The 72089-nt window shown below is 39.4% G+C and overlaps 2 protein-coding genes across 10 annotated transcripts in view; one reads left to right on the forward strand and one right to left on the reverse strand.

Annotated features, from left to right (window-relative positions):
• Window positions 1-1604: 1604 nt before the first annotated feature.
• Window positions 1605-51807, reverse strand: PDE7A (phosphodiesterase 7A). 3 transcript variants are annotated; one of them, XM_081205920.1, is made up of 13 exons: window positions 51542-51807; window positions 39095-39155; window positions 26989-27072; window positions 15999-16150; window positions 13993-14056; window positions 12471-12566; window positions 11298-11398; window positions 10834-10965; window positions 9644-9739; window positions 9092-9232; window positions 7086-7182; window positions 4870-4950; window positions 1605-3485 (listed from the first exon to the last, which is right to left on the reverse strand). In XM_081205920.1, the coding sequence occupies exons 1-13, from the start codon at window positions 51677-51679 to the stop codon at window positions 3274-3276; spliced, it is 1455 nt and encodes a 484-aa protein (XP_081062046.1). In that variant the 5' UTR covers window positions 51680-51807; the 3' UTR covers window positions 1605-3273. The 3 variants fall into 3 exon arrangements, with proteins under 3 accessions (XP_081062046.1, XP_081062047.1, XP_081062048.1); XM_081205921.1 differs by lacking the exon at window positions 26989-27072; XM_081205922.1 differs by lacking the exons at window positions 26989-27072; window positions 39095-39155; window positions 51542-51807 and adding an exon at window positions 18798-18942.
• Window positions 51808-70181: 18374 nt separating this feature from the next.
• DNAJC5B (DnaJ heat shock protein family (Hsp40) member C5 beta) overlaps window positions 70182-72089 on the forward strand; it is a 15819-nt gene continuing 13911 nt past the window's right edge. Inside the window, exon 1 of one of the 7 annotated variants that reach the window (XM_081205904.1) lies at window positions 70182-70342. Coding sequence is in view for 2 of the 7 variants with exons in the window: in XM_081205900.1 (XP_081062026.1) it covers window positions 70569-70742 (174 nt within the window). In the remaining 5 variants the exon portion in view is untranslated. The other 6 variants (XM_081205900.1, XM_081205905.1, XM_081205903.1 and 3 more) reach the window with 6 other exon arrangements.

Below are 72089 nucleotides of genomic sequence, written 5' to 3' on the forward strand. Positions count from 1 at the left end.
TTTCCTTGCAAGGACAGCTTTGCATGTCTCTCTCACATTACCACAGGTAAGTAGCCCTACATTGATTTAAAGGGACAGCAGGCCACAAAGGCATGTTGCCTCCAGTACATAACAGTTACAGAAATCCACACACATCAGGAAAAAAACAATTACTGGAAATTTAAATCCATATTTAAATCCATATTTGTCTCAGAACTCTACTCTTGCATTATTGCAAATTGCAATAAGCTTTCCGCACTGTTGAAGATTTCTGCAGAATTGCCTGAAACATTAAAATGATTATACAGATGGATCTTAAGAACATTTAGAGAGGTAGAAACTACTTCTCAATGGTTAATTCAAAATAAATGTGGACTTGAATTGTGGCTCATTCAGAGATGATATGCAACAGTTCAGCAACTGGAAGATTCAGCCAAATGCCACTTTTCATTTACTGCAGTTCAGACCATAAGGATTTGGGTCAGTTCTTCTGCAGGGATATGTAATATAGTCAGGTTCAAAACCCAGAACAAGAGCATTTTTTAAAGTTCTACCTCCTAATCCCAAGACAATCTCTCCATTGAAATGCAGTTTCTCTCAGGAGTCACTGGCCCAATGCCACAAAGACTAGCAGAGGCTGAAGACAGCTTTTAATTTTTTAAAAAAGCATCTAGTCCTCTTAGAAAGTTATGGAGCAAAATTTGCTGTGCAGGAGCTAAAGATCAGGCCGTTATTAAGAATTTACCACATAGTTAACCCGTATAAGGCCTATTCTGATAGTTAGTCTCTGCGTTTAATGGGGCTTACTCTCAGGTAAGCTGGCACAGGATGGCAGCCTTGGCATTGGGGAAAACCAGGGTTCTTGTGCCTTTAACATCTGCATGGCAGGCAGAAATTAAACGTATGGAAATAGCATGGAGAAAGCTTCACAATGACAGTAAGGTAAAGGTAAATGACTCCTGGATGGTTAAGTCCAGTCAAAGGCAACTGGGGTCATCTTGCTTCAGGCCAAGGGAGCTGGCATTTGTCCACAGACAACTTTCTAAGTCATGTGGTCAGCATGACTAAACCACTTCTGGCACAACAGAACACCACGATGGAAGCCAGAGCATATGGAAACGCTGTTTACCTTTCTGCCACAGCAGTACCTATTTATCTACTTGCACTGATATGCTTTTGAACTGCTAGGTTCAAAACTGCTAGGCACTCTAATTTTGTGGTATGCCCCACACCCAGCAGCCATTTTGTGATTGGTGCTGTCAGCACTCAAAATTCGAAATGTTTGCACTTGTCTGAAAAGATTGGTGGCCCCTGGTCTATCTGAATCCAAGAAATTGGATTGTAACTAAACTGAAGAAAAATAGGAAGTGCAATTGACAGTGCAATCCTATATATTTTTACTCAAAAGCCAGCCCCTTTGGGTTCAATGTGGCTTACTTTCAGGTAAGCAGGTATAGGATTACAACCTAAAAGACTTGTTTTCTTCCTATGCCTTCTCAATTTTATGATCAAAGTAAGTTTGAAACACTGTAATGACCTGTTTAAACAAGTCTCAAAGGAGCTACAAAGGGAGAATATGTGGTTAAGGTGGTTTCAGCTACTTTTCTAAGGCTGGACTCAGGAGATAATGTGAAAAGTTTTTTATTATTAATCAAAAGTTAACAGCAACAGGCACATTAAAATGAGTATGGCAAAGCCTTTTACAAATGGCTTTACACTGAAGCTCTCTCCCAAAAATGGCTGTTGCAAACTGTAAACAGAATGGAATAAACAGTCTTTACAGTAACAAGGGAAATACAAATGAACAAAAAGAAAGCACCAATTCCTCAAAATAGATTACAGTTGTGCTTACAGTACTTAAAACAATGTAAAAAACAAATTACAAAAAAGGAATGCTTGAAGATTAAAAATTAGTCCTTAAAATTTGTCCTTAAAAACATTTTCTCCTTTTCACATCAAAAAACCCCATAATGGGGAGCATTTCAGTAGAGGGAGGAATAAGTAAACAATGCACTTTTTCAATCAACAACAAAATTTGGTCACTTAGCTTTGTGCATAGTTTAAGGCAGCTGTAGCAACCTGTTCCTTTCCCCCCTGTGGCTGCTCATGAAAATGTCACATTCTAAAAAGAATAAATAAAAAAACATTACCTTTCAAATCCTTCCTATTGTTCCCTTCCTCCCCAACCCACCCCCATCCCCAAGTATTCACACACACAAACTTTTTTTTCTCTCTCTCTCTCTTACTCTCTCTCTCTCTCTCTCTCTCTCTCTCTCTCTCTCACACACACACACACACACACACACATACATACACACACACTGCAGCGAAAGGGGCATTTGTACCCTTGTTCTGAAGGACACACTTCCCATCCCACTTTATTTCAGATTGGCAAATACCCTGAGCTGTTTCTGGTGTTCATAATCATTCCACCTGTTTTCCCTTGCATGTGCAGTTCAAGTGTACAATAGTGAAAACAACATGCAAATGTTTCCACGGCAGAATCTTAGCACAATGAAGACTCTTCTTCTCCTCCTCTATACCATCCCACATCCCCTCCCAAAATCCAGAAGTATTTCTGCCCGCTGTAATTGCATTCCCATTCTGCACTGGAGTAAAAGCTTGGCTGTGCTTTATGTAAAAAAATGCTCTTTCCAATGCACAGCCAAAATTATGTCACATGGGATACTTTCTTTTTTACTAGCAGGAAAATGAGCTGCAGTTTCAGATTTGATCTCTTTGTCTTCCTTTTTTAAAAAATTAGTGGTTCCTTCACAGCCATGCAGAAAGATTAATTTAGAACCTATAGTTTCCAAGTACATTTGTAAACATCAGTTCTTGCCAGAGGCATCCAAGTAGGGGCACTTCACTCTTCCACATTTTGGACAAGGACTGAATGAGTCTTGTTAAATTCCAAGAGAAGGAATCATCCACCATGTCATGTGGCAACTTTGAAGGCCTATTTCAAATTTTCTCTAAAAACAAATAAAAACAAAGCGATGTGGCACGTAACAATATTTTCTCGTACTTTCCCCTCGGTCAAGCTTCAACCACTCCTCTGGTTTGCATATTCAAGGATCCATGCAGAAGCCAAACAAGGCATATGCATATTGCTCTATGTTCAGGTCTTGTAACTGAAAACTGGGTTCAAATGATTTATCAAAGGAAAAACTTGGAAATAAATAATGCTGGCATTGTTTACACTGAAACCTTGGCAGTCAGACAAAATTTATCCTCAAACCCTGTTCCACAGATACCAGGCAAGAGGCAGTTTTTGTTAAGCAGATCCTGGGGTCAGGATAGTCGGTGTTCCTGAGGTATAACATCAGAGTCCATTTCCTCAAATGCAGGATCAGTATCATCGCCGCTGCTGGATTGTTCTCTCTGCACACCCTTCCAGCTAGCTTTATTCAATCCCAAATGACCAAGCATCGTTTGAGATAGTCTGGTGTTTGAGAAACGAGCCCACTCTGTGAATAATGGTTCCACCAAATAGGTCATAAAACCTAATGAGAAAAAACACCCTGGAATTAGAACCCCAGAAACAAGAGACTGTGTTTTCCATGTAACATTTCAATATTAAGAGTTATTTGAATGAGTTTACTGTGTTTTATCTTCCTGTACTTATTACATTTGCTCAGAGTGCTTTTTGAAAGGCAATTTATAAACTAAATAAAATAATATATACATTTTAGTACACACAAGCTCTCTCTCTCAAGCCCTAAGGAATACAACATATTTTTTTGTGTAGAGTTGAGGCTGCTACTGAGTCACACAAAAACTGCTGGGTTCAAAAGATCTCATATGGGTCAGATCAGTAACCATAAACATTTGCTGCTTCAAACTGATCAGGTAAAGGAAAGCCCTCTGATTTCACCATGCTGCTATGACAGGAAACATGTGGTAGTGCAGTCATGAATCAAGTAAGGGACTTTATGGGTAAATACTGGTCAAGAAATTTAAATGCTGCTTCTTTTTGTTACTAGCTTTCAATTGCTTGAGACCAAACATGCTGGAGACTTGTGTGCATAGCAACTCCTTCCTCCACATCAAACCAGGATGTGCGGAAAGGAGTTGTGCATGCAAGTCTCCATGGTTTGCTGTAATGTCCAAATAACACATGCTGACCATAGTTTGCCTACAACTCAGAATTAAAAAGCACACTTCAAACCAAATTTCCAACTCTGGAAACACAGCATTAAGCAAATGGAATATTTCCTCCCACCGCTCCACCCCCGCCACTGTGCAGTTCCTGAATCTGTTCTGTGGATTCCCCCAAACCCTCCTGAGCAGATCTGGGAGGGCAGAGGGGGCACCACTTGCAGTAGCACAACTCTTTCATTGAATACTGCCAGTGTTGTTTAAATTTCCATCATTTAAAAATAGTAAAAATAATAAATTTGTATACCGTCCTTCATCCATGAATCTCAGGGTGATTCATAAGTAGCCCAGTAGAAAACAAGCACCCTCTTTAAAATAAATAATTTGCCACAAAATTGAATCTGACCTAAAGTCACAATTAAAGCCTCTTCACAAGCAGCTGTCAGAATTTATCCAGGCAAAGAAATATAAATGCCAGATGAGAAAACAGAAAACTCTCTCTATACACTTCCTGTTTCATGAAAATGAAAATTTCAACAACAACAACTAAACATAGGGTAGCGTTCACTAAACTTAACTCAACAGTAGTTAACTGAAATTAATAGACCTAACTTGGACATGTTCATCATTTCAGTGGGTCTACACAGAGTAAAACTAAGCTGAATACCACCCAAAATGTTCTCTTAAAAACTGTCAAAGACTTTTAAAACTAAACATCACACAGTTTATCTTCCCTATATTATATATTAATGGAAACTATAGTAACTTATCACATAGATCTGTAGTTACCAATCTGGATGTTGGCAATGGTTTCTGTCTGTCGATCACACAGCGGACTCACGCCCAAGCAGTATTTTTTCTCAACATCTCCTACAAACAGAATACTGATTTAAAAAGCCATTTTCTACAATTCAACAAAACTGAAAGTGTTAAGGTTTTTCATTTAACTATTATTAATGTTAACAGATACCAGACAGATCTAAGAAATGTAACTTCAGTTGTTTAATAAAGCTGCTGTATTTAAAACCACAGCTTTATCATTTGAACACTAGCTTCATAACTGTTTAGAAATATAAATGATCTAGCATATATGATCTAGCATTTTGTTGCAATGCTCATGAAATGAAGTACTAACAATAATTCTTTCTAAACGTTAATTCTATAATGCAACAAGCTGTCACTCTGCTTTGGAACACGTTTTTAAAAGAAAACCCTGACTAGCTTTTCAGATATCTTTTAATTGCGTAACTTTCTAAAGAACTGCCTGAAGTAACTGATATTATAGTTTGAAGTCTTGTTTCTTCTCTTATGTTTTACTCCAAGAAGACCCATTTATCCTAAACAGAACCCAATAAGGCAGACATGTATATACAAAAGATTTTTTTCAATGTGATCTCATTGAGATCCCAAAATGAAATTTTGCAAGTCTTAGAAATATTAAATAATACATTTTCCCCCCAAATTTTTTAATCGTATCTATTCTTTTAAAAATTTTAAGTTTTGTAACTTCAATTTAAAGTAAGTCCATCTTGTGACATATATTAAAGCCCATGAGGTTCTGAAGAGATTGGTGTTTTTAGTTTTGACTTATCTCAATGCTGGGCTGAGCAACAAGATGAGATAAAATGCTAAAATTTAGATTTAAACTTAGTTTTTATCATTCAACAAGTGTACAAAATATTGAGAAAATTGGATAACATGAGGTAAAAAAGTTGGATCACTTGATATGGAATTACCCAGCAAGAAAGTTACCCATTTATCTCTCAATGAGCAAATGCAACTTGAAACATCAGTAGCATGTTTTCCATTATGAATTTTTCCATTAAAAATACATCATGAGTTGAACTACTTCACAAGACCTGTAGAATGCCATAATTATCACTATTGTAATAATCTCTCATACAAGAATGGTTTGCGGAAAGTTTGTAGGTGAACTTTCAGGCTGTAGATGCAAACCATAGGGCCAAGTTAGCTGCTTCAGGTTCAAAATCTTCCACTCCCTGCCTTAAAAACCATATTGTTGAAATACATAAATGCATTTCAAAAACAAAAAATCCTAAGTGAGAAAAGTGACAAGACTTAACCAACCTTTGATTGCTATTTGAAGGGAAATCGCTGCTTGTGAGAAGTGATAATGATCCAGTAACAGTATATTGTACTCAAAAGCTGAGCTAATGAGTAGGCACCCCTGACAATTAAGTCCAGTCACAAACGACTCTGGGGTTGCGGCGCTCATCTCGCTTTACAGGCTGAGGGAGCTGGCGTTTGTCCGCTTCTGCAGTTTTTCTGGGTCATGTGGCCAGCATGACTAAGCCACTTCCGGTGAAACCAGAGCAGCGCACAGAAACACTGTTTACCTTCCTGCTGGAGAGGTACCTATTTATCTACTTGCACTATATGCTTTCAAACTGCTAGGTTGGCAAGAGCTGGGACCGAAAAACGGGAGCTCATCTCACCCCGTTACAGGGATTCAAACCGCCGACCTTTCGATCGGCAAGCCCAAGTTAGTTAATGCAATACCAGCAAAGATCTGCACAGTTAAAAGATTTTATATACAATTTCAAAAAGTGAAAGATTCCAGAAACTTAACCGCAATTCCATCTCAATTGCACTGACAACTTAAATCCATGTACAAGAAAACGGTGTGTCCAACCTTTTAACTTGCATAGCACAGTCCTAAATAATTTTTAATCATCAAGCAATTCTACGGAGATAAATTCAGCTTTTTTTCTCAATACATGTGGCTTTGGACTGAAGCAGCAGGTGAAAATAAAAACTTTATTACTGTGAAATAGCTTCTCATCCAGTTAAAGTTAAGGTAAGCAGAAATGTCAAGTGTTCTGCAAATCTGCAATCTATACAGTAAAAATGGTCTGAGGAAACCATTCAAGGTGCATTCATTGCAAATAATAAAATTTTCTATTTTCTGTAGGAGCCATGCTTCACTACAATTCTTTTATCATTTTGTTTCACATTCCATAGTGAAATCACTTTTCGCTACTTGCCTTGATGAAAGAATTCTTCTGTTACTTTTTCACTCCACTGCTTGCTTAATTCCCAAGTCCGGCAGGGGTTGCAAATATCAGCACATTTCAAAGCCATCTAGTAAATAAGACAAACCATCAACATATTATGCAAGATATTGTGGCCTGCTAACAACTACACACTTAAGTTTTGCAACTTCAGATGATGCAAAGTGTCACATGGCACAATGGGTCAGTACATCTGGCTGTTAAAAAGAAGGTTGGAGGTTTAGGCCACCCAGAGATGGCTGTGAGCAGGATTCCTGCATTGCGGGAGGCTGACTAGATGGCCCTGTCAGTCCCTTCCAACTCCTTGATTCTGTGACTTCTAAGTCAGCTTCTTTTAAAATCCTTAACAATATGTAATGGACCGAGCAAAGGGGGCTACAATGCAGCACACATGTGGATCACTATCACTAAATCCAATGTAACTTAGCTGAACAAGCGGTGTGTTTTGGGAAGGAAATATGTTTAAACATATATGAGTTAACTTCTCCCAGAAACATCAATGCAATCTTGGATAATTATGAAGACATTCATCTTCCATAGCACCAATAAAGAAGTCTGATAGCAAGCAATATCAATTTAATATGGCTATGTCTGGTTATCATGAAAGATCATTCATCAATACACTGCACTTCCTCCTTCACCATTTACGAATGCCTGCCTGTAAATTAATGCAACGTTGCTTTTATTTCTTTTTAAAATTTGCATCCCACCCTTCCTCCAAAAGGAGCCCAGGGCAACAGAGCACACTGTTTTGGCTACGGAATGTTAAACTACAGAACTCGCTCCCACAAGAAGCAGTGATGGCCATTTACATGGATGGCTTTAAAAACGGATTAGACAAATTTATGGAGGATAAGCCTATCAGTGACTACCAACCATGATGACTCCACTATTGGAGACAGTATGCCTCTAAATACCAGTGCTGGGAATCACAAAGGGGGAAACACTGTTGCACTCAGGTCCAGCATGTGGTTTCCCATAGGCATCAGGTTGGTCATGGTGAGAGCAGAATAGATTAGATGGGACTGTGGCCTGATCCAGCAGGGCTCTTCTTACATTCTTATGCTACTGCTTTCTTGTTTGGAAAAGTTTCAGAAGCAAGACTGGATTGAGGTGGTTGGGGGTCTGTTGAAACGCCCAGAATAGGGCCCCCTTCTCATCCTTGTTTTTGACCACTTCTTGGTTTGGGCCACTTACCAACTCCCAGCCTAGCCTAACTACAAGGCTGCTATGAATACATACAAGGAAGTATAAAATGGCTGCAAATGGAGATTTAATGTTTGGAGGCAACAAAATTGTGGTTCCTTTAATCAGAACAATGCATTTCTGTACTATAAATGGCAATGTTTTTCAGCTTTCTCTCACTCAAATTAGCATACCTCCAAAGCTTCAATGCATCTTAATCCGGCCTGATTATGGCATGCTTTAGACGCACAAGTCCCACTTGTGTTCAATGGTGCTTACTTCCATGTTAATGAGCACAGGGGACTGATTCCTAAGGAGTTATTTTAGGCCTGTAGCCACTGGGGCTGGAGGCTGTGGAAAGCAATTTGATTGTTTTACTTGTACAGGTAAAATAGTAAGAAAAGCAGGTAGCTAGCATTTTTCGTAAGTGCTCAGTTAAAAAATGCTACTTTCACTTCCCAACATTCTGCAACAACAGCAAGATCACTTAGATAATTAACAGGATTTTAAAGTGTTAAAGAATATCTTTTAAAAAATAATTTCAATTGTTTTGAGATTGTGGTGAACAGAGTAAGATAAACATTTGCTACTGAGTTGCAACCATTTTACTGGCAAATGGAATATCTAAGTTTTCTGTACTAGAAAACTATTTTTGTTAGAACTATGCCATCAGATAACACATAAGGCCATATTCAAACCTATGTGCATCAATCAAAAATTATTGTACAGTAGATGGCAAAGCAGTTGTTACTGAACAGTTGTACTACTTTTCTATTTAGGGACCAAACAATTACCTGAAGAATGAGATGACGATGATTTTCCTCTGTTAAGCATAAATCTTCCTTGTCCAAATGACTGCGAAATAGGGATAGATATTCATTTTGCCGACTGATATCAGTGGCAAGTATCAGTGCTCCTATCTGGCTTTCCATCAGCTGCCTTAAATTGGAGATACACAGAAAGAAGAATGAAATAAGTGACCAACATTTAAACAGTCTTTGTTAACTTTTCACAAAATTCAGGCCAACCCTGATTAAATTACTATAAAATACAGTTTTGTTAACAAACTAAGACCCAGTGCAACAGTGCAATAATTTAATGAAGTCTTCATATCACTCAATTTTTTTGTGATAAACATGAAAAGTGTACACTTTACAAGTGTAGCAAGTTAGGCATCAATATTTGTTTTGTTTTGATTGGGGTGGATGGGATACATTTGCCTTCATCATATGAAGATGCAGTAAATTATATTACTTGGAAATGTGTGTTTACTTCCATTTCACATCCATTTAAAATGTTCTGCAATACATTTTCCATAGATGCATGCGATACTGCAAATCTGACACATGCCTGTTTTCTAGTGACATATGTGCAAATAATCCAGATTCTCTCAACAATCCCACTGCAGATCTCCAGTGGTGATTTTCCAATACTGAGGTATTCTGAAAAGAAGGGGAAGAGGAAGAGGAAGAGAGAGAATTATGGTTATCAAATATTCATTGAATTCTGAATTGTATTTTCATGAATGAACAATCCTTTATGCTAATACTTCACTAGGGGATAGACAGGGCGAGTACAACCTCTCCTGGTTGTCTCTGTGGCTTTCAGTGTCATCCGTGATCCCATCCTTCAGAATTCTCTCTCCAACTTGGGACTAGGCAATATTGTGGCTCAAAATGGCTCCAGTCCTACCGTAGGGGAAAGTTCCAGCATGTGGTGCCCCAGGGGCCTATGGGTGGCATAAAGTTTAATTTCATCTCCCATGCTTTTTCAACATCTACATGAAATCACTGGGAGGTTACCCAGAGCTTTGGGATACGGCATCATCAGTATGCAGAAGATGCTACCCAACTCTCTCATTTACACCTTTGGATTCCAGAATGTGGCTGCTGGAAGAAGCTTTCCATTCAGACCATCATTACATAGCTCTTCTATGGGCTTCACTCGTTACCAGTTTGCTCCCAAGCACCAGCTTTGATGTTAAAAACCTTAAATCACACAAGGTCTGCCCCAACCAACTTCAGCTTCAGATCGTTGTGCAATAGGCACCCCAAGCTGGACAATTTAGCTTGTACACCTTTTCTGGTTGGCCATGCCCAGCTGTCAATCATATGGCATCAGGTAATTGACACGTAAAGCACAATCCCAACTGTTCCTTGGCAGCAGAGCTTGCATTTGGTGCTATTTAATTATTATGCTAAACGCAACCCTGGCTGGATTGATTCCTTGTGGGAATTGCAGCTCCTAAGCGGGGAAGTTTTCTGCTGAAAGCAGCATGGCTTGCATTCAGCGCTGAACTGAAACAATACCAAATACAAGACACAATGTTTTCTGGCAGATTTAGGCCTTTCCACCAGTCAAAGATTGCTCCCAGAGGTGTGGCCACTTTTTGAGCCAATCCATCCCCCAAAGCTGCTATAAATAATTAAATCACTCCTTTAAAAATCTCTCCCACCAAGAATTTGTGACTACCAGCAAGTAAGCATTTTTGCACTTGGTTATGTTTTTCCGAACAGAAATATTTTTCTTCACTTACCTTGTATAAAGTTGCTAAATAATGGTTTGTTTTAATAAGGAAAGGCTGATTAACACCTGGGTGATCCAAATCATGAGTGGCAGCTGCAATTAAGCCAAGAAGAGTATCCCATGGAGTCAGGGACTGGGAAAGCTGTAATATATAAAGCATGACCACATGAATATTCACTACTGACACTTCAAGCAAACTTGGGTTGCATCTGTTCTTTTAAAAAATGCACTGAATTTCATCTTTCAATGCATCAAATTCTTCTTTCATTTATTTATACTTTTATCTAGAATATAGGATTCAGAGTTCTCTGTAGGAAGACCAATAATAAAGCAGTAAGGGAGGTGTACATTTTTATTACACAAAACTAGTATTTACTTATTTGTTTTTTAAAAAGGCTGGTCCCATGCCACATGAAATCTGCTTTTGAAACTGTATAACTTCTTTGCTGAAAACTGTTAAGGAGATAGTTTTACCTTAGGTTCTTTTAAAAAACAGTGCATGGCCTGAGTCACATCAGCAGCATGAACTGCATTGTGGTATGGGTTGTGACTGTGGTAATCTTCTTGAACCATTACTACAAATGAGAAGAAATCTTGCATTAATTTACCTTCCATATCATCGTGCACTTTTATTTTATAAGTTACTGTTGAAAAACCAAACAGCTTTGGTCACACATTAAGCCAGCAGCAGTATGAGCCCATGATCCTCCTTCCACCATACAGATTATCTTCAGTGCAAATCAGGCTGTATGCACTAGAATATCTGTCCATAAAGTCCCAGTGCACATTATTTCCCCTACATCTAAAATGGTGGAGGAGTAATCATGTAAACCAGGTGTTTGCCCTTATTAGGTGCCCACATAGAGGATCGAACTCACACTTTACATAGCATATAAATTTTAGAAGAAACTTACACCACTCAACCATTCACAGATAGGTAGCCGTGTTGGTCTGCCATAGTCAAAATAAAAAAATTCCTTCCAGTAGCACCTTAAAGACCAACTGAGTTAGTTCTTGGTATGAGCTTTCATGTGCATGCACGAAAGCTGTTCTATTATAGGAAAATCCCATTATACAAAATGCATTTTTATGCAGATCTAAATGTAACATTGAAACAAAAACCTTTATTGACTAGTGTTTTACATTGTTTACTAAACAACACAGCTATAACACAAAAAGAGTCACCTTTCCTTCTCCAAGGAAGCATTTTAGATGTGGGTTCCTCTCGTTTTTTAGTAATATTTTAATGCAGGCTTTCATACAGTTAGCACATCTGTTGTGGTTTGCAGTGCTTTGTGAAGCATGGTTGGATGTGGCGGGGCACATGGCAACTACTGGCTAGCACCTGTGCCATCCAACATTCTTTCCTCCCACCCACCAGTAAATGGTATACAGCAGGTTTTTAAAAAGTCTTTAGAAGATGAGTGTCCACTTTTAACAGAAACACTTTAAAACCTGCAAAATAAATTGGCAACTAGCATGACAGTAACAGCAATACCCATCATTTCATGAGTCTATCACCCTTTTCTCTCTTCTCCCCAGTTCCTTAGGGCTCTCCATGCTGGACAGCATAATTTAAAGTAGCAAATGGGCTGTTGTAGCCTATTTTTGCAAAACTGACTTAAGTGAACCTCTGAAAATTTTTACCTAAAAATCGGCGGAGCTTCATTGTATCTAGTTGGAAGTGCTCTACAAGTCCATGAAGATTAAACAGGTGGAAGGTTAAGGTGACTAAACTGTTTCCTAAAAAAACACCAAAAAACACAAAATCATCTTTAATGGGAAGCATCAAAAATGTAGACAGGCTAAATGTTTTAAGGCACTCTATTGCATGGGCCTGAAGCAAGTCATTCATACAGCACATGCTTCCAGACCAGCTACAAGAAATCTTTCTTACTAGTTTTTGCAAGTAACTGGCAGCTAATATTCTATTATCTCTATTATCCACATTACTAGCAAAGCTCTGTGGTATACTACCATCACAGGCTAAGTTACTATAATTATTCCTCCTGATCCACAGAACAACAGTGGTTTCATTCAACATAATGATTAAGAATTTCAAGCACATTTTGTTTCTATTTTTTACTTAGGCAGAATAGTAATTAAAGCTTTAAGATTTAGTGTTTTTACTTCAGTGCAAAACATCTGATCCATCAGCAATGAACTGGGACTAAGAAAAATCTCTCTAGGTGATACAAAGTGAACCTATCAGTTTAATAGCATTTGTCAGTTCAGAATTTTATAAAAACACAGATCTCATATAAATGAAATTTTTGTATTGGATAATCTACTCAAATGAATATGAAAATTGTAAAATGTAACACATTTTTAGATTAAAGGAGGGAGAGGCTCCTTCAAAGAAAGATTTTGCCAAGGGCTTTAATATAGCATCCCAATGCCATCTGTGCCTCTGGATGCTCAAATAAGAGGGGAGGGGTGTGGAATCTTAAAGCTTCTAAAAGTCTGTAAAAATAAATAAATGGGGGGGGGGTTTAAAAGGGGTATGCATACTCATAAAGGTTGAGAACCACTTTAAAAATTCAGACTTCATGGAATGTACCCTCTCCTTTAAAAAACGTAACTTTATCTCATTTCACAGAAACAGAATAAGTATCTAGCAAATGCTTCTCAGGACAAGTGGCCAAATTTAATAATCAACTACTTTCTGTAAAGCTAATCAATGAGAATTCAGTGGGTTTTAATACACATGGTAATATTTTTTACATTAAGAGGAAGAAAATATAAAATATGGTAACCATACCCTACATAAATATTGTCCATATCAAATATATAGTGTAAAACAGATATTTAAAACTGAATATACTGCCTGTTTCAAGTTGCTTAAGTCACAGGATTTCTTTCTCAGAGAGAAGTTATTTCCAACACTACAAATTTAAGTCCATACAGGATACATGGTAATCAAGGTATAAAGGGCTGAATGTAAGGAATTAGCATATTTTTGTTGAAAATAACAAGGTCATATGGGCTATCCATACCTGAATAATACAGTATCAGTAGTGAGTCTGGGATGTGCACTTAATGTTTGCATGAAACAGCCACTCATTCACAACTTTAAAAAGGAACTTTCTTCAGTGAAAAGTAGGAGAAAGGGACTGGCTTAGTGGACAACTGACTTAAAGAGTAATATTTAAAAAACCACTAATCTTACCATTCGTTAACCTGTCAAAAAGGAAAATGTCAAAATTCCAGTTTCCAACTTTTTCTAGCATACACTGAAAGGAAAACAAAAAGGAAGTTTCACAAATAAGTTAAAAGCACTTATCTGAATACATTGCATATCTGATTCACCTTCCTTTCACCCCACAAATCAAGACAGGATACTGAAAATGAACTAGCAAAGATGTAAAAGGTGATCAGTAGCATATTTGTAACCACACCACTTATTTCTGTTTCACAAACTCCATAAACTGTCATTCTGCAACTGATCTTGCCTAATGGGTCATAAGTTGCAGCTAGCTGGCTTCTTACAGCCACAATGTTCTCTCATCTGGAAGTTACAATACTATCTTATATGGAAAAAGCATTGATAAACACTCTTTCCTTAAGATACACTGATCATCCAAACATAGCCAAATCTCAGTTTAATAAACAGGGATGTGCAAAAGCTTCATGCACTCCCATGTAGCCCTTTTGCTTCCACTTCACTCCTCCCTTCATTGGGGGACGGGACAAGCTAGAATATGAACCCATGGTTTAAAGTTGGCTTCCTGATAGCTCTCAACAGGAAGTATGGTTAACTGTGGCTTCCTGGCTTGTTCAATTCACACAAAGGGAGAAGCAAAGGGGGCTGTGTGTTGAGTACATGAAGCTCATGCACATATTGGCTTACTAAAAAGATTTCATCACGGGCTCTGAAAATGTTCAGTTTACACACTACTCCTTCACTCTTCTCATCCACATGACCAAATACGCTATCACAGAGAATAGTTATATTGTGCCAGATGTGGCAAACCCACTGTACAGAGTAACAATACCCTAAGACTGATTTAAGCAGCCCCTTGTGGAAGCAAGGGCCAAACTTGTGCACAAGTCATTATACATATTTGTAAGGTAGAGATAAAAAGGTAAAGGACCCCTGGATGGTTAAGTCCAGTCAAAGGTGACTATGGGGTGTGGCGCTCATCTCGCTTTCAGGCCGAGGGAGCTGGCGTTTGTCCACAGAGAGATTTCCAGGTCATGTGGCCAGCATGACTAAACCGCTTCTGGCGCAACGGAACACCTTGACGGAAACCAAAGCGAACGGAAAAGCCATTTACCTTCCCACCGCAGTGGTACCTATTTATCTACTTGCACTGGCTGGGACAGAGCATTACCTCATTGTGCGGATTTGAACTGCCAACCTTCTGATTGGCAAGCCCAAGAGGTTTAGACCACAGCACCACCCGCATCCCAATATACATATATCCGCATATAAATATTTATGCACAGAATGAGTACAGCATCATATTGTGCCTGCCGCTCCTAGAGCACATTCACAAACTATACCAGGGCAGGAAGAAAAAGTGGAACAAGTGGCTTTGGACCATAATTTAAGATTTTTCCTAGAGCATTGGCAGACATGACTTCTCCCTTACAAACAATACTAAAGAGGAAAACTTCAGTTTACTGTATGTATGATTATCTAGAAATATTTGTTCTTACTCAAGAGATGTTCAGTTTCTAAAACCACTAATGAAGTGAAAAAGAAGGGGGAATATCTGAGGGAAATAATGTTAGTTCTAGAGAACAAAAAGAGGCAGACTGAATAAGGTATTGCCAATTATAACACAACTAAATGCAAACATATAATGAAGTTTCAGCATTTGACTTAGTTATCCGATTAGGTTTTATACTTCATTGCCTTTTAAGACATTTTGGCCAAGTTTAGTACAGTATCTATTATCTACTATAATTTCTAAAACAATACACACTCAGCTTGCCATCACAGTGAATGAATTTTCTGAGCTATTCAAACTATTTCCTGTTACCAACTGTAGTAATCTTACTATTGATTATTCTCATACCCTCATTTTTATTTTTGCTTTATTTACTTCTATGGAGGATAAATATAAGTCCAAAAGTATTTAGTACATGCAATACATGGTCACTTACAGATCTTAACACACATGAATATTTTTTTCATGGCAAAGTTATATGATAGTTTCAAAAACAGACCTTAGCTTGTCCATTATAATCATCATCTAAAATGTTTGAAGAATTTGGAAGAGTGATACCACGGAAGAAACGGGAAGATCTCAAGTACCGCTGGAAACTCAGTAACCTTCGTATATTTCTTGCAGACACAGAAACATCAATTTCAGAATTTGCTGAGGGGGGAAATAAAGAGCCTTAAATGCATGATGAATCTATAAAACATTAAAAAATAGATCTATAAGAACAGCATTCAGTTCAAGCATTGTGTTCTGCACTGTAATCACACATGTTAACCTAACCCTAACACTAACCTCAGCATATTTGTAAATAGAACCATGGTAACCTAAAACAGTACTGCACATTTAGGGTTACAGCTATCAAAGTCAACCACTAACAGAAGGGAGGAGGCATTTTTTTGCCATTTCCCTTTCACTATAGCACACCCACCCCACCAGTACTTCTCCCTGCTATTCTGGAGGATTCACAGAACAGTTCCAGAAAGTGCAAGCACCTGCAAAAAAGTGTGGGAAGGGAATGGTGAAAAGCATGGTCCCCCTTCTGTTACAGGATGCTGGGAACATGTTTTCCATAAATGGAACTTCATTCAGGGGATCTTAGGATCCAACTCTTGAATTCCAAACACACCAAAGCTATTGGAAAACTTGTTAGGCTTGTAATGGCTATCCTTATACTACAATTATCATATGATTACAACTAAACTGTTAATGTGGATTTACAAAACCCAATCCCCTGTTAAAATCAGTTTCAAGATTAAATTAGCAAATCACTACTGTGGTATATCTGATGTATTATAGTTTGATGTATTATAGTGAATAAATTCTTGAGATCTGCATCAGACATAACACTACCAAAAAGTAAAATACACTGAGAAGGTTTGGTTCTTAAATGAATCTTAGGATTATGCACAGGTTAAATCTGAAACAGTTAAGAATCACTAAACATTAACAGTAAACTGAGATGGAGAGTGATGGGAGTGAGGAACTAGCACATAAAGAGGTGGGTAGGAAAGGGAGTTAACAATCCCATACCTGCTCCCAGTCTCTAGGTGCTGTTTCATTTGCACCAAGCAGAAAGCACTTATTTCCAAAGTGTACTTTTCATTTTACTGTTTGTTCCTGCTATGGTCTCTTACAAGCACTACAGCCACTCCCCAACAAAGAACATCCCTAATATTCATGGAGTTATCAGACAATTTGGTCAGGAAAACAACTGTTCTGCTTCATCTTTTACTAGTACACTCTGTCCCCCTCTCTGCCATGAGAGTCAGTGCAAGTCACCTCCTTCCTGGGCCTCTCAAGACTGTATGAGAAACTCCAGCCCATCCTACAGGAGATCACATTGTGGCTTACCCAAACACCAGAATCTTCTCTTCTAGGATCTGGATTCCCACAGAACAAGGGGTGTCCCACATTACCTGAATAGCATGGGAAGAGGCCACCCTCCAAAAAGCTAGCATGAAAAGGGAACTAAGGTATTTCCTGCTTTCTCTGAACTAAAATCTTATACTGTAGTTACAGGTAGGTAGCCGTGTTGGTCTGCTGTAGTCGAAAATTTTTTTAAAAAATCCTTCCAATAGGACCTTGGAGACCAACTAAGTTTGTTATTGGTATGAGCTTTCGTGTGCATGCACACTTCTTCAGATACCTTTCGTGCGTGCACACAAAGCTCATACCAGTAACAAACTTAGTTGGTCTCTAAGGTGCTACTGGAAGGAATTTTTTAATTTTGTTTTGACTACGGCAGACCAACACGGCTACCTACCTGTAACTACAGTATAAGGAATTATCTTATACTGTACAATTCTCCAATATGAAACAAATACAGACTTCAGAATAAAAACAGAATTTCTTAAATTCACTAACTCAAGGGTGTACAGAAGGCAGAATGAGGATATCTCAGGGTGATTTGCAGTAGATCATCTTTTTTTGTTTACTCCCAATTGTTTAACAATTTCAACAAAACAACTTTCCCATCTAAATCATGATGCTGAAATAAAGCTAAAAGAAAGCCTTTTGTGTGGAAGGACCATGAGCTCAGTTCAGTTTTGTAGTGGAATGAATTCCTAGGCTTTGAATGGACTCAGAGGCACAATGTTATTTAATTCAACTACTGTATGTATCTTTTGTACTTGGCTTGGGGTTTTAGTAAAAAAGAAACCAAAGAAGAGCCAACACAGCTGAAGTTTCTCCACCTCTGCAATGGTCTGCACTACAGGTTTACTTACTAGAAGGCTCGCCTGGCAGCTTCATCTTTAGGGGCAGACGAAAACGTTTCTCTATATCCAAGCATTTAGTTCATTAACATTCTATGGCCTTTTAAATGTGCTTGTGGGAAGGGTTTGTTTACATTTTTGTTCTTGCTTTTATTATGCATTTTGTGTTCTCATTTTGTGGTTTTATGTTGTAAACTGCCCTGTGGGTTTTATTGTGTTTTCAGTTTGTGAACTATTAATAATGGATCAAGTTTGTTAAATTCAAGGTTCTTTCGTCTGCTTCCTTCAGTGGAATAAAAATGTTAATTATGTGGTGAACATCAAATCCTCTAAGACAGCTACACTTCATAGTGTGAAAAGCAAATTCTGAAATCCATTTTGTTTTTATCCTTCCCAAAATAAAAGAAGAATTTACAGTATAACCCTACCCACCCTACCAAGTTTACACATGAAACATTAATTTTAGCTAATCAAAAATAGTACACAGCAGTTTGGAAACCTTACACATGCTCCTAATAACATACTAAAAAGTGAATTTCAGCACTCTTCATTGCTAATAAGACACATTGTTCTCACAAGAACACAACCTTTCATCTTCCCCAGGCTCTCTTTTTACAAGGCAATGTCTTGACATTTCCACAGGATTTTAAATCTTTCACCTCTACTTAAAGATCCCATGATCCTGATCAAAGATAAAAACCAGTCAGTCTGTTTTTTTATCGGAACCTAAGGTTTGAAAAGTTCTCTTCCATTCATTCTAGAACAAGTTTTTAAAAGACCTACACGAATGAAATAATGAGTCTGTGTCTGTCCATAATAACACCAAAGCAGCACTGATTATTTGGGGAGGTATCCAAGTGAAAAAGTATTACACAAGAAGCATGCAAACTGGAGAAAACAGGGAAAGAACACATTATTGTTTTAAAAATAAACACCATCAGCCCAAATGAAATACGGTAAGTCACTCAAATAGGAGGAAGAAGAGGAAAGTGGAGAAATATGGGAAAGCATATAAAAAGGTAACTATAGTAAGCCCACAACTTATGCAGGGTATATATTCTGTAGATCGCATCTAAAGTCAAAGTTGTACATAATCAAAACACACTGGGTTTAATGGAGGGCGGGACTGCCAAAGTCTTTTTTCCTGAACAACTGCCCTCTTCCCAACCCCCTTTTTACTTTTTTTTTTCATTGCCAAGCAAGCTGAATGTATACAAGCTAAAATTATAGAACAGGAGGTAGAACAACAAATCAAATTTTGGAAATATAAAAATTTTGAATGGGCAAACAAGCCAGGCAAGATTCTTGCCTGGCAACTAAAGAAACAAAGAAATGAAAAATTAATAAATAAAATAAAAGTAGAAGAGAGGACAATAAGGGATATGACAGAAATCAAAAAAGAATTTGAAAAATATTACAAAAAATTATATCAAAAAGATGAAGTGCCAATAGAAGAAATAGAGGAATATATAAAGAAAAATAAATTAATAGAGATAGCAGAAGAAGACCATAAATTATTAAATGAACCAATATCAACCATAGAAATTAAGGAATCAATTCAAAAATTAAAAATAGGGAAATCCCCAGGTCCAGATGGCATACCAGCAGAATATTACAAAGAAATGTTAAATGAATTAATTGATCCACTAAAAGAAGTAATAGAGGAAGCAGTAGAGAAGGGGAATGTTCCAGACTCTTGGACTCAAGGGTATATAACACTCCTGCCAAAACAAGGTACGGATTTGGAATTGGTCTCAAATTATAGACCCATTTCATTGTTAAATTCCGATTATAAAATTTACGCAGGATTACTGGCTAATAGGTTGAAAAAAATTATAGGAAAAATAGTACATAAAAATCAGGCTGGATTTGTGGAAGGTAGACAAATAAAGGATAATATCAGAAATATAATAGACATAATGGAATATCTACAAGTAAGAAGAGACAAACAAGCAGCCCTGATTTCAATCGATGCGGAGAAGGCTTTCGACAAAATCTCACGGGAATTCATGAAAAAACTATTAAAAGAATTGTGTCTAGGTGAAAAATTCCAAAAAGGTATAAATGCAATATATAACCAACAGAAAGCAAAAATTATTATTAATGGAGAGTTTGGAGAAGAAATCAACATTTTTAAAGGTACAAGACAAGGATGCCCCCTATCCCCAATGTTATTTATAATAGTATTAGAGGTTCTATTAAAGAAAATAAGGCAGGACAACCAAATAAGAGGAATAGCAGTTGGGTGAAAAAAGATATAAGTTAAGAGCCTTTGCAGACGATGTTATGATCACAACAGAAAATCCCCTACAATGTACACCTAGAATATTGGAATGCATAAACGAATATGGCAGATTAGCAGGATTCAAATTAAACTATGGGAAAACCAAAATACTAGTGAAAAATATGGAAGAAAAAGATAAAGTGAAATTACAAGAAATTACAGGATTGGAAATTAAAAAGAAAATAAGGTATCTTGGAATAAATTTAACAACAAATACTATAGACTTAAGTAATGAGAACTATGGGAAAACATGGAATGAAATAAAAAATGACTTGCAAGTATGGGGAAAATTAAATCTTTCCTTACTAGGGAAAATATCGGTAATAAAGATGAACATATTACCAAGGATGATGTTTTTATTTCAAAGTATCCCAATACTAGGAGGAGATAAATGTTTTAATAACTGGAAAAGAGATTTGGCTAAATTCATATGGTCAGGAAAAAAACCAAGAATAAAACACAAAATAATGATAGATAAGAAGGAGAGAGGAGGATTTGGTCTCCCAGATATGGAGTTATATCACGATGCGGTGGGTCTGACCTGGCTAAAGGAATGGATCAAATTAGATGACTCGGATGTATTGGATTTAGAAGGAGTAGAGACGAGATTTGGATGGCATGCCTATTTAATAGATGAAAAAGTGAGAGTACATAAAGGCTTCCTAGGGCATATAATCAGAAAATCTATATATAAAATATGGGAGAAATATAAAAGACTTTTAGAACCGAAAACTCCCTGGTGGGCATCGCCAGCAGAAATTGTCGCAGTGAAAAAATTAAATATGAAAGAAAATTGGGCTACCTATAAAACTGTATTAAAGGAAGAAAACAGGGAATTGGAATTAAAGGACTACACAGAAATTAAAGCTCATATTAGTGATTGGTTCCAATATATTCAAATTAAGTATAGATTAGCAAAAGACAAAAAGTTAGGATTTGAAAAAGAAATATCAAAATTCGATAAATATTTAATACAAGAAAAATCAAAAAATATATCTAAATTGTATAATCTGATTTTAGAGTGGGAAACAAAGGATGAACTGGTTAAAGCATCAATGATTAAATGGGCGCAAGACATTGGGAAAAATATTATGTTTGAACAATGGGAAAAATTGTGGAAAGAAGATATGAAATTCACCATGTGTTATATACTGAAAGAAAATTACCTTAAAATGCAACATAGATGGTATTTAAGACCTGAAAGAATAGCAAAAATGAATAAAAACTGTAGCGATATCTGCTGGCGATGCAACACGGGAAAAGGTACTATGATACATATATGGTGGAATTGTTTAAACATCAAACAATTTTGGGAAATAATATATAATGAAATGAAAAAAATGTTTAGATACTCATTTAGGAAAACACCAGAAGGTTTTCTATTGGGAATAGTACCAGGAAGCCTAAAGGAAGAAGATAAGACCTTATATTTATACGCAACAGTAGCAGCAAGGCTATTGATTGCGAAAAACTGGAAAAGTGGTATAATACCGACAAAAACAGAGTGGCTTGCCAAATTATTGGAGTATTACAATATATCCAAAACAATGGAAGAAATTGGAAGGATTTCAAAAGAAAAGATAGATAGGGACTGGAAGGTGTTTAAAAGATACTTGCAAAATCATATCGAAAAATCAGAACTCCTATTAGAATAAACAAGTTCCGTTTCAAATACTGAAATATCAAATAAGATGGAAAACAACGTGTAATAGAAAAAGAAGTATGAAATTAGGGTAAAGGTGTGTGAAAGAAAGTAATAGAAGTGGAAAGATATTGTAATTGAGTAGATTGGAAGTCAACACAAAGGTGGGGTGAAGGGTCGGTGGATGGTGATGGGGAAAGGAACTATTTGTGGGATTGAGTGTAAGTATGTTTGAATATTTTTAAAGATTGTATGAAATGTATGTTTGTATGCTTGTATATATGTATTAATGATAAAAAATAATAATTAAAAAAAATAAAAATAAAAAAGAATGTATACAAGCTAAATGTGCATAAATTGTGAGCATACAGTATATCTCAAGAAAACCTTTTTTGAATTTTAATATACAATAGGTTGAGCTTTAAAATTATAAATTCCACACACTCATATCTCTATGCTCCAACTCAACTAATGTTTCAATGATCAAAAGCACCCTTTACAAACTTAGTCTGTTTACACACTATTACACACTAACTTGCTGCTGCTGTTGTTTACACCAATTCATAAGCTGTAAAATTGAGCTCAGGGTCTGAATTCAAAACCTGATTGGGAGAAAAATGAAGCTTTGTGCTCCTTCCATTCACATTCATGAGGAATTTTAAAAAATGGTTTCAACTTTTTCTGTTTTGAAAAAATGAATGAAATTTGCAGACCTATTATCCATCTTGAGCAGATAGCACCAGCTGAATTTCCAAGAGGTTCAGGGATTTTCTCTACTGGGCATCTTTAAAATGTGATACTGCCCCCCCCCAAAAAAAAAAGAATAGTATTTTTATTTAGAGGGACAATTGAAAGAAATATGCAGGCATCATTGCCAGTTCTGAGGGAATGAACTGACTGCACTGGATAGCTGCAATAGTTTTCCTGCAACGAAACCTTAAAAATTTGAGGTTGGGTAAAACAGATTCACTTAATTTCCCCCCATTGCTTTGTGAGGAACTGCATTAAAATATAACATACATGGAAAGAGGTATCCCAGTGTAATAACCTAGCCTAATTATCAACAAATAGGTCTATGGGGTTTTGTACTAGTTGCCTTTAAAGTTGATTTCTGGGAGGGGAGATCTGCTTTCTCCCCTATGTCATACATTATAGAGGTGCCCAAGGAAAGTAATTGCAAAATTTCAAAAAGAAGAGCGCAGAGGCTAGGAAGTTCTGATTAATGAAAAATGCAGCTACATGCTTGTGTTCTGCTCAACTGGCACCCAAAGTTATAGGGTGGTATCAAACTAAGTAGATCTGCTAGTGCAAGGACTTTGGCCTGCACAAAGGAACTTCCCCTTCCTCTCCTCTCCCTGCATGCCCCCTTAAATGCATGCATTTCCTCCAATCCTTCTGAGCCGATTTTTGGAGGACCAGGGGAGAGGGTAGAAGATGAAAGGGAAGGGAAGTTATGTCACACGTGGAAATCCTTGCACTAGATGTATCAGTTGGATTCTGCCCATAGAAAGTGCAATGTTAATTTGACAGGAGTGAATGTGTGGACACAGAGTAATAGATGCTGATTGTGTTCCAAGCAAGCACCCCCAAAACAACAATTACAGAACAGGAGATAGAAGAACAAAGTGATAAATTACTTTAACATTCCTTCCCCAAAGCATTGTGATTGAAGCACCCTGGTAAAATCATTCGCTTTGATCAGAATCAAGACCCATCAGCCACAAAGGAGTTCTTCCTCCCTCCTACCCAAGTACGTATGCCTTTCCTTTAATGGCAGGCTTCAGGAGAAATGTTTCCATCTTTGCAGACACACTGTCTGCATCAACCACATCTCTGAAGCACTTTGGAACACCCTGCTTTGGTCTAGGACACTTCAGAGATATCCTGCTTGATTTAGACAAGCCCTAAGTATGTCTTAAGCAGCCCCATTATTAATTTGTCCAAATGTTTTGAACACTCCTAGCACAAATACGATAATCTGGGATTGGCATTTAAAAGAAGGAGCATACATCAATGATAAAGCACATACTTGGCACATAAAAAGTCAGAGTTTTAATTCTCAACACCTCCATGTGGGCCTCTCTGAAATCCTGGAGAGCTGCTTCCAAATACAACAATACTGACCTAAACGGGCCAACAGTATGATTCAACATAAGGCAGCCTCCTAAGATTTACCGTAGCTAACAAAACCTGCACCCTAATAATAATGCACTGGAGTAGAGATAAACAGCAACTGCTAAGCACTCTTCCTTTACATGCTTCGGCTGCTCACTTCAATTCACCTGTCTTGCTTTGTGTAGGGGAGTGAGCAGTGTGGGAATGTAAGAGGAGAACCCTGAGAAACCCTCTATTGCTGTTTACACTGAGGAAGAAATTAGAAAGCCCTCTGCTTGTGTCTCAATTTTTAGAGATAAATTCTCCATCTGTTCAGTTCAAAATTAAAAATTAGCAGACGACCAGGGAACAAGAATATTACCTCTATGGAACAAAACACGTTTTTAATTGAATATGCAGTTCATTGTAAGATGCTCAACACTTGTTACAGAAGGAAACTGGTATTTCATATGTCAATTCTGTTTGGAAAAGGTAAGCCTTTTTTTAAAAAAAAAGATGAGGACATGGGACTTAAAAAGTACTTTATTGGAATTTAAGAGACTTCTGTGACTATAAACACAAGTTGAATGCTACAAACTTCAAGTTCTGGAAAACAGTGTCTGGTCCTGTCGCCACAACTGTGACAAAAGTCCAGCATGAGGTTCCTAAAGATACAGGAAACCAGAGCAAGAAGATTCCAGACTATCAGCTGTCCAATATTTTCTTGAAGATCTTCAGCAAGGCAAAACCCACTATGTCTCTAGTTAATTGGTTCCATTGTCAATAAGTTTATCCTACTATTCAACCAAAATCTTAACTCCTGTATATTAAGCCCATTACATCTACTCCTGCCCACTGAAGCAGCACCGAGTATTTGCCCTTTACTATGCAACAGCCCTTCGGACAAGTGTTATCATGTCAACTCACAAACTGATTCAATATTGCTCTTCCACTTTATTTATTTCAAATACTGATAGCCCACCATGCACCACGTGATCTCCAGAAAGGGGTAGAGAACGACAAACACGTATAAAATCAGTGTTCATTTACAATAAATAAAATTAACTAAACCATCAAACAACGTACATCAGCTGAAAGTTACAGTTATGAAAGTTATGTGTGAGAGATCAGGTGGATGTTTTTGCAAATTTATATAAGCCTTTAAGAGTATCCCTTGGAAGAAAAACATCTCAGGCATAATGCTGCTTCTTTATACAATGTCCAGCTGAAGCCAAGCCAAGTCTTCTCAGAAACATCAACATTAGGAAGCGGCTTTCAGACCAAACTAAACATTTTAAAATATTTATGGAATATGGATGCATCTTCATTTTGAAGATAAGAAAATTAATCAAATAATTTCTCAAATAAGAAATATATATGTGCAAAGTTAGTGTTTGGTGTAGGATTGCCCAAGAGGGAAACTATGGGGATAACTGCATCTGAAAAAAATGCTTTAAATGTCTTACCAAGGCCTATCAAGTACCGTTCTATTGTTGTGCTACTACTTATGGATAGTGAATGATTTCTCTTTCTGAAGAAACTTGTCAATGTTATTCTCAAACCTTCATGCCAAAGGACAAATATCTCCACTTCCATCTAAAGATAATGGTTGCTTAAACAAAGATAATTCATTCTTTGTCATGATATCTTTCAGTTCTTAACTTTAGGGAGAAGGGAGAGAGAAGAATATCACAAAGAGGAGGTTATTTTGCAATTTAAACTACTTTCTCTTCTTTTATTCAATACATTTATATACAGTTTAATTATGTGCATTTCTAAGTGGTGTACATAAAACAATCAACAAAAAATGGGAAAATAAAATAAAAATTTAACACCTGACATTGTAGGTGAAGACTCCATGCACTGCAGTTAGGTTCAGCTGTTTTTTGAGTATTTATTGAAACAGGCTTCATGCTGCAGAAAAAATAGCTAAGCTAAACTTCAGGAAACCTGAATTACTGGGAGCAAGATTCTGCTAGAAACCAAAAGCTGTACTGCTGAGAAGTTTTACCATTGGAATTTTCAATTAAACAAGAAAGCTCTACCAAATGAATTACAACAGCATAGGCAATGGATTGAATACAGACTTGCCCCTCCATAGAGGGCTCATTCTATTCACAAAAGCAAGTCTGATCCAAGAGAGGTGAAGGGGAGACAATTAACAATTTCACCTTCCCCCATGTCATCTCCCATGTTGTTTTGAATGATTCCCCCTTACCAGAGCAGATTTTCAGAGGAAATTTTCAGGGGAGGCAGCAGGGGGAATTAGAAAAAGTCAATATCTTCCAACAGTGTCCAGTTAGCTGAGTAATTGCATCTCTGGAATCCAACCTACTTTTAATATTCAGCATGCATAGCTACATAAGAATTTTCTTCTATCAGTCATACAGAGAGAAGTTATTGGTGCACAGGTATTGTTGGTGTATTGGTGACATACTTGGGAATAAGAATATTTAACAGACCAGCTTCATATCAAGCTGACTGCATAGCACCCTGGAGAATATGGACCTTTTATTCATTAATTTAAAAGAAACAGTTTCTTTTCACCTCTGTAGCACATGGATTTTTATACACACACACACACACACACACACACACACACACACAGTAAATTCTTAATTTCTCCAAACAAATTTGCAGGGAAATGAAAAAAAATATGTAAATTTCCATTTTAAATGAGCCATCAATTATTTGAAGCCCCACAGCCAAACACAAATGGAACCCTTTATTACTGTTCTGCTATTATTTAAATACTTACAGTGAAAAATACGGAAATCAATGTATGGATGAGAACCTCTTCTCTCTGTTTCAAATCCTGCCCGACTTCTTACTCGTACATCTCCTAGAAATAGGGTCAAAAGTGAAATACACCGTGTCGAAGAGCTACAGAGAAAATTGCAACCAAGCACAGTTGCAAGGTGTAGACGTTTCTGTATGTAGTGTAACAGTCATACAGTGAACCTACTAAATGCCCTGATCAATGCCTTTTATTTTAAAGATGATAGTTCAAAACAAAGTCTTTAAAATCTTTCAAACATGCAATTGCATGCTCTCTATAAAATTTTCCTACCTCATCAAATCTAGCCGTAAGTACATAGATGAAGTTGCATCTGCTATGCTTCATCACCATAATGAGGTGAAAATAACTAAACGAGAACACAGAATTTTATTTTGCTTCTTGCTACAACTGAACAGCTCACGGTATTATCCAGTTTGGAAATAGCAGCAAACCATGTTATGTGAACTAGCCTTTGACCAACACACTCACTCCTACCCCAACTTCCTCATTTGTTTTAAATTTTAATTTGGCTTGCACAAATCATAGTTTGATCAGTTCAGCCATAATGGCAAATTATTATTTGCTTTGACAAGGGAAGTTGGGGAGGGTCTATGTGAGCTTAGCGCTGTCAACATAAAAAAGCCTCAAATTACAATCTTTTAGTCAAATGTGCCCCAATAAAACTATATTAAGCATGACACCATTTGCAAGCTAAAGTATGCCTTCATTGAGAACTGTATTTTCAGTATAAAAAAAACCTGCTGATAAATTATCAGGGTCAACAATACCCCACAACTCAAAGCACATAAAGCTACAAGAACAGTTTGTAGGATCTAACTGACCCCACAGTTTTTTAAACATAAAACATATTGCGCTATTAACGTACATATTATAACAGTTACACAAGTATAACTGTGCAATAATCATGAGTTGTGAATTACCTGCAACAACAAATCTTACAGACCTTGCAACCATAGCACACATTACTCAAGCAGCACATTTCACAACTGCATGAGTAGAACAGACAAAATGGTTACATGAAGCACATTGTTGCTGCAATTTTCTGTTGTTGCATTAACAACAGAGGCAATAGCTTCCTCTTTTATGCTGTCCTGGTGGAAGGCCCTACCAATTCTGAAGCTTCCTCTCTTGACATCTCAGACAATATGACTATGTTTCTGTATTCCTCTCAGAGTACAGTATAACCAACTCCAAACTCACTCCATTGTGGCTGTTAGCTTCTAAACAGTACTGGCATTTAAACAGATAATGTCTACTACATTTGATAAAATACATTAGTGGCCCCATTTCATTAAGTGTTTTAATGTGGTATAGAGACTCATCACTTCACAAGTATCCATAACACTTTTACTTTCATTATAATGAAATAAATGATCTCAAGCATTTTTGTTATAATGATGATCTCAGGCTTGAACTTGTGGCAGGATTGCTCAGCTGTCAATTACCTGACATTATATATCAGCTGATTCAAAATTCAACTAGTCAGAGCAGAAAAAAGCTTATCTTTGATCTTAGTGCTAAGATTTAGGGTAAGAGAAACGCTGCTTATGCTTTGACCCTGGCAGACCTATTTAGGCCTATGAGCCAAAACTTCACTACAGCATTAAAAAAAAAAAGGAAGAATCATCTTCTTTCTCTGACATGTAACTTACCAGTATCAAATCTCCTTAAGAACCAAAAATGCTAGTTGGTATTGATATTCCAGAATTTATCAGTAAAGAATCTTGAGGGAATTTCTTGTCAGTCTCCCTCCCTGCAACGGGCCACAGTTTTCCTTAGTTTATCCACTGGCTAGTGGCACATTAATGACAAAGTCAGCAGCTGTTACATTCCATTCTCCGCAAATGTGTTCATTTCTTAGCCACTGCCTGGTGTATGTTTTTAGCTGCTAGAGCTGGCTGGTTATAAAAATACCTGAAGAAACCTTCAACAACATATTTTGGAAATTTATTCCTATAGGAGTAAAGGGTTCACCTAAAGTCCATTGATTATAATTATGAAAATATTGTTTTCAAATAACCGATTTTCTCTTTTCTTACAAAATATGAAAAAAACAAATTCTGGGCTAAGCATCTGTAGTTATGTTTGTCTGCATCCACTACAGAAATCTGCTTGCACAGCAGGTCTTCTGGTTTCTCTTATCCCCATATTCCAGCACCCCACAAGCCCTCAAAATCTGCTCCAACAGGTTTCCTAAATCACTGGGGCAGATGAGAGGGACTATAGGGGAAGGACAAGTAGTAGTCTCATGGTGTGAGAAGGCATAACACTGGATCCCATCCATGAAAAGAATTTAATAAACTGAGCAGCATTTTGCAGGGACACTTCAATCCCTAGGATTTTAAGTGCATGTATTTTTAAGTTCTGTCAGTCACCACAATACAGTGGTACCTCTGGTTACGAACTTAATTCGTTCCAGAGGTCCATTCTTTATCCGAAGCCATTCTTAACCTGAGGTACCACTTTAGCTAATGGGGCCTCCTGCTGCCGCTGTGCCGCCATGCAATTTCTGTTCTCATCCTGGGGCAAAGTTCTTAACCCGAGGTACTATTTTTGGGTTAGCGGAGTCTGTAACCCGAAGTGTTTGTAACGTGAGGTGTTTGTAACCCGAGGTACCACTGTAGTGGTAAAACTGACCCCACATGCTTTTATAATAATAATAATAAAATCTGTATTTCACTTGATTCAAGGTATGGGGGCACTGAAACACCACATGGAAATCAAAATGTCATAATGGCCAAGGAGTATCTGGAACTGGAGTTGTGAGTCATTTACATAAACATTTTATGAACTTTTAGCACTGTGCATTTGACCCCGTCTACTGATTGAGGTTTAAGGCTTGCTCATGTTATGCCAAACTCTATCTATGCATTAAATGGCACTGGTAAAATCTAAACAAATTATTTACTTATTTATGAAATTGATATCCCACTCTTCCTCCCAAAGGAGACCAGGGCAGCAAATGTGTGATGAAACGAGTGATATTTAAAACAATTCCAATACAGCTGAAGACTGGGAAAGATCTCAATTTAAAATGCTTCTTTAAGAAAGGAAAGACAAAAAAAGGGAAAAAAACACCAGCTGTCAAAGAGGAGAGATTTTAAATGGTAGCTGCCACAACATTAAAGGGCCAATTGTTACGCTGTGTAGAACAGATATCCTGATGAGATGGTACCTGTTGGAGGCCCTCACCTGCAGAGTGCAGTGACTGATATATAGGATAATATTATTTTGCCAGGTATTCTGGACCTAAGCTGTACAGTGGTACCTTGGGATGCGAACGGGATTCATTCCGGAGCCCCGTTCGTATCCTGTATAGAATGTAAGACGTGACAGCACATCTGTGCGGGTCGCGTTTCGCCGCTTCCGCATATGCGCATGACGTCATTTTGACTGTCTGTGCATGCACAAGCAGCGAAACCCGGAAGTAACGCACTCCGTTACTTCCGGGTCGCCACAGAGCACAACCCAAAAATACTTATCCTGAAGCATATTTACCCCAAGGTATGACTGTATAGGGCTTTATGCACCAAAACTAAAACCTTGAATGTAGCCCTGCAGCTACTTGGTAGCCAATGCAATTCTTTCAACAGTGGGGTGTGCTTGGCTACATTCTGTCCCAGTAACCATACAGTATTTTGCACCAGCTGCAGCTAGCGGTCTTAAAAGGCAGCACCCCTCGCCACTGAGGTCACCTGGACCTCTGGCAATGAAGATGGATCCAGGAGTACCCCCAGACTACTAGGCTGCTCTTTCAGGGGACCTATGACCTCATCTACCACAGGCAATTGACCAATTATCTGGACTTGGGAGCCACTCACAGTGCCTTTGTCTCACCAGGATTCAGAGTTAGTTTATTGGCCCTCATCCATCCCACCACTGAACCCAGACACCAGTCCAGGGCTTGCCTGGCATCTCCTGGTTCAGATGCTACAGAGAAGTAAAGCTGGATATCATCAGCATACCTCAATCCTCATTTCCTACTGACCACTCCCAATGGCTTCATATGGATGTTAAACAGCATTGGGGACAGGATTATACCCTGCAGCAGCCCACATCACAACTACCAGGGAGCCAAAAGACCATCACCACTGTAACGCAATGCCTCCAATACCAATCCCACTGTTGGCTCAGAAGGATGCTATGATCAATGGTTTCAAAAGCAACTGAGAGACCTAGGAAGAATAACAGGGTCACATTCCCCTGTCCTTTCCCCAATAAACATTATTTATCAGGATGACCAAGAAAATTTTACCTTTGTACAGTTGGCTAGGTTCTACACAAACACACATGCTCAATTAAGAGCTCACTATTAAGCTCATTATTAAGAGTCCAAGAACACATTCCAGTTAAGCAAAAACACTCAAAGAGAGATTGAAAAAAAGCTGGTGAGGGGTGTGGCATGGGAAGAGTGCCAAGGACCCAATAGAGAGGTTTGGAAGTCTGCATTTGGCCCCCATGCATGCGTTTCCCCACCTCTGTTCTATTGGTACAAAATTTAATGTTGGTAAATATAGCATATTTCAATCATAAGCACTGATTCAATTTTGTGTGTTTTACTGTAGCTGCAATAAATAGTCATCTGTCAGATTTATTACCATTTACTGCAACATTAAAGAGCACACCATTATGCTCAGCAAGGAAATTGGCAAATATACAGTGAGAAATCAAACTTTGGCTACTGAATGTGTTTAAGCTGAGTTTTATTAAACTCTCCTAGAAATAGAATTAAAACTACATTTCAGATTACAATACAGACAAGATTCAATCTGTATTGAGAACAAAAAAAATTGTAACGTTGATAATAAACTATTACTATTAATGGCTACAACACTGAATTGTGGATTCCACATTACATTTGCATCTGATGGCTTGTGCATGTACATGGGCTTTCAGGAGCCACCAACTACTTCAGCCCACTGTGCTACCCCCTTGCCTTCCCCTACAATTCACATTCAGTGCTGCAGCTGGAAGTGAAAATTGTTCCTTCTTACAAGCATAGACTATTTTGGATCCATCTTTTGCCAACTCAATAAAATGTTTTTGTTACTTATATTCTTATCTTAAAAGTTTTGCTCTGCTTTACACAGAAGACACGTTCAAAGACAAAAAGCAACCTCAAATGTAGCATTTTATACAACACTGCATCAAATTTAAGCACCCCGAGTTTTGCAAGCACCAGTTATAAAAACATATCCCCAGGAGAATGTTGTCACAATTTCACAGTAATAGATATATAGCAAAGTAACAAGACTAACTCTAACCTCTGTCACCAGCCAGCAGACCATGGACTGTATGTCCTGTCTTCCAGGGTGGGGCCAGCCCTGCCCACCCTTAAGGCAAGGTGAGACAACTGCCTCGGATGGCAGGATCCACAAGGGGCAGCAGATCTGGCCGCCAACAAATACGTTGCCTGCTGCTGCTGCTGCTGCTGCTGCTGCTGCTGCTGCTGCTGCTGCAACACACTCCTTGGGAGGCCAGATCTGCTGCGTTCTTGGCAGGCTCCCCATGCCCCCTATACAGGGGACTCTTGGCAAATAGGAGGTGATTCTGGTCTCTTCTCACACTTGGCAGAAAATGACAGGCACTGCCCTCTGGGGTCTCCTGGGATCCGTACCTGCCCAGTGTGATTCAGAGAAGGAGCCCTGTCCTCCACAACAGACTTTGATTCCAGTTTCAACTGTCAAGTAATGTTGATTTGATTCCCTGCCTTGCTCCCAATGTACATCTTTATTCCCTGCTTGTTCCTGGTGTAGATCTTCATTCACACAAAATGTCTTGGGCAGCCCTATTCCAAGGAGATCATCATGACAAGTGAGAGTAACCAACTTGGTGCCTTCTACTAACTAGTGAAATAACAGCTGTTCCAATGCTCCCCCCTTCCTTTTTCCTTTTGTCTTGCGCCTCTTGAGATTGTGAGCTAGTAGACAGGAGTCTTATACTTTTATTATCTTAACATACAAAGTGCTTAAAATGTTAAGTGTTGATATTAATAATTTTAACCATGGCATCTAAGCCTGTTACCAAAATTTTGGAAATTCAAATGAGAGTGGAACCAGGGAAGGCACTGATCAAGCATTTTAGTATCAGATATAAGGAAAGAATGCCAGAGTGTTTGTGTACTAACTGTTCACCACAGTGTTGCATCTAAGCTGACCCCAAACAGATAATGAACTCAATTACAAATAAGATGTTCCTACAAAAACTTACTTGGGATTTTTAAAAGGTCTGAATTTCAGAGTCATTGTTTTAAATATTTTGCTTTTTCCACTGATTATTTGCTTATTCCACTGCTTGGTTTCAAAAGTCAGAATGTTCTTTTTCTCCCTATGTTTGAGCTCTTCAAACAGCAGTGCTTCACGAAGGATATGCTTTCTCAAGTTCAAGGACCACTTCCATTTACGTACTTAGCTATAGCAGATCAGTGTACTACTACTGCCTAGTAAGACTCATTGTCCCAGGACAAATCACTCACTCTGCTAGCATCGCCCTCAGCAATTGGTAATTAGAGCAAATTACGTGGTGCATGTTTAAGTAGTATCACTTATTCAGGTTGCCCCACTCATTAGCAGTAAAATATACTACACCACCTATGTTTATTGTCTAGACATAGCCAGGTCATCTAATTTTCCTTTTATTGTTTTAAAACAACCTACATGCACCTCAGTTTTTGGGAGGTTTTCATTCCAGTGCACTTTCTATATGACAAATACCTCCTTCTAATAAGATATTCTGGGCAGGTCCTGCTGAGAGTTCCCCTCACTGAAGTTAAGGATATCTATGAGTAGAAAGTGGGGGCCTTTAAAAGTCACTGTCCCAAAATACAAAGTATACCAGAAAAAAAACTGTTATGCCCATCTCTCCTGGCTTAATAAAACGTTTTGCATATATTTGCATATATTTCTGAATTGGCAACAGTAGTGCTGCTGTTGTCATCTGTGTTTCTTTCTGCTACTCTTTAAGTTTAGAAGTGTTATCCTTCTTTTTTAATTGTTAGCTCTCTAAAGTTTGAGAGTTAGTGTACTTGAAGACTGGAAGGGAATTTGCCTCCTGTAAAAGACAGTAGCAGATCCCACCACCCAAGTGAAGAAGTATTGGCCTATGACAGACTAATCCAGCTGCTTCAACAGTCAGTTCCAGGACACATGATTGAGCTGCATAGTAGCACTTGTTGGAACACCAGTGAGCTAGGAGGATTTGCATAAACCTTTGCCCTGCTCTAGTAACTATTCTACCATTACCTATTTAAATAGTGAGAATTCCAGGTTCCCAATAGTAGAGAACCCAGCTTCCATTCAGAATACTTTCAATTCCCATGACCGTTTAAAAAAAAAAAAAGTTTGAACTGCAGGGAAGACAAAGACAAAGGGAATTTTAAAAAACTTAAATGGTAAATCTTGGAAAAAACCAACGAACAGCAAACTAGACCAACACAATTATTCCTCCAACTTGTTTACTTTTCCAGAGTGGAGGAGGGAAAATTCCCAAGATAGAGGACCTTAGAATGAGAGGACAGAATTAAATATCTATCCAGGATATAATTTTGCACAAGCTGTATCTAAATAGCTCAGATAATTGGGGGGGGGGGGGCGGGGAATATATTATAGCCAACTAAATCATATTCGGATAAGATCCACTGAAAGCTGCTGAGTTAAGTAACCTAAATCCATTTGATTCCATGAATAGACTGAGTATGATTAGGACTTGGTAACACCCTATATATCTAGCACAGAAGGAACAGAGAATTTTTTTAAAAAAAAACACCAAGAAATAACTGAAATACCAAGCAGTAGCGAGAGAATGGGCACTTTCCTTGGTAACAGATGCAACCTCAAGGAAAGGATAACTCAGGATGTCTATTACAGTATACAGTTTTCCTCTTGGAATATCAAGTGAATAAATTGGGAGAGAGTGGGTACTACTTTTAAATAATTTTAATTACATTTTAAAAGGTTGTACAAGATTCTGCAAAATACCATGCTATCAAACAGAAGAGAGGGTATTTAATAAGCTAACTAATGATCTCAGCAAAACTGTTAGTAGACCACTTAAAGTAGCATGTGCCCATTTGTTTACTTATACCAGGGATTATGTCCTGTGGAAAAATAATTAAACTGCAACTGAGTAGCTATCAACTGTTAGATATAACGTAAGGTATGTATTTCTTTTAATAGCATTCACAAATTACATTTATTCCACAACAGATTATTGACTAAATAAAATTTAGACGTAAGGGCTTACTTAAGACTTCTTCAGACAATACTCACTCCTCAACTTGCACATGTAGTGATAAATAAAATTTAATCATAATGGCTATACTATAGATCCAAAAAACAGAAGGACAGCAGCATCAAAAACTAAAAGAGAATGGAAGCAAACTGGACTCCAAAGAAGGATCTATACAGATTATCCAATGATGCAATAAATGTGTGAGAGACTGAACACCAACAAATTCAGAATAAAATCAGTATTTAACAATGCCATTCTATGATGTGTTAGATATCTTTTTTAAAAAACAAGTCAGCATTCAAAGTGGATAGATTGAAGACCATTAACTTGCACTTATCTTTTATAATTAATCAATATAACAATATATTATCATAGAATTTTAGAGTTGGAAGGGACCCAGAGGGTCAGATAGTCCAACCCCCTCAATGCATGAATCTCAGCTACATCATACATGACACATGACCATCAAACATCCAAGGAAGGAGAGTCCACCATCTCTCATGGGAGTTTCTTCTACTGTTGAATAGCACCCCATTTGTCCCTTTTTTCCAGGATGACAAGGAACTATTAGTGATCACTCTTTGGTTTCAGTCTATCAACCAGCTACAAATCCATCTAACAGTTACCTTGTCCAATCCACATTTTACCAGCTTCTCCACAAGAATATCATGAGGGGCTTTGTCAAATGCCTAACTGAAATCAAGATACACTATGTCCACAGTATTCCCCTGATCCACCAGCTTGTAATGCTATCAAAACAAGAAATGGCATGACTTGTTTTTGAGAAACCCATGCTGGATCTTGGTAATCACAACATCCTTTTCTAAGTGCTCACAGACCAACTGTTTCATTATCTGTTCTATGAACTTTCCTGGTATCAATGTCAAGCTCACCACTGGTTGGTACCTGGGTCTCCCCACCCCACCCCCCGCTACCCAAAGAGACAATGCACATGTTTTTGTAAACTAAGAAATTGTTAATAAAAATTATATTTAAAAAGATGGGGACAACATTTGCCTATCTCCAATCTGCAGGGACCTCACCTGTTGTCCAAGAATTCTCCAAGACTATAGACAGTTATGCAGTTATGCATTTATAGCAGTCATGACTTGCATAATGTTCTTTCCTCATTCTACCTGCTTTGAACGCCAATGGTTTTACGAGAGTTATCTAGGTATTTCATAGAATAGCATTTGCATGTGTTAGTTTAGTCTGCGTTTTTTAAAATCTACAGTTGCCCCCAAGTTATTTATCAAAATTTCATCGGCATTTTGGACCAATAGATTCTCTATTATACACTGGTTTCAGATTAACTTCTCTGTTTCTCTGAACTAGAGACTGCATAGTCCAACTGATACAGGCTCTCCCAGTTAACACAGAAGTGGAAGAGTCAGGCAAGCCCTATGACCCATTTCTGATTTCACTGTTAGTATAACTTTGAGAAAGAATTCTGACTGAACAAATCCTTAGTTAAACTGGAGTATATAAACTATCTCTATTTATTTAGTTGCAATTTATTACCCACCCTTTATCATAAGCTCCAGGGCAGGGTACAAACAATTCCACAATACAGTTTAAAACTTTCTATGTTATCTCCTGACACATATAAATTAAATAGGCTGCTGTGCAAATATACCTCCACAGTCACTAAAGATAAGTAGAACAAGGAAAGTTGCTTTTGCCACACAATTAACAATCCCCTCATGGGCTATGTAGTCTGGATGGAAAGGAAAAGTTTTTAAAATGACTTTCAAACATCAGTACCATCACAAAATAGAACACCTAAGTCAATTATAATAGGAGTAGGCAACTGGTGACCTGCAAGCTCATTCCCTTGAAGCTATATGAGCCCAGCCCAGCCCCAAATCCCAAGGCCCCCTTTTATTAAGCACTAAAAACTTACTCCTATGGGGCTATTTAAACAGCCTCTTTGCCACTGTGAGCAGCAACAGAGGCTTTGGTAGAGCTCTTCTGCATATGAGTTTAAACCTCTATTTGACTATATCTAAACTCAGACACAAAACAGAAGTTCTGGGAGAAAACTCTTTACAGGGACATCCAACCAAATCATTTGCTCCAACCAAAGATTTGCTTTCAGTGGATCTACTCTGACTTAAGGACCACCCTTCAGCTCACACAGAAGGAAGTTGGTGGGCTAAAGATCCCTTTGCATACATTGCAATACACAAGGGGGTTATCAGCAAGCTAAACCAATGTTGCTGCCCCTTCAAACTTTTGTGTAATTCATAGTGTAGCCCCAATAAAATATATTTTAATGATATATAATTCTGTTAATAAAATAACTGGATTTGATGTTAGTCTCTGTCTAAGAAAATCCATAATTTTCCCTTGTATCATATAATATATAATGACTATGGAATGGTTTAATCCCCCCTTTATAATGTGATTTATCTCCATAAACTTTAACTTCAAAATTAAAAGATAGTAAATGACTATTAGTGCTAAAGATCTGATACTCATTGATATTATATGTACATATTTAATTAATAGTACATAAGGCTACTGAATTTTATCCAAATAGCTCAAAAGAACTCTGTGAAAGAGTATATAATAATCCAAGTAGAAGCTAACTGGTTTACACTGAATGGTAAGGAAAAGCTGACTCCACAAATGTAAACACCAGGAGATCCATGGAAGCATAGGCACCAACAATTACATTCCTTTTAAAAGGAGAATGAGCAGAAACACCAATGGCTGCAGTGCAGCTGAAAACTAGCTATGTCTGATGAAGGTATCCCATATGGAGTCCTGGAAAGAGCAGCTAATTTTCCAAGGCTGGACTGTAAAGCGCAAAGAGTGACAAAGATAAATGCATGGACACAAATGGACATATTATTCTACTTGTGAGAATGATTAAAATGAGAGATGCTCAGAAAGGCTACAATAATATACAGGTAACAAATGTGTAACTTACTGACGGCCATCAATTTCTACTACTGTTAGGAAATTTAACAGTTCAGCAATAGCAACTTCATGATCCAATGATCTCAAAGCTAAAATCCTATTAACAAGTCCCTGCCAAACATAAATAAGCCAATGACCTAAGCAAAAATTGTTGCTTTTTTGTTTTGTTTTTTTAAGAGGCACAGAACACTGATTACGTATTATGCTGGAATTTTCTCCAACGTTTACTTATTATTTATAGCAAGCAATTTAAATGTTTTTAATTGAAACTCCTCACACTCATCCATTTCCCATCAGTCACCATTGTGCTATTTCAAGATTGCTATCGCATAACAATATTCAGTTTACAGTTTAAGCTGAAACTTTCCTATACAAATATTTGCTTGGATGAGTCATTCAAGTTCAACTTTAAGAAAACAAATTCTTAATCTCATATGTACCAAGTTTCTGCTAGTCTCTTTGTGCATTTGAAATAAGAAACACAGCTACAAGAACTAACCTTCAAAGCAAGCAAGGTTGTTACTACTCAAATATATCAGCCTTAATACATAAAATGTGCAATATGAAATGTTGAAATATAAAATTTTCTCTAATATTTGCACCCACCCCAATGCCTTCATCGCTTCTCTGTTAAATCTGCATTGCTGGGGAGCCTGTGATCTCCTATTTTGTGATAACCTTTACCTTATGCATTTGCTCAGTGCCCAAATGTGTGAAATTTGTGCTAAACAATATTGAAATACTTAGAGCCAAACAGCAAGCAACAGCAACACACGTTGTGAAAAGCTGAAGAGGGAGGAATAAAAACCAGAAAGGTTTTTAAATGCAGTAGTGTACACCATCTAATTAACAGCAGACAGCCACACGTATATACATACATCTGGGTGTTGAAACAAACAACCACACTTACCTAGCATGCGAATGTACAATGCAGTTTGATCAGAACTGTCATAGGATATTGCCCCACGTCTCTGGAAACAAAAAACAGAAAATAATTATTTCTGAAATTAGGCTTTGGATGGTTTACCTCCATTAATCATGTTTAAAGGAGTGGGTCAGCAGACTGCACGATCCCACCTCCGCCCCCACACACCCCTTAACCATGGTTAGAGGCTTATTTGCTCCAATCTGCCTTTCTTTAAGTATGTTTTTAGACTGCTGGTTCTTGAGACTTAGTGCTTACTTATGCTTCTGGATTCTTATGTTTTTAACCACTGATATGTTTCTAGAATGTAACCATATAGTTGTTATGCTCTAAAAGATGTGAGATAGTGATAGTGAGATATTTATATCTTATTCACTATTTGCTTTATCAGAGCAACTGATGAAGATGGAAGACCAAATATTTTGCTATAAGAATTTAAAATTGGTTATAGTCACTTTAATAAATATATGGTTTCAGTGATTAGCAGCACGCTACCAGGATCCCAAACAAATCTATCTGAAGTGCTGTTTGATGCTTTCATTACTATCTGTATAACTACAGTTGTACCTCAGTTCTCGAACGACTTGCAACTTGAAAGTTTTGACACCCGAATGCCGCAAACCCAGGAGTGTTCCAGTTTGCGAACATTATTTGGAACCTGAACATCTGGTGTACCTTACACAGCTGCCAACTGAGTGCAGTAAGCTCCTGCAGCCAATCAGAAGCTGCGCCTTGGTTTTCAAACGTTTTCAGAAGTTGAACAGATTTCCAGAATGGATTCCGTTCAAGTACTAAGGTATGACTGTACTGGTATTAAAAGAAATTGAGGTTTAGCCTGCTTTGGACAGAGTCCACTCTCTTTGATCAAGTTTGATCAAGTCTGCAGTATGGCAGTAGTTCCAGATTGGTAATCCGCGGACCCCAGGAGGTCTGTGGCACCATTCACCTGAAGAAAACTATCCAAATTTTCAAAAGTAGGGGGTCCATGGGTTGGCTTTTAAAAAATAGGGGGTCTGCAGTACTTAGCTAATTGGGAACCACTGTAGTACAGTGGTACCTTGGGTTACAAACTTAATTCGTTCTGGAGGTCCGTTCTTAACCTGAGGAATGCTTTCGCTAATGGGGCCTCCTGCTGCCATCGCGCCACTGCCACACAATTTCTGTTCTCATCCTGGGGCAAAGTTCTCAACCCAAGGTACTACTTCTGGGTTTGCTGAATTTGTAACCTGAGGTGTCTGTAACCCGAGGTACCACTGTATAGGGTTACTTTTGACTGGCACTGTTTGCAGAGGTTCCAGTGGCAGTGCTAATTAGGAGTGCTTTTTACCAGAGCTAGTCAGTTATCCACACTAGATACTTGAAGCATACTTCTCCCAACATACCTCCCATCTATAGGACACTAACATGGTTACCCATACACTTGTTAGTCAATTACAGTTAATGTCAGCACTGATGTAGCCGTTAACCATGGCTACAGCAAGAGGGAGAGGTCAGTGTTCTATTGTGCAAGTTCACACAGTGCTGAAACCCAATCTTTACAACCTCTGTCCTTCTGAACTGCTTTGAACTATTTTGTATGGGAAAGTAGAATATAAGTAATAATAATCCCTTAACTATGGTTAATGGTTGGAGAAAATTAAAGTCTACATCACCCAAAGAGACCTTTAAACACTAGGAATGTAATCCTACTACAGTTATTCATGTAGTGAATGCAAGACATTAATTTGCATTTTACATGCATAGAATTAGCTGAATGACTATCATCATCCATTCTCACCTGTTCTCTTGGTAACCATTTTCTACATATAAAGAATAAGTATTCCTTTTAGTCATTTTTTTCCAGTGAGCTTATATAAAAAGAATGCTGGCATGACAGAACTAAAGCTTGTGTCTAGATTTTAATTAAAGGTTTACTTTAAAGCCTTTCTTTAAAAACCGGAGTGCTATGTACATTCACGTCTCCTACTGCTAGCTATGGAAGAGTGACCTCCAAATGTGTATAGGAAGCTTTCTTCCTCCCAAGCCCACAATAGTGAAGTCCATCCGGCATATACAGGATGGGCTCACGACTAACAGCGATGATTGTATAAGGAGATTGCTAATTACTAGAGCACTATTAACCTGCCCTATACGCAAAACGCTTATCACTGTAATATGCCACTAAACTGTGCCAATTTAAAGTGCTTGTGATTACCATTATAGCCCTTACCTAAAGCAGGTTACCTAAAGGACACCCTGGATTTGAATCTGCCTGTACCTGAACACCTGTGTCTAAATTCCCGTTGTGGTGCTGAAGTAGGCATATGTACCAGAGCTTTCCAGCAATAATGACACAAATATGGAATCAAACTCCATGTGATAGGAAAGTCCCATTCTTAACTAAGAACCAATCATAAATAAGCATCTTTAAAATATACTGTACAGTGGTACCTCGGGTTAAGAACTTAATTCGTTCTGGAGGTCTGTTCTTAACCTGAAACTGTTCTTAACCTGAAGCACCACTTCAGCTAATGGGGCCTCCTGCTGCCGCTGCGTCCCCGCTGCACAATTTCTGTTCTCATCCTGAAGCAAAGTTTTTAACCCGACGTAATATTTATGGGTTAGCGGAGTCTGTAACCTGAAGCGTATGTAACCCAAGGTACCACTGTACTAGTAACCTGGCATTTCTCTAAGCCAACTGATTTCTATCCTCTCTCTTTCCCTTGGCTCCTGCTTCCTTCTCCCCATTCCTTGGGACCATTGTACATGTCTGTGGCTACAGCTACATCTCTTTAACTGTTTTCCGTATTTCCCCAAAGTCCATCTCTTTGACTATATTAGTAAGATACTGGCCAAGTTCACCAAGATTTGTGTCCCAACTTCCCAAAACTTAAACTGTGACATAGTTGTGTTTCTAGATCTGAAGAAGCCAACCTAGTGTCCTCTAGATGTTGTTGAAGTACAACTCCAACTATTCCCGACTATTGGCCTTGCTGGCTGAGACTGATGTGACATGGAATCCAACAACATCTAAAGAGCGCTAGGTTGGCTAGCTTGGACAGCAGCACTACTGTCTTTGCTCACCTCTGTATGTCTGCATTAAGACATGTGCCGCCGCTTCCACGCATGTGCGTGACGTCACTTTGAGCGTCTGCGCATGCGCAAGTGGCGAAACCCGGAAGTAACGTGCTCTGTTACTTCCGGGTTGCCGCGGAGCACAACTTGAACGCGCTCAACCCGAAGCACATTCAACTCGAGGTATGACTGTAATGCAAAGCATGACCAAGAGTCAGGAATAGCAACTAGACAATTAGGCAACTTTGAGACCCAGGTTATGTGAAAAGTAGAGTATAATATTAAGAGGCCCACAGATTACTCAACACTAGCTTAGAAAATACAGACATAAGTATTTGCAATACTGGGCATTTTTTTTGAACACCGGGATTTGATTACAAGCAACATATATCTAGTCTTTAATTTGTTTAAACTAAATTGCTTCAAACAGAGTGCTATCTGCACTAGTACAAAATGAAAGCACAAATGTTCCAGCTTCCACTGTTTTTATTAAACGGCCTCGGCCCGGTATATCTGAAGGAGTGTCTCCACCCCCATCATTCAGCTGAGACACTGAGGTCCAGCACCCAGGGCCTTCTGGCAGTTCCCTCACTGCGAGAAGTGAGATTACAGGGAACCAGGCAAAGGGCCTTCTTGCTAGTCGTGCCTGTCCTGTGGATTGCCCTCTCATCAGATGTCAAGGGATGTCAAGGAAATAAACAACTATCCAACTTTTAGAAGACATCTGAAGGCAGCCCTGTTTAGGAAAGTTTTTAATGTTTGAAGTTTTATTCTGTTTATTATTATTATTATTATTCATATTTCAGCACAATATCCCACTACTTCCGAAAACAAGAAGAATCTTACTACTCAAATGGTACATCCATTCACAATGGGAAGAGTCACCAAATTTTCCTGTCTGCACCCCACCCACACAACAATATCCTGCAGATCGAAGAATTTCAAGAGCAGAGGTGGGGGGGAGGAGATTAGCAACACAAACACACAAACACAAAATCTATATGATCCATGCTCAGCAGGATCTTTGGATCCAAGCTGTTATTTATGGTGTAATTTTTTATATTACTATTAAAAGAATTTAAGGTTAGATTAGAATATCATATTTTAATTCTATTGTAATGCCATATAATTTTAAAGGCCGCATGCTGTTTTTATACATTAACAGGAATTATCCACTTTTCCTTTTAAACGAATGTAAGAGATGCCTGTAAAAGCCAACTAAAAAAATCTGCTTTAAAAATTCATGTTTTGAATCATTTGGGAAAGGCGGCACAGATTCCAATCCTATCAAAGTACAGTACTGGTTCATTAATAAGTTATCTCTAATGAGACAAATAATGCTCTGTAATTGTTATAATATTTCCCAGAAGTCTAGTGTTCTAATGAATACACTATGTCACTACCTCAAAAAATTACATATCCTCTAAAATGATAATGGCTTTCACAGGCAATATCTACAAGAGGTACAACTGCCTACTGAGGTCTGCATCTACAGAACTTTGTGAGGGACTCTTAAGGAGATAATTGATACTGGATAATTAATGGCAAAGGAGGGGGTGTTGGTTCTATTAAGAATATCAGAGGATATTGATGGAAAGCTTACAGGAATGTGATTGGTTGGGATCAACAAGAGACATGTGATCTTCCTATTGATTGCTGCAAGTTTTACTCTTGCTGCAGGGTACGGGGGAGATAGAGAAAGTAACCTCTCTTTATGAGTGTATCAAACATAGAAAAAAGTTCCTCCATCTTTGCCTGGATGGAGGCAACTGTCAATGGAGAAATAACTTTCCCAATCCACATTTGCGTTCCCCCTGTTACAACACTTAACTCCGACCAACTGGAAAACGTTTCTTAAGAATCCTGCTAATCTAATCTCCTACCACTAAGATAAAAAAAATATCGGAATCAGTATCGTATCAGGAAGCAGGCTGTGGGTGTAGTGTATAACCTGATTTGGGCAACAACAGTATTGTAACACGCCTGAAAAAATTATGGGTTCCTAGTTATTCAAGCAGCTAAATGTTTATGCTAAGAACTGAAATACTTTCTCAGAAGAAATGTGTAAAAATATAAATAACCATTTATAGGTTATCAAGGAAGCCAATAAGGACTACTTCAAGTTAATATTTTTGTACCCATTGTTTATCAATGCTATTATATGGCCAGAATACAAACTGAGCTGATCACCTAAATGTGGAGTCAAACTGTTTTTTCAAACCATCAACAATATTTTTGAAGCACGCTAAACATTATTAAATAATAATATAATTTTCAATAATATTACCCATTTCTGGAGGCCCAGGTAGCCTCCATGGCTAGAAGTGCCTTTTACAAGTTGTTACGGTACAACAATTTCAAAGATCCCTGAGCTAGGAGAGCCTGACCACAGCAGTTCAGGCACTGGGGACTCAAGACTGCATTAATATAATGCACTCTGTGTAGATCGTCTCTTGCACTTGACATGGAAACTCTAGTTAGTGCAGAACACTGCTGCAATAGTGCTGGCACAGTAAGTATGACCCTGTCAGCATATAGCACCTCTACTCAGGGATCTGGTTCGCCAGAAGCGGCTTAGTCATGCTGGCCACATGACCCGGAAGCTGTACGCCGGCTCCCTCGGCCAATAAAGCAAGATGAGCACCGCAACCCCAGAGTCGTCCGCAACTGGAACTAATGGTCAGGGGTCCCTTTACCTTTATCCAGACACATAACTGCTGACACATTTTAATCTTTTTCACTGCTGACAATAAAAAAATAATTTTAATATTTCTTGTAAACTGCTTAGAGATTTTACTATGATCAAGCAGTATATAAATTTTGTAAAATAAATAAACCAAAACGTTTACAGTGTGCTTACAGTTCACAGGACACCTTCCATACTGGCAGCAGCTATGTTCAGAAAATAGAGGGTTCCTGATTTGTCCAAATTAAGCCTAGCTCATCTGCACTGATAGAAGTGTTGATGATTCTGGAAACTAATCAGCAATAACTACCAAAGGACTGTGTGTATAAGTTAAGTATTGTGCACAGGGCAGCTGTAAAATAGTGCAACCCAGGAAGAACGAACTATTCTAGTCAATTAGTTGCAATTCGCTAGCAGCTCAGTATCAGAATTCCATTTATTATTTGCAAAGACTGTATCAAAAATTTAGTGACATTTGGAATGCCTCATTACAGTGATACCTCCGGTTGCAGACGGGATCCGTTCTGGAGATCCGGTCGGATCCCGAGGTTTCCACTGCGCATGCGCACGTGGCAAAACCAATCAAATACTTCCAGGTTTGCCGCTTTCACATCCTGAAGTTTACGTAACCAGAGGGTTACCTAACCAGAGGTACTACTGTACTTGTATAGAGCAAAGTACGGTATTTTGGGAGCAGTTTTCAAAAATGTTGTGAAAACAGGTTGCAGGTTTGAAGCAAATGGGAGGAGCTACAGCTGAGACCAACCTTTCTTCAGCTTTCATTCTTTGAAGATCAAAAATGTAGAGCCACACAAACTTCTCTCCCTTCAATCTTCCTTGTTTCCACACAAATTCCATCCTACATTCCCTACATTAACCATGATGTAAGGTTACATTTACCCTAATGTTAACCATAATTAGCTCTAGCTCAGTTGTGGGGAACCTCTGGCACATGGGTGTAATTAGGCCTGCCAGGCTCTTTAGGGCAAACCACATCCACCTTTCCCAGGGCCAGGATGGAAGATGAAATGTTCATGGGAGAACAAACAGTGTGCAAGTCTATGAGGTAGCTACTAAAAATTTCAGAAAAATACTACTACTGCACAAGACAAACATCATTTGATATAGCCTACTCTCATCAACTTCAATCTAAATTCTAATCAAGAATTTAGAAAAACTAATCACTTATCAGCTTCCACATACAAGATTCATTCCCTCTCTAAATACCCCGAGCTTGATTAAGAACATGCAGTTTAAAAGCTTGCACTCTTTCTAAAACTAGGTGGTCTAATGTTTCACTAACACACAATCAGACTATGAAGCCAGATCAAACGAAGAGGCTGAAGGTTATGTCTGCTTATTTTCTCTACTATCTGACCTTAGAATGCTCCTCAACATTAAGAATATACAAAATATTTCAACACTAATCCACTGCTAACTTAAACACACTAATTAACCCACTGTCTCCTTATTGTTGTCTTTAACAAAACACCACCACCAAACCTGCCACAATTTATCATTCAAGAAAAAGGCCGCCAAAATTATTGGTTAGACTCAAATACAGTGGTTCAGTATGAAACTGTAGTACAATTCATCTTGAAAATTTAGTAATCATGTTTATCTACTGAAGCCTCAACTTCAGACTCCCTAGTTATCACTGCAAAAATAAACTATTAAAGCAGCATAGTGGTGCTGATGGTGACAAAACTTCTCACACTCAGACCAAGGTTACCCACAGGCATAATGTTAACAGCCCAAAGTACAAACTTACCGCATTTTTCACCCTATAGAGGGTGGGGGGGAAATAAAGGAAAAAAAATATTTCCCCCCTGAGCCCCAAAGAGCAAAGAAGCCATGACAGCAAGCGGGATGGATCCCGCTAGCTGTCTTGGCTTTGTTTTTAGCCTCAGGGCTGGGGGTCCATCGCTCCTGGAGCTTGCAGGGCTGGGGGCAGGGGAAGCCTGAGCTTCCCCTGACCCCAGCCCCCAGAACGGGTCCAGGAGCGATGCCGAGGTTGCGCGCAACCTCGCCATCGCTCCCAGAGCTTGCGGGGCTGGGGACGGGGGAAGCCCGAGCTTCCCCCGACCCCAGCCCCCAGAACGGGTCCTGCTGCCCGCAAGCCTTGCGGATATCTTCCTGAAGCCTGGAGAGCGAGAGGGGTCGGTGCGCACCGACACCTCTCGCTCTCCAGGCTTCAGCGATAGCCTCCATTCGCCCCATAGGATGCACACACATTTCCCCTTCATTTTTGGAAGGGAAAAAGTGCGTCCTATAGGGCAGAAAATACGGTAAATGGCTGCAAATGTTCCCTGCATCAGAACTTCAAAATGGCCAGGGTGGAAAAATACTGTTGTATAAAATTTAGGGGAGCAAAAAAAACCAACAACACCTCCAAACCTGCAAAGCTTCAGTGCAGAAGGAAGTTTAAGCTTCTATAACATTTGACAGCTACTTTTATCCATTACCAAGGAACATGTGAAAGCACAGGTTACTTCTGAAACACAGAAGGAAAGGAACCCAAAGATGTCATTATCCCTATAAAACAGAAACAGTCAAGACGTGCAGATTAGCTGACAATAGAACACAACAGTACAGCCAAGGAACCGAGATATTATCAAAGTTATTTCAACTGATCCAATCTCATTGCCTGCTTGAGTTCAAAGAAAGCCATCTACCCTGTGTTTGTATATTGCCTATCAAAGGAACTGTGACTTTAAAAACAGAGTGACTGTGGGGGAAAGCTCTGCCTTTTTTGTTTGCTAATATTACCATACTTTTCTGTGCATAAGACTAGGTTTTTTTACTTTTAAATAGTGTTAAAGGGGGGTAGTCTTATACACAGGGGCGTGTTATACATAGAGAAATATGGTATTTCACTTTTGTTTTGATACAGCTGTGAGGGGGCTGAAAGTGCTCTTGAAGAAGATTCTAACCACACTAGCACAATGTGTCTAAAAGTATGCTTTCTTTTAAAGATAAGACCTTGCCCTGCTACACCATCCAAGACCAGCATATGTACAATAAACACAATACTAGAACTATTTATGAACCCTCCTGAATATTGCACGTTGTTTAAACCTGATTGGTTACTAGAAGTGATTTCTCAATTGTAAAACAAGTTACAAAAGGTTCATCAGAATCTATTGGTACGTTCTTCTGTTTTGGGTAGCATAAATGGAAAAAGATTCTGAATGCAATACTTATCTCTATCTCACGCTCTCAAACTGGCTGTTTATGGAGAACACTTCTTGTGATGGAAATGACAAACTCTACAGTCTTTAAAGTTTAAGGTCTAAACTGAGAAGGGGACTTCATAACAATAAAAATTATGTGGCAAAGAAGTTTGCCTGACTTGTAAAATGAAAGATCTCACCCTACTCCTTCAGTGAAGTTATTCAGGGGAATTCTAAGTCAACATTTCAGGTTAAGGTTTTCACTGGTAATAACAAGGCATTCAATTCACACTACAATAGTTAAAACTGTTAAACAAAAGACATTTGAAGGACTTTTGCTTTTATGTAATAGATACCTGGACCAAGGCAGAAATAAAGTTTAGTACACAGAAAATTGACTAACATGTAACAAAGTTAGCTAATGTCAGCCAACTTGCTTGTGTTAAATACTATACCCCAAAGCTAAACAGACATATATATATATTAAAAGCTAATAGGGATAGCAGCTTCAGCTAAAAACATCAGAGTCAAGCAATACTATGATCCTCAGGCCTAAACTTCAAAGTAAGTTTCACTAACCTTCAAGAAAATGTGTATACAGGCATACCTCATTTTATTGTGCTCAGATATTGCTCTGTGCTAGGATGTGGGTGAAGCTGCAGGCAGCCTGGCCATTCTCAGGGGAAGGAAGCACACGCACGTGCGCGCACGCACACACACACGCACACACACTGCCCCTCTTCTGGCCACTGGCAAAACTAGGCTTTATTTCACCTGGGTCAAAGACCCAGTTTGTCACACACACCCCACATGCATTTGCATACACACAGAGAGAGAGAGAGGCTGGAAGCTTAAATGGTGCCCCCTCCAGAGGCTTCACTCAGGGCAAAAAAACTGGCTAGCCCCCACCCCAGCTCTGCCACAGGAGCAGAGCTGGCTAGGGCTGGAACCAAGTTTTCCCTTGCCACCCCTGCAGCCAGGAGGGCCTGGCTTAACAGACTACAGTATAGCTTAAAATAACTTTTATACACAGGGAGAAACGCAAAATAATAGTGATCCACTTTATTGCAATGTTTGCTTTATTGTGGTGGTCTGGAACTGAACCTGCAATATCTCTGAGATATGCCTGTACATGCAAACATGTTCAAAGCATAAAAGCACTTAGGGCTGATGTACTAGTGCCAACACACACACACCCCACAATCCAGAAAAGGAGATCCATGAGCATATCACTTCCTGTGGCAGAAACTGCAGGTATTTAATTTAATTTTTCCTGAATTCTTACGTGAACCCTTTTTAGGAGTAAAACACAGCATATGAATTATTTTAGACTAGAGCTAGAACAGTACATTTTCATGTTGTCATTGAAGCACTAACACCACACTATTTGCAGATGTTGCAACCGAGGCTAATACCTCTAAATGTCTACCTGCATCCTGTTGTAGGGGGGAGTAGCAAAGAAAAATGGCAGACAGGAAAAGAAGCAACCACCCTCTTCCCACACAGTTTCACCGTTCAACCTTAAAGCTAATTTTCTTTACAAAGACCCCAGGACAGTTAAGTGTTAATGCATAACATGTAGTTCCCAATAAGAGAATCTCCACCAAACAAAATCTGTACTTCTTCTAAATAACTAGATGTTGCATACTTTTCATTCTACTCTTAAGGCAATATTCATAAAAGTACAGTGGTACCTCAGGTTACATACACTTCAGGTTACATACGCTTCAGGTTACAGACTCGCTAACCCAGAAATAGTACCTCAGGTTAAGAACTTTGCTTCAGGATGAGAACAGAAATCGTGTAGCAGCAGCACAGCAGCAGCAGGAGGCCCCATTAGCTAAATGGGGTGCTTCAGGTTAAGAACAGTTTCAGGTTAAAAACGGACCTCTGGAACGAATTAAGTTCTTAACCCAAAGTACCACTGTATTCCTATATGCTAGCACTTAAAACGTTGGGCCAACTATGTATGTTCTCTCTATTAAAATGAATATTACCTAACAAACATATTCTATAACAAACTCTGACGTGCTATTATTATGCACCAGAGGAAGAGGCAAAACCTTGGATGATTTCCTCTTCTCTTAATAAGAGATTTACCCACATATGTCAAAGACAGGACAAAATTCCATGACCTTTTAAATGTGTTTGTTTTGTTATTATGCATTTTGTGTGATCCTTGGATGAAGGGTGGTATACAATCAATTGATTGATTGATTGATTGATTGATTGATTTCCACCACTAGATACCCAACAGTTCAATCTTATACATATCACCTCAGCATGAGTTCAATGGGGCCTATTTCCAGGGTAGTGGGTATAAAACTGAAGCCTAAATAAGTTTAGAAAATACTCAGTTTAGACCTCAATCGTATACCCACCTCTTTGAAGTAAGCCTCACTGTACTGTTTATAACCACAGGCCTTTGTAGCTGTTGTACAATATTCTATTGAAGTATATAGTATTACAAATAAATAAATAAAACTCGATTACTTCTGAGTAATCTTACATGGAATTATGCTATTTGAGAATACTCACAAATCAGACAATAAAACAAGTACATTATATCTTATTCTGGGCAGATGCTTTAAAGTTCAGAGATTTGTTATCATTTGCAGGGAAATCTCAGCAGACTGCATCGGGGCAACAACAGATTGGCAAATGAATTCTGAAAACATTTGAAGAGAAGAGAGCCAAAAATGGCAACAAGATCTATTTTTCCACACTCCACCGCCTACCTACATTTATTATGGATAATTTTGTTACTGTTATAATCACAATGGGATACATCAATGTGAACTGCACAGACAACATGGTGTTTTTTTTAGAAACCACTGCAAATCTAGGACAGTTCTATCTAAAAGCTTTCAGTGGTTGATAAGGGAAGAACATTATATACATTAGTCCATATGGTGTTAGGGAAGGAATCCAATATTTCACAAAACATTTAAGAGACTGGGCGCAATCCAGTCAAATGTAAACAACTAATTCTCCCTCTAAAACCTTGACTGAATCACACCCTGTGTAAGTTTTATAACTACTCTGACATGAAGGGTAAAAAAAAAGTATTTAAAAGATGTCACTACAGCTGTCTTGCAAAATAAAACTGCAAGTGTATTGGCAATAGCCAGCTGGTAGCTCCCCCTCTAGATTCTCAGTATTATTTAGCCCAGGAACATTTAATAGAAGACAACCATAAAAGCAGAAGCTACCCTAGCTTCCTTGAAGAAACGTGTCAACAAAAGCAGGACAATATAAATGTACAGTGAAGCACCTCAAAGGCATCGCTATGTACTCTGGAGTGCATTTCTACCCAGCATTACAAATGACAAAACTTGACCGACAGAGAGCAAAGAGCGTATTCCGCAGAGGCAAGCGCCTCTTCGGCATATTTGCTTCTGATCTCGTGTGTTTTGCAAACTCCCCAATTCCACGGACTCCTCCACCAACCCCAGCACCCCATTTCTGCAGGGGAAGGGAGAAGCGCGAGGGGAAGGGGGTGTTTCGAGGCCGCCTCACCTGAGAGAGCTGCCTGGGGTTGGGGCAGCCGAAGAGCGCGGAGCTGGAGCTGAAGCTGATGGCTCCTCTGCGGCTGAGGACATGCTGCGGGACCGGCCTGTCCAGAGGCAGCACCGGCAGCTGGTAACATACTTCCATTGAAACGGAGGCGCCGCCGCCGCCGCCGCTTCGTCTTCTGGAGCGCCCACAAAATCCAGGCCAGGCTCCCGGAGCGAAGCGAGGCCAGGCCGGCCGCCCTCACCTGCCCCACGCGCCGGGAACGGGTCGGTCAAAGGAGAAGCGGCACTGAGGGGGCTTTCCCCGCACCCCGGCCCACCCCGCTCCGCGCCCGTCGACGCAGCCCTAGGGAAGGCTGAGGGGGAAGCAAGTGCCGAGGATTAAGGAGAAGGACGAAAAGAAGCAGCAGCCGCGGCAAGTCCCGTCTCGAGTCCCCCGGTCAGCTCCGCAGCCGGGACGGCCGCGTGCCGCCGCTCATGGGTGCCGGCGAGCGGGCCCGGGTGGCTGCGGCGACGGCGGCGGGCTGATTTGGGTGAGACACAACTCGGCTGCGGCAGCGCCGCTATTGTCCGGCACGAGGCGCGGCCCCGCGCGAGGGGAGGGGCCAGGTAGTGGCGGTTGGTGATGCCGCAGCTGTGGTGGAGGCGACGGAAGCGTCAGCGGGCGGGGGGGGGAGAGCAGCTGCGCGTGCAGGAGCGAGAGGCCGCCTTTGCCTCTCCCGCGCCCGCAGTCAGGCGCAAGCCCCAAGCGAAGGCGAGCGCACGCGCCCAGGGAAGCACCAGCCAGGGCGGGCGGGCGGGCGGGCGGGCAGCAGGCTGTGTGTCTGCGCGCCTATGCGCAGCGGGGACGCCGACGGAGCTTGTGCGTCGTGACGTCATTCCTCCTGCCTGGTTTACCCCCCCCCCATGCTTTTGCTATGGGAGAGTAAAGGGAGGGCGGGTGCTTTCTTCACAATCGTTTCTGTTTCCCTACTCAGTATATAGGATCTTCTTTTTCTTTACCTAGAGGCCCCTTATATCTCTTCAGCTTCGATCTACTTCGTTCTCCAGCACCTCGTGAGGAGAAAATCTCTATTGATGTTCTGGTTGAATGCAGACTTGATGGCCGCAACATCCAACCGACTTTTCCTTCCCCCTCCTCGCCTCTGTTTTAATTATCTTACCTACAGAATCTCACATAAATTGAGTTACATTTTGAAGGGATTCATGTGGCACTCGGCGCTTTTGTTTGCTGCTGCCGGTAGTGCAGCAGCAGCAGCACTCAAAACCACACTTCTCAGGCTCAGCCCGCCCTAGGCAACCTCTGCCTCGCTTTACAATGTGGCTCCAGCTCCACTTGCCTTCTTTCCTCTCCACTCAACCCATCCTACGACTGCCTTGTCAATTTCTAGCCTGTTCTCTGCGAGATGGCTGGAGATGAAGGACTCAAGGTGACATGATAAGAGTCATTGTTGACAATTGCTCACTTTCATTGCACTCTCGCCTTTGTTTGCATGTTTTTGTAGTGCTTCAATTACCTACAAAACCTGTTCGCCCAAAAAGGATTAGCATGAGAAAAGAATTGTGTTGTAAGCTATGGAAAACAATGGCTCTTATCATACTGCTTCAGCTCTCAAAAATGATAGGTTGCAGGGTATATGTGAAGAAAGGACATGAAACCACAGCCTTGCTGAAACTAAGCAGGGCTGGGTCTAGTCTGGGATTGTCTTGAGAACCACATGAATGCCTCCATGAGTTCCATGAAAGAAGAAAATCTGGATATAATTTTAAGTACTGTAAATAATTAGTCTTGTATACAGCTTTGTATAGTACAATGTAAGTCTTCTGGGAAGAAACTCCAGCACTCCTAGCATGCTGTTGGCCCTTAATCACTGGTACACTTCAGACATCCCTAATACCTAAAAACTCACTCATTTCTCCCAGTTCTAGTTACAGGTAGGTAGCCGTGTTGGTCTGTCATAAAAAAAATGAAAAAAAATCCTTCCAGTAGCACCTTAGAGACCAACTAAGTTTGTTATTGGTATGAGCTTTCGTGTGCATGCACACTTCTTCAGATTCCCCAGTTACCTTCTTAGACTCCAGCAGTGTATACATCACATATATGACACTTCTAAGAGAGGGTTTCGCTAAAGAGAACACCAGATATCTAAACAGTTAGTTTGTTCTAAAGCTTGCTGATTTGAGCACCATTTATACCTAGGACTATGTTTGTCCCAAATCATAATATTGGCCTTAAGAGTATTGTATAGACAGACTTGATTACAGTATGTGCTGTATCAGGAAAGAGAGGACCACTAAATCATCGGCATACGTCAAGACTGATATCCTTCTGTTCCTAATTACCAGAGAAGGGTTTTTTTCATTACCTAATTATGGCAGCAAATCATTAATATAAAAGTTTAAAAGAATGGGAGCCAGAACACAACTTATGGAGATATGCAATTTTGCCAGCACTTGAAAACTATCAAAAAAGCAACATTCTTCCTAAAGGGGAATTGTGATTCATATAAGAAGGTATTCCCATCCAGTAGTTGAGGAACCATAATTATTCTCCAAATGATGTAGTGTAGTCATGGTTTTTTATTTATATAGAGGAATTACTGAATCCAAGGGTGCCACCAATTAATTTCCAGGCTTTTAATCAGACTGAGACATAATGCTAAATCACTGGCACATTATAAATGCCTAGAATGCATGTTCCTTCATAAAGCATCTTAAGAATGAGCAAGAACAAGATTGTATGTCTGGACATGCTATCAGGTTGTTTATAATGGGTTTTATTTTTACTTTTTTAAGGTACAGCACTTTCCACACAAACATCCAGTAGTGTGGGACATTTTCCAAAATTGTTTACTCCTGCTCTGCAGGGATATACATGTCAATAGTATGACTAGGAGGCCAATCACATGGGCCTTTCACACTGAATTGGAAGCTTCCCTGCTGGCAATTCTGGATGACAATACTGCAGAAAAGACCCTCAAAAACAACCCTGACCACATAGATTGCATCATGCTGAAATAGCTTCCATATTATTTTGCGTGTGTTTAAAGGGCAACTGAACTAATGTAATAACATCCCTCCAAACAAACCCCACGTGCCAGACTATAACATTATATATGTAAAGGGAGGGGGAGAATTCCCAGAAGAAACATAAACAATTGAAAGCACCAAAAGCACCAAACCCATTGAACTCTAGCCACTTCCTGCTCCTGCTGCCAAAGCAAATATGCAGGTGGAGTATAATGCAAGATCCAAGATTGCACAATGGAAGGTGTGGAAGTATGAGAAGGAGAGAGAAAACCGAGTTCTTGATCATTTTTCTTTGAAATTTGAGAGCACCGTGATACAGGAAAATATTTCCTCAGCTTACTGCACCTCTTTCTCCACCCTCTTTTGTTTCCTCTTCTCAGCTTGTCTCTGCTTGTCACCTTACACTTGCTATGACATATAGAACTCTAGCCCTGTAGCAAAAATGGATGGGTAAACTGATAGGCCACAGTATTGATACTATCAGGTAATAATTGTGATTTATGATATGAATTCTCCAGGCTGGGATGCACCTGTTACCAGAGCCTCATGGGGTTAGGAAGGTATCAAGGAGATGATTACCAGAGAATGAATATTTTTCACCATTTTTCACCATTTGTGTAGAGTAAAGTAATATTATCTGGTAAGGGATTAAAAGCAAAGGAGATGGAGGAATAAAAATAAAGCCATCTATGTCTACCTGGTCAACAGTATGGTTAATGATTATGCAAATTTGACATTTGACCCTTTGCTATAGCTCTCTGTCTGATATCTCTACATCATCTCAAAATCATGGCCATATGGGTGATACTGAAAGCCATGGGATTTGTTGGGTTCAGCAAAGAACAATGTAGAAAGAGAAAGCAGGTGTTTTTCTGTTTGGGCCCGAGACACTAAATGGGAATGCAAATATAGGCAAACACACAGTAAACTATGGTTTCTTGAGGATGCTGAGAGCCCACAGGTAAACCTACAATACATAAAGTGTAAAGCAGGCTCGTTCCGTGATGTCCACACCAGTTTGTGGCAACTTACATTCTTCTATCCATTACTTCACGCGCAGCTGTACAGACAGCCTGTGTGAGCACATTGCCAACATCTACACTACATTATGATACAAGCCTAGAAAAATCAGAAGCTGAATACATTTCAAAGTTCTTATTTTCAAACAATAATATTTGTTTTAATTAACTACAATGCTTGTAGTGTTTATTGGATGAGTTTAATTTGCACATGAGTGTAGAACCCATGCAACTCATGTACAACTGTGGGGAGGAAATGACATCTCACTGTGTGCAAGTCTAATATTTAAAATAACATGCTAATTGTGAGTGGCTATTACAATTTTGGTTCAAAACATTTTAGAATGTGGTTCACATTTCACAATGGAGGTAGCATCATTTATATGAAATGAAATCTTGTTCTTTACTAAAATTAATTAGCAACCTTTTAAAAGTGCAATTAGAACTCTTATTTTCAGCCAATTAATTTTACAGAAACTGCAAGCAGAGTGCAAATAAGAGGTGTTTCCCACAATACAGGAATTTACTATTTGACTAATAGTGCAAAACCATACTCGGAGGTTTGCCAAGTGAGGAGCATTTGTATCATGGTATTGAGCTCAGAGTCAAAAGAGAATAAGCAAGACAAGTCTGAGATGACTGTACCACCAACTGGAGAATCAGGTCAGGCTCTTGGCACTGGTATTTCTGAGTCAACAGAGCCCGAAGACTGATGGTTTGGAGCCCACAGAACCTGAGGCTAACAGTCTGGAACCTGCAGAGCCTAATCCAGGACCCTTGCACATGCCACCCCCAAGTTTGACTTAGAGGAATCAAATACTTCCCATTCTACCACACCTGCCTAGCAGCACAGAAAACGTGTCAGGCAAGAGGCCGCAGAAAGGCTCAGACAAGCTTGCCTGTGGGCCAGAAGGTTATAATAATATAAATAATAAATAATTTTTTATACCCTGCCCATCTGGCTGGGTTTCCCCAGCCACTCTGGACGGCTCCCAACAAAATATGGGTGTTATAGATTGGTGTTATAAGAGCCACAGCCTTCAAACCAAGGAAGAGGAGCTTGGGAAAGGTAGACTGGGTGAAGTGACTCAAGGCCTCAGGTTCATTTCCAGGCTTACCTCTAGCCTTTGTTGGAGCAAGTTGCCCAGTTGGAACTTTCTGGGCTGTCTTATCCATTGGAAAACCTGGTACAAATGAGCCATAGCAATTAGGATGAGAGGAAGGCTCCTAATGCCATTGGAAGTGCAAATCTTCCACCTCTACCAACCACACATCTGTGGAAATGCCTCCACGTGCTGCAGGATGGCTGTGCTGGCTAAGTTGACCAGTTGGATCACTAAAATAGGATAGAGTCATGGGTGGGTTATGGGCAACACACTGGAGGACTGCAGACCATCCCAGAGCCTAAACCCCTTCATTTCATTGGTTTCCCAGAAAACTCACCAAGAATCTATACCAAGTTAGAAAAAATATGATAGGACTCAATTCTCACCACCTCCCAAGGTACTGCTTGGATGCCACGTGCACCCTAGAGAGGTAACTCTGCCTCCCTTTACCAGCACAACTCTGAATGTGGACTCAGCTACATTGGCAAAGACAAAGCACTTTATATGTGTTGCATATGCATTGTGACACTGTGACACCAGATGTCGCTATGGAGTTCCATTTTTCCTAACCCGATTTCTCATACAAAGTTTGCAACGCGTTTAACTGAAACACCTCTTTGATGTGTCTAGATCCAGCCTGAATGATTGCTCTGTTAAATCTGTACAGTGGTACCTCGGGTTAAGTACTTAATTCGTTCCGGAGGTCCGTTCTTAACCTAAAACTGTTCTTAACCTGAAGCACCACTTTAGCTAATGGGGCTTCCCACTGCTGCCGCGCCGCCGGAGCACGATTTCTGTTCTCCTGAAGCAAAGTTCTTAACCCGAGGTAATATTTCTGCATTAGCGGAGTCTGTAACCTGAAGCGTATGTAACCTGAGGTACCACTGTATCATATTTTCAATGTCCTTTTCTTCTAAATACGTATCTTAGGAATTGTCTTCTCTTTAAGATTGGTCAGAAAATTTGTTTCACCTAATGTTTGACTAGCAGCCAGGTTTAGAAAACACATAAAATCTGAGTGGTCAAAATGTATGGCTCAAATTCCAACCCCGCAGCTTTTATATGAAAACAATGTTGTCACTGCAAAAAGGTGTCTCCTTTCGATTTGCTTTGAAACAGTGTTTTAAAGACAGCTTAAATGTGGGTTATATAGTAATGCCTGTCAAGAAAAGTTGCTTACCAAGCTTTTACCAAGCTATTGAACACAAACAGATTCAAAGAAAGATAGCCATGAAACAAAGGGCTATCTGAATATATTGCTAGTTACAGGTAGGTAGCCGTGTTGGTCTGCCGTAGTCAAAACAAAATTTTAAAAATCCTTCCAGTAGCACCTTAAAGACCAACTACCGGTAAGTAGCCATGTTGGTCTTAGTTGGTCTCTAAGGTGCTACTGGAAGGAATATTTTTAATTTTGTTTTGAATATATTGCAACACCCAGCCATAAGTGGAGCCTGACATATATTTAAGGTGGACTGGACTTCTGCTTTGCAAGCATTGAATGAGGAAGTGGGACCAACTTGTACCTTCTACCTGAGTTTTTGCAACGAGATTGAAACGCAAATTGGCACAAGGTAGCCACAGCAGGTCGTCTCCAGAATATTTCAGGCTCTCAATGAATATTCAGTTTTCACTTTTCAATAAATTGGAAAGTCTTCAGCTCTTTTTGTGTATAGACTAGAGGCACAAGGGAAAGTGTGCAAGCAGTATCTATGCAATTGCTCAATATTTAAGGCTTCAATCCAATACACACTTAGTCCCACTGACCTCAGTAGAACATTTGTGTAAATATGCAAAGGAATGAAACACAGCATATAGTTAAACTATGGAATTTGCTGCCATATAATGTAGTGATGGCCATCAACTTGCCTTTAAAAAGAGGAAATTGCAGCTCATCCCCTGGAAAATAAGGAATAGCCATGCTAATGTTGTTTTTATTTTTATAGAAGTGTAATAATTTCTATGCCTGTTGTCTTTGTCCATGGAGTTTTCTTGGCAGGGATACTGGAGCGGCTTGCCAGAACTCCCAGAAGTGCAAGCTGGATTTCGAAGGGACAGAGGAACCAGAGACCAAATTGCAAACATGCGCTGGATTACAGAGAAAGCTAGAGAGTTCTAGAAAAACATCTACTTCTGCTTCATTGACTATGCAAAAGCATTTGACTGTGTCAACCACAGCAAACTATGGCAAGTTCTTAAATAAATGGGAGTGCCTGATCACCTCATCTGTCTCCTGAGAAATCTCTATGTGGGACAAGAAGCTACAGTTAGAACTGGATATGGAAAACTGATTGGTTCAAAATTGGGAAAGGAGTACGACAAGGCTGTATATTGTCTCCCTGCTTATTTAACTTATATGCAGAATTCATCATGCGAAAGGCTGGGCTGGATGAATCCCAAGCCAGAATTAAGATTGCCAGATGAAATATCAACAACCTCAGATATGCAGATGACACAACCTTGATGGCAGAAAGTGAGGAGGAATTAAATAACCTTTTAATGAGGGTGGAAAAGGAGAGCGCAAAATATGGTCTGAAGCTCAACATCAAAAAAACTAAGATCATGACCACTGGTACCATCACCTCCTGGCAAATAGAAGGGAAAGAAATGGAGGCAGTGAGAGATTTTACTTTTTTGGGTTCCATGATCACTGCTGATGGTGACAGCAGTCACGAAATTAAAAGACGCCTGCTTCTTGGGAGAAAAGCAGTGACAAACCTAGACAGCATCTTAAAAAGCAGAGACATTACCTTGCTGACAAAGGTCCGTATAGTTAAAGCTATGGTTTTTCAAGTAGTGATGTATGGAAGTGAGAGCTGGACCATAAAGAAGGCTAATCGCCGAAGAACTGATGCTTCTGAATTATGGTGCTGGAGGAGACTCTTGAGAGTCCTATGGACTGCAAGAAGATCAAACCTATCCATTCTGAAGGAAATCAGCCCTGAGTGCTCACTGGAAGGACAGATCCTGAAGCTGAGGCTCCAATACTTTGGCCACCTCATGAGAAGAGAAGACTCCCTGGAAAAGACCCTAATGTTGGGAAAGATGGAGGGCACAAGGAGAAGGGTACAACAGAGTACGAGATGGTTGGACAGAGTTCTCGAAACTACCAACATGAGTCTGACCAAACTGCGGGTGGCAGTGGAAGACAGGAGTGCGTGGCATGCTCTGGTCCATGGGGTCACGAAGAGTCGGACACGACTAAAAGACTAAACAACAACAATAATTTCTATTATACCAAAAGTCTGGAATGTATTTATGATGTCTCTGGCCGCTTTTGTTTCTACTTTGATATGTCTAACCCGCTTTCTGTGATGATTTTAAAAAATAATAATCATTTTTATTAAATTTTAACAAATAAACATTTCTGATATTAATATTAATATTAAAACTATTAAAAAGCAAGTGTCAACAAAAGGAAGACAATGAAGTGAGGGAAAGAGTCATAAAAATCTATAAATAGAAAATAATACAATATTTCTTAAGTACATTCATCAGCATTATTTGAGTGGCAGCCATCTAGTAATAAAAAAAATAGATATTCCAGTGAGTTTAGAGCAGGGATGATTATTAATGAACCAAACGTTTCCTTTATTGGGTAATGGAGAACAGGATGTGTTTGTGTGAATGTGAATGTGAGAGGGGGGAGATAGAAACCTAAACCCCTTTTCTTTTGTGGGGCCACTCTAGTCATATATAGTTATATGCGGCTGGTGGGGATTCATTATTATCTGGAAGACTTGCATACATAGTAAAGTTAAACCCCTGAGAGATTTTTCTAGCTATAGTATTTCTAGGTTAGCAGATGATAGCAGATGACTAATGAGTTCTTTATCATGCAGATTTGAGTTATTACCTTGAAATATATTAAATAAAGCTAGTTATGGTGTCACTTCTATTTGCTGCTTAGTAATTTTGCTAATCTTACATAAAACTGACAACCACAATTTTGTCACGCTCCCACCACATATACGGTAAATATATTTACCTCACCAGCCTCATCTTGGTGAAGTTTCTGGGTGTTTTTGTGCTATTTTTCTTGGTGTTAAATACCATCTATGAATGAGCTCCCTTTTGCTGGCATAAATAAATTTTAAGGGCAATTTAGACCACCATGTGGAACACTGAACTGAATATGCTCTTTGAGTGCTTTCCATAGGCATCCCATTGGCCACTATGAGAGTAGGATGCTGGACTGAACAAGCCTTTTGACTGATCCAGCAAGACTTAACTTCAAACAAACAAGGCTGCTTGTATTTATGTTCTGGCTGCTCTGCAATATGGCACTACCTCCTTAAGGTTCCCTTTCCACAATAATAATAATAAATATTAAAAAACAATATTTCTGGCTACAAGCCTGTTTTGGAGAACGGGGTTACTTCCATTGTAAAACTCTACCTATAAACACAGGCATTCCAGGAATAGGAGCCAACTTCTAGGGGCTGAGGGGTCTTCACTCCCCTCCCTCGCGAGTTGATGGGCATTGTCATTCAAATGCCATTCAAATGCCATTCAAATGCACCGTGTCATATTATTGATTACGTTGGCCTGCCCCCCCCCCCCCGATTTTATTCAAGTTGGCACTGCTGATTCCAGCACTTCACTGCTGAAGTTTTTCAATTTTTCAGTACGTGTACTTGAAGCATTGTCTTTGCTTCTGGTGATTAAATAAGAAATTCAAGACCACATAATGTGCCAAACCATGGACTAAATATTAGACATCTGTATCTTTATGATTCTGTAACTGCATTGTATTTATCTGTCATGGATAAGCTATTTTCCTTGGAAACAGGCCAATGCCTAGATTAGCTTTATTGGTTAATGGAGTCATAACAAGAAATACCTTGCAATAAAAGATAACTTGAATGCTGAGGAGACGCCTGCTTCATTAGAATCTCCTCAGTGAGTTTTTCTGTGGATCTAGGATCTCTTCATACCTTTTAACACTGCTGGTTAGACTAAGGGCCCCTCCAGACAAATGTTATGTTTTCATTAACATATTCTTGACACAATCACCGTGTACTGGTGGTAGATTTGTTCTGCTTCCTTTCATTTTGTTATGTTTCCCCAGTGTTACCACATGACAGTACTTAAATGAAGAGGTTGCTTTGCTTGATGGTGCACCATATTTCTTTACAATACCAGGTCACTCTTGGCCATCTCTTTCTCGTCTTTGTTTTTATACCACAAATGTTCTGGTTTATTTTTGCCCCACTTTTATTCCTCTTTGGCCCCTCCAGAAAGCAATACTGTGGTACCTCAAGTTACAAACACCTCAGGTGACAAACGCTTCAGGCTACAAACTCTGCTAACCTGGAAGAGTTACCTCGAGATGAGAACTTTGCCTCAGGATGAGAATGAAAATTGTGTGCCGGCGGCGCAGCAACAGCAGGAGGCCCCATTAGCTAAAGTGGTTAAGAATAGTTTCAGGTTAAGAATGGACCTCCAGAATGAATTAAGTTCTTAACCCGAGGTACCACTATTCGTCTTTATTTAACAGCTAAAGAGAATTGTTCAGGAACCCAGGATTAGACAGCTGAGTGAAATGATATGTTTCCAAACCCACAAATGCAAATATTTGCTATCACTACGGAAAACAACAAATGGTATCCAAAAGCTTATGCAAAAACTCAGGAAAAACAGACACAGTATGAACACAGTATCACAGACAGCAAAGTATAATTAATTCTCACTATTCTTCATAGAAACACCAGCTTTTCCCAAGGGAAAAATGCTTCACATATAAGTAAGGAAACTGGGTCTTCTCAGCCACTGAGTTTGCCATCCTACACACACTTACCTGAGAGTCTTCTTTGGTGATCACTCATAGCCGAGTAAGATTGTTTTCCATGAACACAGCCTTAACAGTGAGTCCGTAAGTTACTGTGGAAGCCAATTCTGGATCCACAGGTCCTTCCACAGTGGAGGCATAGGTTTCCGGGCAGGAGTTGATCAAGGTGAGGGTTTGCCAAGCATGCCTTCCTCTTAGCACGTTTCTCCCTTTCATGCTGAGTTTGAGTGTTTTTAAAGTCCATGACACCTTTGGTAAACACTGTTCTCCAATTGGAGCACTTGCAGGCCAGTGATTCCTAGTTGTCGGTGTTTATACTACTTTTTAAAGATTTGCCTTGAGAGAGTCTTTAAAACTCTTTTGTTGACCACCAGCATTACGCTTTCCATTTTAAAGTTTGGAATAGAGTAGTTGCTTTGGAAGACGATAATCAGGCATCTGCACAACATGACCAGTCCAACGAAGTTGATGTTGAAGAGTCATTGCTTTGACAGTGGTAATCTTTGCTTCTTCCAGTACATTGGCATTAGTTTGCCTGTCTTCCCAAGTGATGTGTAAAAATTTTCGGAGATGCCATTGCTGAAATCTTTCAAGGAGCTGGAAATGGCGTTTAAAGCAACTACCTGAGAGTACATTTTATTAAACTAAATGGGACTTCTATGTAAACCTGCATAGGGATTGTGCTGCGAATAAACTACAATATTCTCATATATATATTTTTAAGACACTAAGTTAAGGCATCATGCAGAGCTAACGTCTGGTCTCCGTCTGGCATTCAGTCAGCATTATGAGGGAGAGCTATGACTCCATCTATCAAGCATTTAAAAAATAACCCCAGTTGTATGTATTTTGGATTACTTTCAAAGAGGATTAGACAAATTCATGGATAATGCTATCAGTGACTACAAACCATGATGGCTATGTTGCACCTCTGCTGTCAGAAGCAGAGGTTACAGACGCTTCAGGTTACAGATGCTTCAGGTTACAGACTCCGCTAACCCAGAAATAGTACCTTGGGGTAAGAACTTTGCTTCAGGATGAGAACAGAAATTGTTCAGTGGCGGCGCAGCAGCAGTGGGAGGCCCCATTAGCTAAAGTGGTACCTCAGGTTAAGAACTGTTTCAGGTTAAGAACGGACCTCCAGAACGAATTAAGTTCTTAACCCGAGGTATCACTGTATATGGGTTCTTGCTTCCAATCAACATCTAGTTGGCTGCTGGCTGCTGGATCTGGATGAGATGGGCCATTGGCCTGATCCAGCAGGCTCTTCTATTGTTTGTGTGCTTTAAAAGGAGCAGCAGGTATTCAAGGTAAATTTAAAACAGCAGTTCTAAATGCACTTACAGTACAGTTTACAAAGACAATAAAACAATAAAATTGGCAGTAAAAATAACTCTTTAAACAGTCAAAAAACAAAATAAGCAAAAACCTAAAAACAAATTAAAACGTACATGAACATTCTGCATGTCTTGGTAGACTTGTCTAACCAAAAATGTTTTTAGCAGGTGCCAAAGAGGGTACAGTGGAAGCACCTGTCTGATATCAATAGGCAGGGTGTTACAGAGTGTAGGCACTGCCACACCAGAATATTGATTTTTTACAAATGCAGAAGGGGCATCAGTGCTTTAAAAAAAATGTTTAGGGGTACTCTCATTTTGACTCAAGAAAATCACCATTTTATAGTTGAAATCGGGGGAAATAAATACAGTAAATGAACAAAAGTACAAAGATTCACAAAATGTTTAGGGGTATGTGTACCCCTGCACCCCCCCCCCAGAAAAAAGCACTGAGGGGCATTATGTGGCATCTGTAACAGTGCCAGTTCTGCAGATCGAAGTAGTTAAGTGGGTGGATATAGGGCATGGTGATGTGCTAGGTAAAGTGGTCCAAAGTTGCTATGGGTTTTATATACTAATAGCAACACTTTGAACCTGGCCCAGTAGTCAATTGGCAACCAGTGCAGATCTATGAGAACAGATGTTATATGCTGACAAGGTCTCACTCTTGTTAGCAATCATACTGCAATATTCTGCAGTAACTGCAAGCAGATAAGAGGGAAGCCCCACATAAAGCACACTGTAGTAATCCAGTTCTGAAGTAACCCAGGATAGGCAACTGACCAATTTATCAAATGTGGATAAGCCCCTTTTTGTTTTGTTAAAAAAAAGGTCCTGCCCAGGAACTGTGCAAAAGCACACAGGTACAGTAATTGTAAATTCTCAGCACACACTTCTGCAGTTTTGTGCAAATATGAGGGATCAACAGAAAAAAATTCAGAAATCCTCAATTCAGGAGTATACCGTGTGGCGTCTGCCCTCCTAGGTGGGTCATAAGGAAAGGGTTAAATGAGTGTGAAGTGATTGGCCAGTGGGAACCCAAGGGGAGGAGTTAGAGTTGGAGTTGTTGGGAAGTCGGTTATGAGTTGGAGAAGGAAGAGGGAGGATAAGTCTGTGGGTTGGTCTAGTTTTGATGTGAGAGTGAGAGAATCTGTTAGGAGGAGTCAGGTAGACAGTGGGATAATCAGTTAGAAGTTATTAGAAAGGTATAGGTCAGTAAAGAAACTAAGATTAAGAAACTGACAAGAAAAATTATCTGAAACCATAAACTTGTTCATGCTTATAAAATAAACTTGATTATTTGTTTTGATGTTAAAAACTGTCTGGACTCAGTGTGTACCCGAGAGAAACGGGTTGGTGACAGCGGGGAAGTGATCATAGTGGTAGCACAGGGATCAATGGACCGTCAAATGTCCGGGGACCCTGTGTGATCGCCACACATCAGTATTAGTTACAGGCACTGCTGGGAAAGAAATAAAAGTAGTAGGCATGGAACGGTGGGGGGGGGGGGTAACAGAAAGGAACAATTGATCCACCTATGCAAAACCACCGAAACAAATCATGTGTGACCCTAAGTGGAGTGGTTTGGAGCCTGATTTTCTCAAACTTCTTATATTGTCCCTGTATTAGGTAAACCTACAGGGGTGAGGCACTGAGATTGGTATTGACGGCAATGTCATGTGAACTATGCAAATTAAATAAGAACACAAATAGCTGCAACAATACAGGAAACTCCAGTGTGGATAAATCCACATTTAAAACAAAGCAAAGCCAATACAAAATAAATTTGTCTAGAAATAAAATGAATGTAACATTTAAAACACACCCCATCCAGAAAGAATCCTGAGAACTCTAGTCTGCTCCCACAGAGCTTCAATTCCCAGCACTCTTAAGAAACTACAGTTCCCCAAATTAGGGGGGGGGGGCTTTAAATATGCTTTTAATGTATGGTGTTTGCACAGATTGTAATGTATCAAAACCCATGTCTTGTCCCCCTCCATCACTGGGTCCTACATCTTTCTAAATAATAAGGAGCTAACATTTGTGGTATGTTCACACTCATGATTCTCTTCTTTGGACACACACTGGACATTACACTGCAAATATATATTAACCATCAGACATAAATAATTTGCTACTGTACGACACCAGAGGGAGCTGTAGGCCTACAGAATGTACTTGACAGGTGGTCAATAAGCAAACCTTACAACATCATGTTTCATAAGGCAGCACAGAACTGTAACACCAAGTTACATGTTTCTCAAACTTCTTATATTGTCCCTGTATTAGGTAAACCTACAAGGTTTATCCTCTCCAACTAGATTTAGGTCTGAAAAGACCAAAGAAAGGTAGATATAGGGTGAGTAAGCACTATTTGTGACATTGCACAACATTCCATTACTGATCATGGAGCATATCTGTTAAGGCAGGGGTCAGCAACCTTTTTCAGCAGGGGGCTGGTCCACTGTCCCTCAGACCTTGTGTGGGACTGGACTATATTTTTTTTTGGGGGGGGGATGAATTCCTATGCCCCACAAGTAACCCAGAGATGCATTTTAAATAAAAGCACACATTCTACTTATGTAAAAACACCAGGCAGGCCCCACAAATAACCCAGAGATGCATGTTAAATAAAAGGACACATTCTACCCATGTAAAAACACGCTGATTCCCGGATCATCCGCGGGCTGGATTTAGAAGGCGATTGGGCCGGATCTGGCCCCCAGGCCTTAGTTTGCCTAGCCAAGACATAGAGTGTAACATGGTGGTCCTCCCTTTCCCATTAATTACCTTCAATGCAGTAATCTCTGGAACAACAGAATAACAGAATGCTTGGCAGGGGGTTGGACTCGATGGCCCTTGTGGTCTCTTCCAACTCTATGATTCTATGAGTCTATGAAATTCTAAGGGAATTTTACAGTACATGCAGATCATGAATGCACATAGACAAACAGAACTGTAATGTCAAAGCCAACATGGAAGCTGAAGGGAGGTAAAAAAGGAGCTGAGTGACATACTGTAAGGCTAGAGCTTTATTTTTTTGCTTTCATTTATGTGAAAGCAAATATCCAAATTAAATTCCCTGTACTGGTTAAATTGTTAGAGGCTATTCTTCCACCCCACCCCTTTCCCTAGAAAGCACCCAAACTGTAAGGTTCGGAGGTGGTTTCTTGTTGATAAAATGACCCACTTTGCCTTGAGCTGAACATAAACATCTCACATTGCTAAATACCGTAGCTTTGCAATTGTGGCAATGCATATTCTAGGAAGGAACAGGGGACCACCATATGTTGTTAGACTCCAGCTCTCATAATCCCTGACCAATTTGCCATGCTCTCTGATGCCGATGGGAGCTGGAGTCGAACAACATCTAAAGGACTACAGGTTCCGCGTCCCCAAGGAGAGAACTAATAATGGCCAGTGGTTGAAGTGCTACTGTTGAAATCTACTTGGCAATTGTATCATCTAGCCCTAGATATAGGGTGTGATTATCTAGTAGAGAGGTAAAGGCATTGTGTGTGTGTATCAACAGAAGTGTTTCCTTTATATTACAAATTCACAGGTTCCAGGAATGAGGTTTTTTGGGAAACCATTACTCAGATTATTCTCCAGTAATGATTCACATTCTATTTCATTGCAGCAGACGTGAAACACATTTCCCTGTTCTTTGTGGAACAGAAACTACTGTTAATTTAACTCAGTATCTCCCTGGTCTTCTGGGAAGAAATTCCAAGTTTCCAATTCATTTTCTCAAGCTTTTTAGTCATCTTAAAAAAAAAAGAGGACTCTAGTGCCTCTGGAAGCTGTGGACATACTACCAGATACAAGTTTACTTTTAAATAAGCTCAGCAAGTGTATTAGAGGCAGACAAAACAGAGTGAAGGATGAAACCTAATCAAACTGGGATGTGCTGCACTTTTTGGCGTCATTGGCTATCATGCTATAGCAACCTTTATACTCATTAATGTTTTATTCATTATTTCATGGGCCTTCAGAAGGGATAGCCAATGGGCTCCTAGAGTAACAAAAAGTAACCAGACCCCACTGACCTGTTTAACCCCATATGTGAAGGAAGGAAGGAAGGGAGAAGAACAGCACCCTTTCTAGAGAAAAGTGGTTCAGCTAGAGAAGTATTTCCCCCTTTGCTCTTGTCTTGCTTTTCTTTCCTTCTTTTTATTTGCATGAATAAGAATGTTTGCATAAAGGCATTAACTTGCTAAGGTAATGTAGCAAGTTCTGATGAAGCATCCATACGTATACTGGACTCTATTTTAGAAACAGGTATGTTTTTTGTACTTCTAGCCCTTAATTAAAAATGTAATAAATTTGGACTAAAGTGACAGTGATGTGTGTAACTGGTCCTGTAGATGCTACCTTTGTGTTTCTTTTTAAATTATTTGTGCAGAATATACTCAACAAAAAAATGATCAGAATAGGATGCTTATGTTTTTAATCTGTACGAATAGGGCCTAACATTATTTAGGTTTGATCCTTTCCTGTATTAAAATGTAGAATAATGGATGTGGCCATTTACTGTGCTGGGCATTTCTCTTGCAACTGTTTTAAAGCTGAGATCCAACGCACATTTACTTGGAGATAAACGTCATTGAATTTAGTGTGACTTGCTACTGAGAAAATGTGCAAAGGATCAGACTAAGTGAGTATATAACACTGGATCTAGTCAACCTAAAGTCAAGAACCTTTAACTATATGTTCAGTTCCTGCTGAAATTTGAACTTGATATTTCAGTATTCATTTTGGCTGGATTCTGACCTCAAATTCTTGCTTTTACTCCTCTGAATAATTTGCATTAGTGTAACAATCTTTCTGTCAGTAGGTTAATGGGTTAACCAATCCTGCACATAGGTTGCTTAAACCAAAATAAAATTTTGTAAGATTGGTGCTGTGAAGCTCAATCCTATATAAATTTGATCATACGTAAGTTCCACTGTATTCAATAAACCTTTAACCACATTAGTGTGCAGCATTAGAGCATGAACCTATGCATGCTTACTCAAATATAAATATCACTGAGTTTAATGATGCTTCCTCTAAAGCAAGCAATTCATTGCACACTTATCTGGGAATAAGCTTAAATAGCTAAAATACAATTTACGTCTGATGCATAGAATTGTACTGTAGATGGTGCAGCCTTCAGGAGAACATACAGCAAATCTGCAAAATGGGTGACCTACCAAGGAAAGTGGAGCCCACCAACCTTTAATTATTGTGTACCTGGTGCTTGACAAAAAGTGTATATAGGATTGTAGCTTTAGTGCCATGCAACACAATCCTCTGCCTGTTTATACTCAGAAGCAAATCCTATTGTATCCCTGGTAGTTGTGTTTAGGGTTGCAGCTGTAATTACCTGTCTATCATGCTTATAGTAGCATGTCATTTCCTACTAGCTTCAGAAATTTGAATTCTACTTTAAAGATAGTAAAATTAGCATTATGTAAGAGCATATACTGTAGAATTGCATTTTAAATACATATATAGGGAGTTTCATGCAGACGGCATTGTGAAGTTCACAAAAGCTGTTCTGTGTCACTTTTTATTGGTCTTGTCTTATTGCAGATGCTGTTCTCATCTGTTTTGTTGGGTGCAACACTAGTCCCCTTGAAACTATCATGTTAAACAAGTTGCAGACACATAATTCTTACTTAATAACATGCAATGCACCCAGCAACTTAATTATTAAGAGACCTGAAATGACCCCCTTAGGCCCTACAGGAAAATGCTACTGACATTATTTTAATTTAATAGGCATGATCTCTTGTGAAAGTTATTTCCTTTGGGTAAATAATATATCAATAAGCCACAAGTGTTATCCATTAATATGTTTATTTCAATAATGCAGAAAGATGTGATGAATTATAAAATAACATTTTATTTCCTAGTAGAAATGAAATTGTTGGTCTTAAAATTATTAGTTTACTGTGATCCTTGTGTAAAATTTGTTGGTTTGTGGAGAAGGCAGATAGCATATGACCATGGTTTATTATCTGTATGCAATAAGGAAATGTCATCATTACAATCTGAATCTCTAGCAAAACAGGGCCAAGTAAATAATGTATGAATTGGTGCAGGATACTATTTCTAGATGAGCAGTTAAAAAGAAGAAAAAGGCTAAGCACCAGTTTTATTTGAAATGGAGTACAGTGCTTAGCACAGGTTGATTTCCATGTGGAAAAGAAAGCAGAATATGCCAAGTTATTGTGTTAGTCCAAACAGAATCAAATGAAACTAATGAGTCAATTCCAGGCTCTGTAGCAGTTTTTCTTAGGATTGCATCCTAGGATTCCAAACCAGTGTGATACTACAATGAATGGCCTGGCACTGGTGCCATAAGCAGGTTGCGGTGTCCACCACTGCTGTGCTAGCTTTTGCCCCCAACACCCAGTGTGGTACAACTATACTGCATAAGAGCCTTTATGCTACACTGGTAGGCGTTGAGATGCAGGAAAAGGGTATGGTCTGCTCTTACTCTGTGAGGAGGCTGGTACAACTGCATCTGAATTGACGGTCAGTACCGCCTCCAGCTTTTGGCAGCCTTTGGCCAAAATGTCCTCAGTAGGCTTCTCTTACTTCTCACCATAGATGTTTCTTGCTTGCTCATCCCCTCTGGGTCAGAGTGAGAGACAAGCAAAGAAACAGGCCACAATGTTGAAGAGGAGAGGCAGGTCTAGGGGTCTCTTGTTAGTGGGCTTCCTGCTAGGTTTTAGCCTTCAACAACAAGACCAACCCGCCCATGAAACGGGTTGAAGCAGCCACCTCAGGTGACAGAAGCTCCCAAGGAAGTGCCCCTGTAGGTGCCCCCATCTCCTCCACTGCTGGTAGAGTTGTGCGGGCATCTGTGCCGATTTCCAGCAAGATCTCACCAAAAATCTGTGCCAATGTGGGCGCCACTTCTCTACCAGTGGAGGTGGGTGGTATGGAGGCAGTGCTGGCAGGTTGAGTCTTGACACTGGCCCTGTCAAGTAGCAGCAAGTCTTCTAATGAGACTTCCCTTTCAGATGGGGAAAATCGGATACATCTACCTCCCTTACAGAATGCTAATTTAGCAGTAGCAGAGTGAGGCCCTGTTCCCACCGCTGTGCATAGCTGGTTCAGTATGGGTTGACCCTGAGGTACATTTTAACAGTTTGGAGGTTCAGGTGAGAGAAGGACCTGCTTTCTCGTGTCCATATCCCCCAACCAGAGCCAGCCTAGAACCATCTTGCCACTTGAGGCAACGCAGAAAATGGCGCCCCCACTGCCTTGAGGTGACTGGAGGCAGCCTGGGGAATCCACAGTGGGTGGCAGGGTCACCGAAGGAGGAAGAGGCAGGGAAGCAGGAGGCAGTGGCAGGAAACAAGCACACGAGGCAGCAAGCAGTATGCTCCCCAGCAGGAGGGAGTTTGATCTGCCACCCCTCCCAGCTTCCAGCATTTGTGCAACGTGAAATTAAATACACAGGTATTCTTCAAATTTCTGGTGCGAAACAAGCCTGGTCCCTCCTTACAATGCATTGCTTTGCCGTCCCCCAGAAAACAATTCTGTGGCTGCCCATGCACATGATAAAGTTTTATAGCACATGGTTGCTTGCTAATCAGTACAGTATTAATGCAAACATGGTGAGTACGTTTTCTGTCACAAGTTCCCTCACGTGACCAGTGTGGTAAGGGTTCGGTCATGCTACTAACTGATAAGTTTATTGCCTGTAATTAATAGTAATCTGTGGAATGTGTTACTGAGTGGGGAAGGTATTCCCCCCACCCAAGCTACAGAGTTTCATGGCTAGAGTGGCCTTTTAAGAAATGGCTTGTCTTCCCTTTTTTCCACCATGGTTTTCTGATCTTCAGATTTCACCTTCAAGTTTTGTTTGTGCATTTTGAGACATTCAAATATCTGACGCTTTTATAAGGTATTTTAATATATTAGATGAAATTTTAGTGTGCTTGATGGTGTGTCTTTTAGTGAGAAACAATAGACGTTTCTTTGAAGTACTCTCCTGTGTGCCTTGTGCGATAAGGTGGCTTGGGCCGAGCATGTGTATAAATTGTCAATCTTTACTTTAAAGTGTAATGTGATGTGATAATTACATAGATCACAATCACAATGTAGGTAACTAAAGCAATAAAACAAAATAAAAATGTTGACTTTACATCTCAAAATCATTAGGGGACTTTGCAGGCTTGTATTCAACGGTTAATAAAAACACTAGACATGAGAACAGAACAACAATCCACTTCTCTAAACAAGGAACCAGGAAGTAGTGCTAAAACACTGA

The sequence above is a fragment of the Podarcis bocagei genome, assembly GCF_964188305.1.
Source record: "Podarcis bocagei genome assembly, chromosome: 8".
NCBI classification, from domain to species: domain Eukaryota; kingdom Metazoa; phylum Chordata; class Lepidosauria; order Squamata; family Lacertidae; genus Podarcis; species Podarcis bocagei.

Excerpts from the sequence above, each read along its gene's own strand:
- PDE7A (XM_081205920.1), bottom strand. The coding sequence starts at position 51,679 with ATGGAAGTATGTTACCAGCTGCCGGTGCTGCCTCTGGACAGGCCGGTC. Across the intron at positions 14,057-15,998 it reads ATTATAATGGACAAGCTAAG|TGTATGCTAGAAAAAGTTGG; the intron begins GTCTGTTTTTGA and ends TTTTCCTTTCAG. Across the intron at positions 9,233-9,643 it reads TGTCACTAGAAAACAGGCAT|CTGATGGAAAGCCAGATAGG; the intron begins GTGTCAGATTTG and ends AATTTAAGGCAG.